Raw genomic sequence first — 55,527 nt, forward strand, 5'->3', positions numbered from 1 at the left:
AATTGTGAAAAATTGGCCAACTAGTGATTCAACTGCCAAAACCCAGAACTGGAAATGTTCCTGGGTAAAAAAAAAGAAAACTGCAATTCAAAAAGAAAGTTGAACCTGAAAGGTTTAACCGGGAAAAAAAGAAAGTAAGCTTACATTTTATCAAAAAAGAAGAAAAAAAAAAAAAAAGGAAAGAAAGCTTATACACATTACTTCTTTTATAAGGGAGTAAATGGGCCAACAATCAACCCAACATTGAAATAAAGAATGTTAGCCCACACAAAAGCTAGTCGGTACATTCAGCGTATAAAATGGAAGTGTAGCATCCTCTTTCATTTTCCAATGTGGGATTCCCTATACAAGTCTTTCTTGATTTTGACAGATTCAGAATGAGAAACTATCATACATTCATTTGAATTGGTATGCCCTACATCTAAACCTAAGTCAAGTCCCACTTTGAAAAACAAAATGATATCAAGAATTTCATCACTTTAAATCAACCATTCTTCATCTTTTGCCTTAAATTCTTTAGGAGCAAAAGTTACATGGATATATACATAAAAATTGACAAGAAGTAAGTTTTTATAGATCTCAGTCTTAAATTTGAACTGAAGTATTTTGGAGGGAAAAAAAAAATAAAGAGAATGATTTATAGAAAAATAATTATAAAATTTCCAAGAACTTTTAAAATATATATGGATGACTTAGAAGTTTGTAAGTTGTTATTTGTTATATGTTGTGTGAGTTAATGTTGCTAGCTTTTGGATACTAATGTGAATTATTTTGCATCTCCAGGTTTTGTTAGATAAAGTAGAACATTTTATTCAGTCTGTTTCTGTTTATGAAGAGCAAATCTTTCAAAAGAGGGCTCGAATTCAGCAGGTATTTTGCTTTCTCCATGTTTCTACTCTTATTAATTATTATCATCATTTTCATTTCCCTATCCATTTGACATGATTTTTTATTTTTTAACTTCTATCTTTCTAGATTCTTATTATCTTCTTAGTATTATTATTATATAATGTCTGGAGCTATTTATTAAAAAAAAAAAAAATCATATAATGTCTGGAACATTTATTTCTTTTGTTGGAAAAATCATTTTATTATTAGTTTGTTTAGCTGACTACTTCTTATTGTATACTTGAATTGTCTTATTTGTTAGAAGCATCTCATATTATAACACATTTCATTGAATTGCTTGGTGCTTATCAACTTGCATGGAATTGGGTTGCTTTGTCAATGCTTGGTTCTTGCAATACATGTGTTGTTTGGGCTAATGAAAATGGAATGGAAAGCTCTAAAATAACTTATTTAATAAGTTTTTTTTTTGCTCCTTTTCTAGTTATCTAGTGCATGTAATGGAAAGTAATTTAATTAACTGTTGGAACACGTAGATTTACTAATAAATAATAATTGAAAAATGTAACATTTGGTCTAGTGATATTGTTCTTGCTTTGCTTGTGAGAGGTTCTGAGTTTGATTTTGGGAATGCCCCATTGAATGGCTGAAGTGAAAGAAAATACTCCAAGAGTGAAAGGAATAACTCTAGTTTTTGCTAGAGTGCTATTGTGCTGTCCATGCTGAAGTGCTGGTTTGGATTTTTTTTAATATGTCTTGTTCTGTTGTTAGTGCAGTTGTTAGTGCATTTTTGCTTTGCCATATGTTTGGCCTTGCTTTGGTCTTGTAGTTAGTTTTGTATTTGGTTGCTGTAGCAGGTAGGTTCCCTTTGTACTCTGTTTTGTTTCAATAAATAAAAGCTGAATTACCCAAAAAAAAAAAAAGAAAAAAAGAAAAGAAAAAAAAGAAAAACTCTAGCTAGAGTTGAATGGTGAGGAGGGATTCATGTAGCTTCTTCCAAGTAGTTTTATGAACTGTGGATTCATTTAGCTTAACAAAGTAGTTTGCCATATAGGATTTGTATAATCTCATTTTCATATACATAATTAAGAGTATATGGTCATAATCTCTGTATCATAGCTGGACTCATCTGCATTTATGGTAGGACTTGTTTGTTTTGGACTTTTGGTAGGTATCTAGAGCCAGCTATTAGAGATTATGGTATGAATTCTATTAGAGATTTCACCAATGTGTTATGCTTATAGTCATGAGCGTTATAGACTCTAAATTCAGTTTATAGGTGCATATGAGAGGTTTAAAAAAGTACATCTTATAGAATTCTCTTGTGTGTTACAAAATATACATAATCATATAACAATGCTTTTACTTGTTGTTTGTTATGTTATGCACTCAATGGGTCTTGAACCCACAATCTCACCCCGTTAGAACTTATTAAGGGAGGAGGTGCTAGTTGAGCTAGAGCTCATTTTTATAACCATAACAACAATGATATCTATTTGATAAGCGATGGAATTTTAAACTACCTCATGTGCATAGAAATATACACAAAATAGACTTAAAGAGATTAAATAAACGAAGATTACAGCCTAAAAGAAAGAGAATCAATGAAGTTGATGTAGAAAAAAATCAAAATGGATGCAAAACAAAATTGGAGGATAAAAAATAGATAATGTAGGAGTCAATAACTAGGCTTTCTTGGAGGCTGCACCACCAAGCAAGAGATGACAAGCCTAATAGTCAGCACATATGGTTGGTTGGAGTCAGCACCATACCATTGAAATTCCAAGAGATTTTTCAAAAAGTAATCAAAATTTTTGTTGATAGGAATACCATAGTGTGCTTATATTGACTACTATGACTAAATACTAATTCTAGTTGACTTAGGAAAGCCAAATTATTAAATTAAAAAAATAATACCCTTAACTCTAAGAAATTAAATAGAATACTAATAAACTAATTAACTAATAAACCTATAATAAAATCCAATTGACCAGCAAATACACCCGACTTCCAAAATATTATAAAAATAAACTAAAACTAATTTTTCTTTGCATTTCCTGCATCAAATGATTCAAATGTATCTTATAATGACCCAAAGATTCAAACAAGGTTTTAAGGAAAGTCAATTTTAGTTGAGTAACTGAGGCATCCACATCCTTGAAAGTATGATGGTTCCTCTCCCTTCACAAAGTCCACAATATGCATAATGGAACTAAATTCCAGACAAAAGAAAAATGTTTACCAAACCAATTCCTCCATCCTGATGTAGCCAACAACACTTTTGGACATTATCCACAGAACCCCAAAACATAAAAGATTAAAGTCCAAAGTTCCATAGGCAATTTCATAATGCAGCAACAAATGATCTAGTCTCACTACTACTTTTGCAAATGCAGCAATGATTAAAGCGAAGTACATAGCTAATTAAAATATATTGTAAAAGTAAAGATCAAAAAGCACCAGAATAGAAAAAATTAGTGTCCTTTTTTTTTATTTCAATGGATTTTGTTTTAGGGTTTGGGGAAAAAAAATGGAAAAGCACCTTGTGCTTCTTTTTGGAAAAGCACAAAGAAAAGCATGCCTGCTTTTGCTTCATCAAAGTGCTTCATCCCTTGGGCTATTGTGCTTGAAGCACACTTAGGTTAGCTTTAACAACACTGTGATTACATCTTCTTGAGTCCTTTCTCTTAGAAATATTAGGCAATTCTGTATTGCTGTATGCTGGATTTAAATCCCCAAGGATGCTTGGCCTTACAAAATTTGGACTTTTCTAGCCAATGAGCCTTAGCTCAAACTGTACTTCCTTTTGCAAAAGCAAGTTGGCGGGTTATGTCATGGGTTATTCACTGGGTGCATGTTTAATTACTACGAAGAAAAAGGACTTTTTTAATATGTATGTAAACATGTAAATTACTTATTTTGTACTGCCAATGTGACAGACTAATTTTGTGCTTCTTCAGCTATTTGGTTTTTCAATAGCTCCTATTGTTCTCAAGAATAGGAATATGGGAATTGGCTGAGACTTGATGTTAATGATAATTGCAGGCTTTTGAGAATAATGAAGAGATGAAACTTAAATCAAGAAGAGAGTCTGCTGAAGAGCCACAAGCACCAGTGGTAGACAAGGTCTGTAGTCTAACTTTGATAATGGAATTCTTATATTATATTCATGTAGACAAGGGCTTTGTATTCTATTTGATCTAGCATGTAGAGAAGGTCTGGGTTTACGAAAACCTTTCCCTAATTCGCGTAGGGGAGGAATTTGTTATCATAATGTAAGTGCAATTCAGAAAATCGATACATTGAAAATCATTGGATCATAAGGAGCCCTTTCTTTTGGATAAAATGATAAAGTTGATATAACTTTTGAAGATTACTTCAATTTTAAGTTCTATCAATCTTAACAAGTGAAAATTCAAAATGAACTGCACAGGCTAGTAGCTTCACCTCTATTGGGAATAAATCCAAATTAAACGTCTATTTGATTAGAACTTTTCAAAAAAAAAAAAAAAAAAGAGAGAGGGGGTGGGGGGGGGGGGGGAATGAAATGGGCATCTAATATTGAGAAATGAAAACGGCTATCGTTTTATTGGCTTATGTGATCATGTTGAGAGTGTCAACATTTCCGACGATCTCTAGAAAATCCCTCTTTTGAGTTCTCTTTGATGTTGTCAATGGAGACCTACTTGGAATTTTGTGGGGTAAATGAATGACTGTAAAACTACCAGTATTATTTTCCTCTCTATAACCCTTCTAAGCATATAACCCAACTCTGGGCTGATGTGTGCTTTTGTTTCCTCTCTCTACCATTATCAATTGCATGGAATATTTTTTTCTTCTTCTCATTTTGGATGATCTGGATAATTGAAATGCTTTAAATCTTTGCCCACTTAGATTCTAAGTTCGCCTGAATGATGGAAGATGCAGGTTTCCTTCATTCAATAGCAATCTTATTCCAATCATTTGACTGTTTTTTCTATACATCGTAAGCATTTGTCTTGTTCCATTGGTCTGAAATGCACCTGGTTGATTGCTGTTTCACAATAACCTTTGTCTTAATTGGATTCTGCTTGATTGTGGGCTTGCAAGATGGACGAGAAAATAGCCAAGCACAAATTAGTGATTAAGAATGGTGTTGTTTAGAGAATTGTAAAATATTTTAATTGTTATTTGCTCTTTCCTCAGGTTAAGCTAGGGGAGCCTGGATACAAGGAAAGGTATTATGCTGAGAAATTTAATGTATCAGAGCCAGAGGAGATTGATGAAGTTAGAAAAGACGTGGTGAGTTTTATCTGCTCACAATTAGCCTTATATTTGTGATCTTTGGCGTAATCAACTTTGTTTTTCACTGCAGCCCACTTAAAGGTTGCATAATCATCTTTGTTTGTCATTGCTGACCACTTTCTTTGCAGGTTTTGAAGTATGTGGAAGGTTTATGTTGGGTCTGCCGTTATTACTACCAAGGTGTTTGCTCCTGGCAATGGTCAGTTCAGGGTTTTTTCCCCCTTAATCTGATAATTTGTACACGCCCTTAATTAGTTTTGAACCCACAACCTCATCTTCCATCCCGTTCCTATGAGGGAGTAGGTGCCGTTTGAGCTAATTCTCATTGGCTGTTTAGTTTATATTGATAGTAAAAATTTTGTGCTTTGTTTTGCCTATATTATAGCATCCCATTACAGTAAACTTTATTATACTGTACATATGGATACATGTACATATTCTTGAATGTATGGTCCTGAGTATTTTGCATGAAAGATATATTGAGTCATTCCTGGAAGAAGATGAATATATCTAGAAAGTCATTGCTATTTGTTCTTTTTTAAAATTGAAGAATTATGAGAAAATGTTTGCAATTTACGGATCCTATTGTTATAATGGTTTTGGCCTAGAGCTTGTAGATATTACTTACAGCTATGTTAACTGCAACAGCTAAATAGTCTCTCTCTGTAATACATAAGATATTTTCTTCTTCATTTATTTATTCTAAAAGGTGTATGATATCTTCTTCATCATAGTTTATTGGTTAAAACCTGCACCTATGTACTGCTGTTTCAGGTTTTATCCATACCATTATGCTCCTTTTGCTTCTGATCTCAAAGATCTTGTTGATTTGGAAATAACTTTTTTCTTGGGAGAGCCATTTAAACCCTTTGATCAGCTCATGGGAACCCTACCTGCAGCAAGGTTTTTGCCTTTCTTTTAATAAATTAATTTAGTTATTCTGCTTTTTTTTTCCCCCTATAGAGAGAATTTCTATCTGGTAATTTTTCTTTCTTCTGCCTGTTGTGGTGGTAAGCTTATTTCTTTCTTGTTACAGTTCAAGTGCCCTGCCAGAGAAATACAGAAAGTTGATGACTGACCTGTCATCACCCATCCTTGAATTCTATCCTTCTGGTAAAGATTGATCATTATGCAGTTTAACTTGTGAAAAATGTTCCTCTCCTTTGAATATTAAGCAGGTTTCTTTTTGGACAGAATTTGACGTTGACATGAATGGCAAGCGCTTTGCTTGGCAGGTAGTGTCTGTTATTACATATAGTTTTACATCTTTTTCTGTTTATTTGATCAAGTGATTGTAAGTTATATTGGGAGTATTTTTTTTTGTTTGTTGAGAAAACAGGGTGTTGTCAAGTTGCCATTCATTGATGAGAAGAAGTTGATTGCTGCAACAAAGAAAGTTGAAGGCGCTTTAACGGTATGGAAGAGGGGATTACTTATATATAGAAAAAGCATAAAATTATGAATTTTTTTTATCATTTTATGATCCATGCATTTCTGCTGGATGTTAATAATTAGATTATTGTGCAATTTGGTTTTTTATCTGGTTGTAAGGATAATGGAAAATAAAATTGTTTTCTTGCTTTACTTTATTTTGTTAGGAAATATTCATACTAAATTGTAAAGTTTTGGGGGTGTAACAAATTAAACCTGATAAATCAAACCCCAACCCATTTAAGAGTAGAGGCATTGTGTTTGGGATTTAATATAGGCCGAGTATTTAATTTGTTACCTTGTGAATCTCATTGTTTGATTTGTTACTTTCGAAACTATAAGTTTTTTTTTGTTACTTTTGAAATTACTGGTTTAATTTGTTACACTCCATAAATTATTATAGGGTTCAAAATGTAATTTTCCCTATTTTATTTTTCATGCATTTGATTAGCAAGAAAAGTTAAGATTCTTGTACTTTTAGAAAAGAGTAATGCACCACATGAAAGTTAGACTTTCACGAACTTCTCTTGTAAACCGAAGGGACAAGGCTTAAATAACTTTCTTTTCCTTTCACTTTTAAATAAATTTTCGTGAGATCAACTTTCCTGTGAAACTTTCTTGACTTCCTAAAGAAGTGCAACGTTTTGTAAACGGGGAAATTTATCATTTCATTTGAGGGAATGAATTAAGAAGTTTGATATGTATGCATGGTACTTATCCAAAAAAAGAAGAAGATATGTTTGTATGTATGTATGCTGACTGACAAGCTCACGGACTAAACTCTTAAAGGACAGAGAAGCAATCCATGAATTTTAAGTCCTTTAGGTTTCTATAATAATTACACTCTTGACTGATTTGCTAGGAGACGCATTATTTAGTTTGGATCTGATGTGTTTGGGGATGAGGAAATTTGTCCCATCAAAGACCTTTTGTAAAATTTATTTGACTTTTTATACTATTTTTGGACATAGGAGTTCTTTGTTTATCTACTGGTTGTTGAACTTATTTGTTTTTGCTATTCTCAAAATTTATTTTATTCAAGCTATTTCTTTTCTGAAAATATGGAGTACTTTCCTATTTTATTTTTAAACTTCTGATGAACTTCTTGAAATGATTTTGTGCTGTAGTTTTGCTCAAGATTGATCAATGTGATTCTTGAGTTGTCTTAGCAACTTACCTTAAGCCATTTTATGGGGAAAAAATGTTTTTCCATCCTCTTCACTTTGTTAATTTGATTCTTGATATTTGTCCTGGTGATAAACTGAGTATTTTTACATTTATTTTGATGCTGCTAATTTTCTTAACTGAAATTTGACCATATTGAAACTCAATTTAATTTCTTATGATCCACCCCAAACCCCTTTATATGCTGTGGCTCTGGTTGTGGCAGCATTGTCAGTTTAGATTCTTTAGAACCTTACTCTGTACCAACTGTAGTTTCAAGCAAGGAGGATAGCTATAATCTATGGATCATTAGGGCCATCATTAGCAGCCCAGACCTAGATGCTGTCAGACATCATTATTATTATCTTTTTGATAAGCAATGAGAAGATTTTATTAGAATATCAAAAAAGTGTCACCCAAGTATACAGGAAGTATTCACTAGGGACAAGAACAATCATGCTGTCAAATATCATTTATTGTGTTTTGAATGCTGAACTGAGCTCATCTTCAATCTGTTATATGCAGGATGAAGAAAAGTTTCGGAATAGCGTGATGCTTGATTTGCTTTATGTCCACCCTGCCCATCCTTTGGCTTCACATATAATTCACTATTACGGAATATATTTTCAGTTGCCTCCACGTGAAAGATATGTTTGGGTAATTGATGCAAATGCTAGGTTGGTTGATCTCATTATAAATCAGTTATTTTGGTTTGAAGAATTATGATCATTTTCCATCATTCACGTGCACTGGTTTAAGTACCTTTATCCTTTGTTGACCTTTTGCAGTGGTGGAATGAATGGATACCTTTGGTTATGTGAGAGAAATGGTGTCAGCTATATTGTCCCTTCCCCTGTCAGTGGATTGGCAGACATTAATAATAACCAAGTCTTGTAAGTATCCCTCATACGTCTGAGAAATTAAAGCTTTGTTACTTTTCTCACATTGGGCATTTTTGCATTGCAGAAATGTAACATATCTTAATCCTCAAGCCCATAAACACATTCCAGAACCTCCAAAGGGTGTGCTCATGCCTGGAAAGGTTTGTAGAATCTTGCAGAAAAATTGCTTGTTAAATTATATTTTAATAGAAAAGTAAAAGGACCAGTAAGTTTCAATCATCGATCCTTTGGAGGGAGACCCTCCAATGCATGAAAGAAAATGGAGCATACTGTTGTTGGGTATAAACAATTTAAATCTTTCTCATCTATATATCATAGAGATTTAACCCTGAACATTTTCTTAAAAGATTTATTGGAACACTTAGCTTATCTTTTCTTACTGGTCAATAGCATGATGGAAAAAATTTTGAATTAGTTTTTCTTCTTAAAGACTGCTTTGTTTGATTGATGTCATGGGAGACCAATCTCCCTGCTTATATGCTCTTAGCATGTTGCAGGGGTGGTCATTTGATGTTTCAGGTGCTGGATCATCATTTAATGTTTTTGAAAATATTTGCTTCTAATAATTTTTTATATTTGTTATATCTGCAGATTTTAACACCTATAGATCTTAAACCGTTCCCTGTCTTGTGGCATGAAGACAATGGTTTCCGGCGGCACCAAGGGAGGGAAAGGTGAGCAAGTATTTGCTTAAGCAAGCCATGGCAACACTTACATGGTCTTAGTGCAAGTGTTACTGTGTCATTTATCTCATCCTTTGTGGGCTAGGTTAGGATAAGTGAAAGATACTGCTTTCACTGGCACAGTTGCAATAGAAAATAGAAGAGAGAATATCAGCTTTATAAGCATTTTTCTATTTTAATTTCTTTTATTGGGAATCCAAGTGATGCATCTGGATGACCTCTTTGCTTTCATGCATTGCTACCACTATTTTCCTATTTAATTGCCATTATTAATGCTTTATAGTATAATTATTTCAGCGTTATTGCAAACTACCTTTAAAGAGCTTTGCTTTTTGAATGTAATGCGTCTTTTTTACAGGCCACAAGTCCCTGGAGCAATTGCTGGTCCATTACTGGGAGAAGCAGCACATCGTCTTGTGAAGAACACACTTAACATCAAAAATAACAATTCATCCTCTGGATATTTGGAGCAAGGAGCATGGCAAAATTTCCCAGGCAACTATATGGCCAACAGACCGAGGCCAGCTGGACCCTCTGGGTACCAAAGAGGCTTTACTGAAGACCCAAATTATTATCATGGGCATCACAACAATTTCCCAGGCATGATGGCTAGGCCTAGGTTTAGCGTTGCATCAAATGGCCTGCAAGGTGAAAGACAGAATTTGAGGACACAAGATAGATTACAATACCCAGATCAGATCCGCAACCTGAGGACTGGGATATCTGCTTTGGCAATAGAAGAAAGTGTGAGAACCAGACCACCAGCAGTGATGTCACCTAGGCCAACTGCAATGATGTCACCGAGGATGCCAAATTTAGGAAACTCAACAAACTTACCCAACCAGTTTGTGGAGAACATGGGGGCGCCTCCAACACCACCTCCTAAGTGGATCAATAAAGCACCAGCTGCAAATGGTGGCATGCATATTAGACAACAAGAAACTGCATCTTGGGGAACCAGTGAGAAGCAGGTGAAGAAGATTTATCAAGTTAAGACACGCAGTCCCCAGGATATTGCAGATTCTGGAGATAATTCCGATAATATGTGAGGTTTTGGAAATCAGCAGTGATTGTTTGGTTTGGGTTAATCTTGCCCATCTTGTTTCTGAGGGCCCCTAACTCGGTACTGCGCTCTCCTTTTATTGTACCATTAGAGAAATGTTTCAGCCAGCTGTTTGGGGGCATTACAGAAAGAAGTTTTAGCTTGGAATATGACGGCACACAGCAGCATGTGCTAATCGATGTACATTTTTCCCTTGCTGCATTAGTGATCTGTCCACTAATTCACTGTTGAAATCACAAAAATAACTGAAGATGAAACTCCAGTACAAGCCACAGACTTTGGCACACAGTGGGTGGCATGGTTTTCTGGATACTGGCTTTACCAATTGGAGATGGACTTGCTGGAGTTATATTTGAGATTTAAGAGGAATGTAAAATAGACATGTTAGTTGCAGTTGATATAGGGCCATAGGAGAGTCATTAGCCTGTCTTTCTATATTGCTGTTCTTAGTTATCGCTTCTGTAAGGTGGGAGCAATCAGCGAAAGAGTGCTGATTTGTGTTCTTTTGTATGGGAAATGCATCGTGTATGAAGCTGTTCATTCTGTGTAGAGCCTTTTTTTATTTTTATTTTTATTTAAGTTTTATTTTGACACCCTTAATTTTGGTTTACTTTTTATAATTGATTATTACTTAATTTCAAGCCCCAACTTAAATTTTAAAATGTAGACCATATCGCAAAAGGGTTTACCCAATAGTGTATTATCTACCATCTTTTGGAAATTTGATTTTCTAATTTATTTTTATGGTTTTAAATTTTGGATAATGAACTCGGTGCTATTATTTTATTAAAAATAAAATGGTCGAAATGAAATGAACTAACAAAATTCAAGCCATCAACGTTTAGAATTAGAGCGTCTTGTTGGAATTCACAGACTAGAGTCCAACAACACTATGGCATTCATATTAAAAATTCAAAATCAAGGATTGTTATTAGATCAAGACCTATGCTTAGAAAAGAAAAAAGAAAAAAGTAGACATACCGTAGATTTAAATCATTTGATGGAATAATGCATGAATAAAATCTGAGACTTAGATCTTCAATTGCCTGAAGGCTCAATGGAACTTATTAGTGCACGCTTATATATAAATATAAATGCAGCTACCTCATTAAACACAAAACAAAAATATTATCAATACTTTGCCATAAAAGAAACAGTATTGCTAGTTTACAACATTTCACAATAAATTTTAAGTGATTAGTTGTTATTGATTTTAAACGAATCTACCACTAATATTACTTTTTAACCATCAATAACAACTTATCATCTAGGATAAATTGTTATGAAAATATTATAGACATAACATTTCTCTACGGAACTTATTAGTGCACCGCTTGTATATAAATATAAATGCAGCTACCCCATTAAACACATAACAAAAATATTATCAATACTTTGCCATAAAAGAAAGAGTATTACTAGTTTATAACATTTTACAATAAATTTTAAGTGATAAGTTATTATTGATTTTAAATGAATCCACCACTAATATTACTTTTTAACCATCAATAACAACTTATCACCAGAGATAAATTGTTATGAAAATATTGTAGACAAAATTTCTCTAAAAGAAAAAATTATTATTTTTTGCTTAATAGTCAATTATCAAATGATTATAAGATTTTCTGAAGTGGAATGGATGGCTAAATTAAGATTATTCTATTTCCTTGTCAAGAAATGCACGCCATGGCTAAATTAATATAATACAATTTTTTTTCTCCCTTTTGTTTTTTTTGGTCTAAATAAAAAAGCTGATAATTATCGTAGTTAATAAGTTTATTTATTATGATTCATTATACTATTTAAAGAAAATACAATGTATTGGATTCTAACAGGCTATCAAATGAAACCAACTTCACGTGCTACTATAGGAAGTGGTGTCTCTTGTAATACCTCATTACTCATGTCAAATGAATCTCCGCAGCCTTCCAATGATAAAGTCCATTTAGGTATGATGGAAACCTACTAGAGACAATGCTATAAGAGGGATCTATCAATCACTCACCAAGAATTAGTACTAAGGTTGTATACCTCAAATTAGGGTTTGGTGGCAACCATAGAAGTCCACAATCCTAACCACCTTGTAATCATTGGTGTTGGGATCAATTCTAAAGCTAAAATGGAAGCATACATGTTCTCCAGAATCATAATGACGGCCTTGCTTTATTACGGGAAGCACCTTTGACTCTCTTGTGGCAGGTATAAACCTTGCAGAAAAAAATATTCCACTGTATGGACCATAAATAAAGTCTAGGTAGTCAATCTTGTCCGGGAACAATGACAATAAATCTACATCCCTGGAAACCTCTAGGGTATCATTAAATAGCAATGAGACACACAGGTGTTCCGTGAACTGATATTTAAAGACAACACTGCGTCCCAGATTGTTAGAAGTGGCGAATTTGTGGTGCTTGGTGATAAAATGATGACTTCTCATAAGAGCATACCAGGATTTATGTACGCAGTTGAATCGCATCAAGGATTTCACTGCCAACTTTGATAGGATCTCCACTACCATATCTTGTGGAAGGTCGTGGCGCAACATTTTCTTGGCCTAGAATAGAATAGAAGAGAACCTGCATGCGCATTTCAACGAGGATTATAAGGACTAATAACAAGTCAAGTTTTGTTTCAAATACTTGGATTGGAATGTGAGTGACAATGAAAATATTTAAAAGTATCTATCTTTCAATAATGCGTGTAATGATGACTTTGATAGTGTAAATTTTCAGATTAATTCCAAAGTAAAAAATAAATTTTAAACTAAGAGAAAGAAATCTCATAAAAAAGAAAATGCACTAGTTAGGGAGTGTGTTTGCATCCGGGAAATAAATTCTCAAAAACCTATTTCTACTACCACAGTTGTCAAATCGTCCTTTGCAACCTATAGGAATTCCGACGGCGTTGAAGCAGGTGTAAACCTCTGATAGTTGAGGTGCACATTGTCTAAAATTACATCTCAACTGCACATTTTGTTGAGATATGGTACTGAATTTATGGTATAATTCATCTCTTAGGTGTCTATTGCGTCCAGTGTTGCGTCCAATGCGATCTCCTATATAGGAGGAAACCAAAATTGCCATTAGTGATTTAGGAAAACCTAACCGCAGTAAATCCAAACCCCAAACCTTCAAAAGATAAAACCAAAAAGAAAGAACTTTCAGCCATAGAGAAAATAAAATCAAACAGAACAAGGAGAGAATTAAAATAAAAATTACAAGTGAACCCAACATCTAGACCAAGTACATATGTCTTGTTTTTATGGTGCTAACAAAATAAATAAATAAAAAACATTCTCTGTGCCATACATGATACAATCGATCAACAACCAAACAAAAGGCAAAGCAATAACATGAACATTCAGCAACCAAACAAAAGCAAAAAAATGAACATCCAACCATGAACAATAGCTAACTTTTTAAAATAAAAATAAATTCAAACTTAATGCTTACTGAGCCGCATCTCTTAGAAGTTGTTGGACTTGAGAAGCCAAATTTAGGGCAAATCGAAAATAATCCACAACACTTTTTTGTTGCAACTGTCATGCTATAGATACACTATAGCCACGTTTTTTAAAAATGCAGCTACAATGATAGACCTATAGCCGAGTTTTTTGGTGTTTTTAGCGGCGTTTATGTGGGTAGGGCTTATGGCTGCGTTTGAAAAACACGGCTATAGGCCCAACATAATTTTTTATTTTTTATTTTTAAAAGATGTCCTATTGCCGCGTTTCGAAAATGCGGCCATAGGCACACCTAAAGCCGCGTTTCCAAGAAATGCAGCTATAGTGTTGTTTGTAGCCGCATGTGTCAATTGCGGCTATAGCTTGAACAATTATTATTATTAATTTTTTTTTGAAAAAGGGGCTATAGTCACGTTTCTAAAACGTGACTATAGCTTGCCTACAACTGTGTTTCTTTAAACGCGACTTAAAGTATATATATATATATATATATATATATATATAGATATATTATTATTATTTTTTTTTGAGAACCATCTAAGCACATATTTTTTTTTTTGAGAACAATATTAGTATGCACATAAAGGATGAATAAAGTGTTTAATGACATCATTGTGACACTAACATGTAACTACCCAAAAATAAGCATCATGATCACTGATTAGCATCTTTGATTTGAGTCATGATTGCATCTGACAATTGTTCACGGCTAATATAACTGCACCACAAAAACAAAATGAGAAAATTAATTTCAAAGTAAAAAAATAAATTTTAAACTCACAAAAAGAGAAAGAAATCTCATAAAAAGAAAATGTATTGGTTAGGGAGTGTGTTTACATTCGGGAAATAAATTCTCGGAAACCTATTTCTACCACCATAGCTGTCAAATCGTCCTTTGCAACCTATAGGAATTCTAACGGCTTTGAAGCACGTGTAAACCTCTAACAATTGAGGTGTACCTTGTCTAAAATTACACCACAATAGCACATTTTGTTGAGATACGGTATTGAATTTATAAAATAATTTATCTCTTAGGTGTCCATTGCGTCCAGTGCGATCTCCTATACAAGAGGAAACCAAAATTGCCATTAGAAATTTAGGAAAACCTAACTGTAGCAAATCCAAACCCCAAACCTTCAAAAGATAAAACCAAAAAGAAAGAACTTTCAGCCATAGAGAAAATAAAATCAAACAGAACAAGGAGAGAATTAAAAATGAAAATTACAAGTGAATCCAACATCTAGACCAAGGACACATGTCATGTTTTTATGGTGCTGCTTAAATAAATAAATAAAAAACATTTTCTGTGCCATACATGATACAACCGATCAACAACCAAACAAAAGGCAAAGAAATAACATGAAAATTCAGCAACTAAACAAAAGAAACAACATGAACATCCAACCATGAATAGTAGCTAACTTTTTAAAATAAAAATAAATTCATACTTAATGCTTACTGAGCCGCATCTCTTAGAAGTCGTTGGACTTGAGAAGCCAAATTTAGGGTAAATCGAGAATAATTGACAAGACTTTTTCCGCTGCAACTACCGTGCTATAGATAACCTATAGTTGCGTTTTTAAAAAATGTAGCTATAATGATAGACCTATAGCCGAGTTTTTTGGTGTTTTTAGTGGCGTTTATGTGGGTAGGGCTTATGGCTGCGTTTGAAAAACGCGGCTATAGGCCCAACTAAACTTTTTATTTTTTATTTTTATTTTTAAAAGATGTCTTATTGTTGCGTTTGGAAAATGCGGCCATAGGCACCTATAGCCGTGTGTGTTAATAGCGGCTATAGCTTGAACACTTTTTTTTTTTTTTTTTTTTTTTTTTTTAAAAAGGGCCTATAGTTGCATTTTGGAAACGCAGCTACAGCCTGCCTACAGTTGCGTTTCTTCAAACGTGGCTTAAAGTTTGTGTATATATATATATATATATATTTTTTTTTTTTGAGAACAATATTAGTATGTACATAAAGGATGAATAAAGGGTTTAATTACATTATTGTGACATTAACATGTAACTACCCAAAAATAAGCATCATGATCACTGATTAGCATCTTTGATTTGAGTCATGACTGCATCTTACAATTGTTCACGGCTAATATAATTGCACAACAAAAACAAAATGAGAAAATTAATTGCAAAGTAAAAAATAAATTTTGAACTCACAAAAAGAGAAAGTAATCTCATAAAAAAGAAAACGCACTGGTTAGGGAGTGTGTTTACATCCGGGAAATAAATTCTCGAAAACCTATTTCTACCACCACAGCTGTCAAATCGTCCTTTGCAACCTATAGGAATTCCAACGACGTTGAAGCACATGCAAACCTCTAACAATTGAGGTGCACCTTGTTTAAATTACACCTCAACAACACATTTTGTTGAGATACGGTACTGAATTTATGGTATAATTCATCTCTTAGGTGTCCATTGTGTCCAGCATTACGTCCAGTGTGATCTCCTATAGTTGCGTTTTGGAAACGCGGCTATAGCTTGCCTACAGCTGCGTTTCTTCAAACGTGGCTTAAAGTACACGTATATATATATATATATATATATTTTTTTTTTTTTTTTTGAGAACAATATTAGTATGTACATAAAGGATGAATAAAGGGTTTAATTACATCATTGTGACATTAACATGTAACTACCCAAAAATAAGCATCATGATCACTGATTAGCATCTTTGATTTGAGTCATAACTGCATCTTACAATTGTTCACGGCTAATATAACTGCACAACAAAAACAAAATGAGAAAATTAATTCCAAAGTAAAAAATAAATTTTGAACCACAAGAAGAGAAAGAAATCTCATAAAAAAGAAAACGCACTGGTTAGGGAGTGTGTTTACATTCGGGAAATAAATTCTTGAAAACCTATTTCTACCACCACAGCTGTCAAATCGTCCTTTGCAACCTATAGGAATTCCAACGGCGTTGAAGCACCTGTAAACCTCTAACTGTTGTGGTGCACCTTGTCTAAAATTACACCTCAATTGCACATTTTGTTGAGATACGCTATTGAATTTATGATCTCTTAGGTGTCCATTGCGTCCAATGTTGCATCCATTGCGATCTCCTATACAGGAGGAAACCAAAATTGCCATTAGTAATTTAGGAAAACCTAACCGTAGCAAATCCAAACCCCAAACCTTCAAAAGATAAAACCAAAAAGAAAGAACTTTTAGCCATAGAGAAAATAAAATCAAACAGAACAAGGAGAGAATTAAGAATGAAAATGACAAGTGAACCCAACATCTAGACCAAGGACACATGTCATGTTTTTATGGTGCTACCTAAATAAATTATTAAAAAATTCTCTGTGTCATACATGATACAACCAATCAACAACCAAACAAAAGGCAAAGCAATAGCATAAACATTTAGCAACCAAACAAAAGGAACAAGATGAACATCCAACCATGAACAGTAGCTAACTTTTTAAAATAAAAATAAATTCATACTTAATGCTTATTGAGTTGCATCTCTTAGAAGTTGTTGGACTTGAGAAGCTAAATCCAGGGTAAATCGAAAATAATCCGCTACACTTTTTTTGCTGCAACTGCCGTGCTTTTCCCATTGAACAATCCAAAACTCCATGTCTATGGTTTGGTAAAAACCAGGTCATTTCGAACCTAGTTCATTCTTTATAACACTGACCTACAAAAAACAACATTATAATTTGTGAACACACAAAATTTAGTTAATTAAAGTACCGAGTAACTATAAATGTACCTTACTATTTGTTAATACTTTAGTTGTACGACAATATTCCAGCATTTGTCCAGTTGCATTGAACGGCCAGAGGCCATGGATTGTGAATGAACATTGAAGATCACGGTTGAACTTCTTGGTGCACAATTGTCCGGCATTGCACAGAGAGATTGGCCAAAGTATGGCAAGAGAGAAATAGCTGGGGGAAACTTTGCCATCATCCTTACCCTCTTTGTTAGTTGAAACTGAGAACGAAAGTGAGAGGAAGAAGACAACGACTAGAAGGTATTTCATTTTCAACTTAGTGTGAATTTTGGCTAAGTATTTTCTTTGCGATGTTTAAGTATTGCAATAAAATTTGAGATAATAGGTTTGTGTTACAAAAAATTTCGTTGCAATAAAATTTAAATATTTTAATGACAATTTTGATGTAATAATATATTGTTGTTGCAATAAACAATTTATTATTTGACAAATTTTATTGTAATAAATTCCAAATAATTGACAAAAATAATTTAGGTCAAGTTATTGCAACATTATCTTTATTTTAATAGATAATTATTTCATATTTTTCATTACAATAAATTGTAAAATAATTGGTATTAGATTATTGTAATAATATATTCGTTGCAGTTTCATGTTTGTCATTTCAATAGATTGTAAAATAATTGATATTTAGTTATTGTAGTGATATTATTGTTGTAATAAGTTGTCACTTTGGATTTTCTATTATAATAAATTGAAAAATAATTGGTATCAAGTTATTACAACGATTTCTTCAATTTAAGTTATTGCAAATTTTTTTTTATTGCAATTTAGTATTAATTCCTCTATTGCAACTAAAAGTCATAAGTTATTGCAACTAATTATTATTAAAGTAATAATTTATCACTTTTAAGTTATTATTGTATTGACTTTTAATTTGTCGATGTGATATTATATCTAATATTACTATACTAATTTTGTTGTATTAACACTTGATATAATAGACTTATTTTGGTGTAGTGACACTCTATCATTTCTTCTAATTGTGCTACTAACATCATTTTTCTACTAAAATTTCAAAATAATTGCTGACATCATTATTTTTTATAAATTGTGTATGTGTGTTACATTTTTTATGTGTTTTTTTATTTTTAAATGCAAATACTTTGTTACAAATAATTACAAATGCCATTATAAGGAAGTCAAATATTTTAGATGAAAATTTGAAAATTATGTATTAATAATAACTATTCATTTATTTATTGTTGCAAGCCATTACCATCTATTTTGATGCATTTCATAAATTTCCCCAAATAAATAAAAATAAAATTAAAAATTTAACCCTATTACCAAAGTGGTGTGTAAACTAATAAAAAAACAAAAGCAATATATATATATATATATATATATATATATTTGTATAAAAGAGACGTTGTAGGAAGACATTTCCCCGTTTTTCTCCTATTCTGCATAGGGTCGGCCCAACAAAATTTGGGGCCTAAGGCGAAAATTTTATATGAGGCCTTTTTATATGTAAAAATTAATTAAATAAAATTATATAATAATAATTAAATTAAGACTAATTTGATGTAAATATAGAAATTGATAAATAATACTAACTAAACTAAGGTTAATTTCATATAGAAGATTAAATATCATTGTTGAACCATAAATTTAAACAAAAAAGAACTAAAAATATATATATATATATATATATTTAAAAAAAATTATTTAAAAAAAAAGAAACTTACTTTAACTTGAATATATGACTATGTATAGTTAAGTAAAGTTGTAATATAAATTTTAATTTTGTATATACTTTTTAAGAGAAAGAGATAAATATATATTATTTGGTGTGTGGCTTAGTAGGAGATTAGTTTACAAAAATTAAATTGCCAAATTATTAGAGGAGATTATCATCATTGATGATTTATCACATTTGTAGCATTTTTTTTTTTTGGATACATTTTTGGGTTTCAATTGGTTTAAATTTTTATTGGTCTCTTATTTTGGAAGACTTGTTAGAAATGAAAATGAAAAATACTAAAGATGCTACAAAATGTTCACAATATAATATAATAATGACTGTAATTGATAAATTTCAAAAACTTAATTTTTTGTAATTGAATTAATTTTTTATGTGATTAGTTATAAGTCAATTAAACTTATAGTAAAATTTGTGGTATTTTTAACATCACTCTTAAAAAAAGTACCAATTATTTTAAAAAATGTTATATTTTAAAAATTTTTTGGGCATTTTACAGAGAAAAATGGAGCCTTTTTTGGGTAGAGAAATTTTATTTAGGTTGTGGGGCCTTAGGCCTAGGCCTTGGGCTGCCCTGATTCTACAGACCAGAAAGTTAAATCATCGCCTTCAAAGTTTGGCCGCTACGCCCTCAGATCGTCAAGTATGTCCTTCACCTACAAAACGTAGACCTTCCACAAAAGATTAAAAAAAAAAAAAAAACTACTTTCTTAACATAGAATTAAGTTAAACTTGACTGACTTGACTCTTTGTTAGTGCAAGCCCAGAATTAGGACATGGTTCGAGCATGGTATGATTAGCCCAAAATGGCCAAAGTCCATTTAGCCAAAAATATTCAGCAAAAAAAAAAAAGAGGCCGAATTCCATGCATAGTAAATGGGCAACTGAAAAGAAGGAAATTGGGAAACAAGTAATTTTGGGAAAAATTTGCCAAACAGTGAAAATTCTGAAAAATTTTAGCCGGACAGCACGCGCTCAAACTTATTTAGTTAGATAGACTGTTTTTGAAAGTCGATTATCTCAAACTCGACTTCCAGGCAATATCGCCACCTCCCCCCACAAATATTTAAGCTGACGTGGAATTAAATAATGAAAAAAAGGCGCCAGGAAGTCGAGTATAGTGAACTCGACTTCTAGGTGCAGTAAAAAAATATTACCACTCCAGGATTCTTAGTACTGTAGGCGTAAAAAAAAAAAAAAAAAAAGCACCAGGAAGTCGAGTTTACTGTACTCGACTTCTAGGTGCACTAACAACAATTACCACTCTTAGTGTAGGCCCAAAAAACAAAAAAATGGTACCGGGAAATCGAGTATAGTGTACTCGACTTCCTTGGAAGTTGAGTTTATTGTACTCGACTTCCAGGTGCTCTACACAAACTTACCAGTTCATTGTAGGGTATTGAAAGTCGAGTTTAGGGAACTTAGCTTCCATTGAAAGTCGAGCACACTGAACTTGACTTCCAGTATATCCCCCCCCCCCCCCCCCCTCACCAACCCCACCTAGCTCAATTATGTGAGCACGGTAAAAATTTATTTAAATGGAACTCGAGTCTAGCAAACTCGAGTTCCAATAAATTTTACAACAACCCCCATCTCAGATTACTTATACTCTCAACTCTCATTTTTCCACTTAAACTCTCACTTCTCACAGCTCTCTCCCATGTCAAAACACCTTTCACACACATTGATCTACAAATTAAAAAGCTTTTCTTCTGCTACTACAAATCACATTGATCATTCTACAAATTAAAGCTTTTCTTCTTCTTCTTCTTCAAAGGTAACTATTCAAACCTTTTTAATTTTTTTTTTGTTAGACTTGGCTATATATATATTCAAATCTTTTACATTTGGTAGATATATATATACGCATCACTTTTATATTGTTGATGAGTAATGTGTTGTTTGTAATAGTAATTTATTATCATTATTATTATTGTTTTTTGCATTTGTTATTTGTGCTTTGTAATGGGTTGTTAGTTGCAATGTGTAACATGTACTCTACAAGCCAAAAACATATAAGTGGAACGGTCGACCTCCATACGCTACTTCCCTCAATGCGAAAACTAGGAGGAAGGTGGCTTAAGTCATGTCCATATGGCTCCCACTTAACCTACAAAAGCCACCAAGTAAAGCAACCACATTCAGAAATTTTCCCATAATTTGCATAAAAATAGCACAATAGTGGGCAATGAAAGACTTTTTGAAGGACATAAGATGTTATGGACATATAAATACAAGAATTATACTTGGTTGGGTCGTGTCGTAGCAATTTGATTACGATATGCGGAAAGCACATGCGTGGGAGCATTCTTTGTAGTCATCGCCCCTGCACACCTACAAGCAGGTAACATCACATGGTCATTAGTCGTTTATGTATAAAAATGTGGCATAATACATGATAGCACACTAATTATGCAATATATACTTACTTCATAGCAAGAGGAATTGGTGGTAGTGGTGGACCATAAACACCCTCAGGTTGGGGCACCATCTGTGAGGACATATATGGGAACCTGATATATATTCACAATTGGACCAAAATCAATGGTCCTCCAATCTGCTTTGCCTTTTTGTCGGTTGCATTGCACAGCTGTCTGTACAACCAGGATAAGGCTGCACTACCCCAACTATACTTGCGTGGATTACGAAGGTTCTGCATGAACTCTAACCACATGAGATGGACCCTATCTCCGGACTTGTCAATAAATACCATATTCCCTAGTAGGGCTAGGATATAGCAACGAGCGTACTGATGAACTTGAATCTCATTGGCATCCGGAGGCAGTGGTTGTTTGATTCTTTCGACAAGTGCGGGTATCGAAATCCTTTGACCTTTTAGCACAGTTTGAGGGCCATTTGGAATTTGAATTCCAAGCATTTCAGCACACACATCTGTCCAAGTTCTTTTACTGAGCCCAACCATTGCCTCACCCTCGATGGGCAACCCCATGATAACTTCCACATCTTGCAATGTGATCGTCATTTCACCATGTGGTAGGTGGAATGTATGGGTCTCTAGGCGCCATCGCTCTACAAATACAGTGATCAATACATGGTCAAGCTGTATGGATGGGACCAAGTGCAGACCTTCTAGACCAAGCAACCTCACAATGGCAAGGACACAATCATCTACCATAGGAACTCGAAGTGCCAATTCTTCATGGCGACTTCGACAATCCAGTATGCCAGGAGGATCCTGCAAATATTATAAAAATAGATAAAAATCTGATGCAAATATTTAGTATTTATGGCTAATTAGAGTTGTGACATGAATGCATAGTACAAGAAAACTCATGCAATTACCTGTCCCCTAGGGTTCCACAGTAACTCAGATCGATGTTTAACTTGTTCCGTCAATACACTATGATCAATGGGTCCAGGATCTATCATCATGCTGCAAATGTAACATGGTCACCAAACTTCATTTTTCAATTTCATTTTCATGTAGTCCTTGACATAAGGAAACAATTTAAGCAGAAACCAAAAAAGAGACTACCCTATAAAACTCTCAAGAAATTATTTTTCATTATGGAGTATTGAGAGAGTGGTAACAGAAACTTGCATATTATCAAATGATAACTAATAGACAACTAAAGCATGAGATCACACTGGTAAAGGCATATGGCTCAAGGGTTTTAGGGTCCCAAATGTAATTATGCAAAGGCAGGAATCTAATTAGAGGCCACTTCAAGATACAAAAACGCAAGCAAATCTGCTCTGGCCTAAGCACGAAAAAGTTAAGAAAAAGAATAGGAAAAAGCCAAAATGATATCATATACTAAACATGACTGATAGTTTGGGCAGACAAATATCTCAAAAGGGAATTGCCATCATCCAAAACTAAGTAACTAACGAGTAATCTAAGAAACCATGCTAACAGACAATAATATACACTAGAATTTGTTTAAAAGTTTCTCTCCACTCACCCTACTCTTTTGCATTTTATAGATGGTACCCAAGTGTGAATGAAACAAAAAACAGTTTAAAAATTCATTGGTTTACATTGAGACCAAGCAAATGCCAAAGTTTAAAGACCATTTCCACTAGCATTCAACTAATAAACTAAGCAAAGTGCTAACATTCTCAGAGGGTATGACATTGAAAAATAAGCAATACCAAACTGAGTAAATATTATTTACATTCAGAAGAAAATGGAAACATATTTCAAATCTAATCCCACTACCAAACAAACATCCAAAAGTTCATAAGCAACTTTAAAATGCACATTAAAAAAAAAAGCATACCGTGATTTAACTTTATATAATTTGGCTGTGATCAAGAACTATATATATATTAATAATAATATTTTCTAAATCATGAACAAATATTAGACAAATTTCATATGCACCTTTCTGTAAAGGTTAGCTCTGAAGGTCATAAAATTATTGAGGAATTACCTGCTAGCTTCAGCAATAGGAGCAATGCCCGAAACAAAAAAAAAAAAAAAAATGATGGAGAGAGAACGAACAAATGAAGAGAAAGAAAAACAAACAAATGAAACCCAAATCTCCAAATCACTAAACCTAAAAAGCAAATCAAAACCCATTTCATTTCAGCCAATATAAAGAGAAAGAAATCGCATTTAGAGAGGCAGAGAGAGAACAAACTTGTTGGTTGAGTTGGAAAACGATGGACGGAGAGGGACACCGGAGAGAGACACCGGAGAGAGAGAGAAGTTTATCGAAGAGAGGAACGGCGTAGGCGAGTGAAGTCGATTATATCAAAGTCGGATTCCCCTTTTTACCCCCTGATTATAATTTTAAACCTAACTTGGAAGACGAGTTTATGGTACTCGACTTTCATATAACGTTTTTACTGCAACAGGAAAGTCGAGTACAGTAAACTCGACTTCTTGTGCCTTTTTTTTTTTTTTTCATTTTTTTATTCCACGTCAGCTTAAGTATTTGCGGGAGGGTCCAGTGGTATTGGCTGGAAGTCGAGTTTGAGATAATCACCTTTCAAAAACAGTCTATCTAACTAAATAAGTTTGAGCACGTGCTGTCCGGCTAAAATTTTTCAGAATTTTCACTGTTTGGCAAATTTTGCTAGTAATTTTGCCCTAAAAAGTTTACTACTCAGAGGAGAGACATAGCAAGATACTCACTTTTTCTGGCCTCAATGTATGAGAGATATGTAGTGGGGCTCCGCCTTTTATAAGAGCACCAGCATCAGGCGTTCTAAAAGAATACTATTTTGACATATCAAAAAGTTATTTTTTCTATTTTGATATACCGCATATAAGATATTCTATTTTTTTACTACTTTACTTTTATATTCTTTTTATATTATTTCTTTCTTCTTTTTTAATTCTTTTTTTTCCTCTCTCTTTTTGGTTCCCAAGTCCCAACGCTCTCATACAAGAGAGAACATTTGACAAGAGCATTAGCATTTGGTTTCTAAAAATATCTCATTTTACTATTTCAAAAGTTACTTTATTTATTATACCATACAATTTTACAATACACCCAACATCCCAAATTTTATTTTTACATACAACACATTAATATAATATAAATTACACAATAAAATAATATAAAAAAAACCTATCCTTCTTCTCTCTTTATCTTTGTTCTCTCTCTAATTTCTGTTTCTCCGTTTCTCTCTCTCAACCACCCACCACCCACCAACAACCCAAACCCAAAACAACCAGCACCCACAGCAAAAACACATACAACACAACAAAAACCTAAACCCGTGGCAAACCCACATACAATCCACGGTAAACCCACCATACAACCCATGGAAAACCCATATACAATCCATGGCAAACCCACTACCAATCCATGCTGATCTTTACTGTGATCGGATTGCATTTGTAATTGTTGTGATTCCATTAGATTTAACTAAAAAAGTAACAGATTTGAGGTATTTGGTTATTTCCTAAACATAAAAGGGGAAATTTGTTAGTTTCAAAAATAGGGGGAGAATTTGTAAACTACACCAAACATAGAGGGAGGAAAGTAATTTTCCCCTATAATCTCTTTACTAGATCAACAATAAAATCATAAGAAATTAAAATAACATAAGAAAATATATATGCTCTTTTTTTTTTTTTGTCTAATTATGTGCATGAAAGAATATACTAAACATCGTCTACTTCATTATAAAAAGAAAAAAAATCAAATACTTAACAGCTAAAATGTGAAGAAAAATATATGTTAAATTTATCAAACTCTAAATTAGTCGAATTTTTTATTGCATCATATAAAATTATATTACATAATATAAGAATGCTACTAAATTAAAATATAATAACAAAACAACTTAACATATATAATCATTCTTTTAATCTCAATTTTTTTTCTTCCAATTCGTAATATACACGTAGTTGCGTCTATTTTCGGCTTTAATTTTCATTTCCCTTTTTTATGCCTATTTTACAAAGATTGATTAAATTTTGATCAAAATGAAACAAAACGTATTTCATTCCATACATATTTCGTCCCATACATTACTAACTATGGATCTATCTTGTGGGTTCGAGTTAGCTCAACTGGTAAAATCTTTGATGGTTGTATAAAAGATCTGGAGTTCAATCCCTGCCTACACCAAAAATTGATTGGTGTCTTGGTCTGATGATAAAGAGCTATCATTAAGAACGAATACCATAAGTTGAAACTCTCTCTCTCTCTCTCTCAAAAAAAAAAAAAAAAAAAACTATTTATCTATCTTAACCCATCCAAAATTTTTATTTTGGAGTCCCCAATAATATAAGAGTTAACTCCTAAAAAGAAAGACTAGCTAACTCGGTAGCCTCTGAAAAAAATGGAACCCTGAAAATAATTTAATTTTTAGTACCCCCCTCCCAAAAAGAAAGAAAGAAAAATACTGCTAGAATAATGGTTAGATTACACATTTTTATCATTCTAGCACGCACAATTAATTTTGTTTTAATTGGATATTATGGCTATTCTATCAATAAATGCATATTTTGTGTATAATCTTAAGATAAAAAATTGAAATCTAAATATTTTAATAGATTAGATACTTATTAATCTCTAATTGTCCTAAATTTTTGCAATTATGAAGGGTATAAAAAAAAAATCAAACAAGAGATTTGTAAAAATATATATCCAAAAAAAAAAAAAAAATCGAACAAATCAAATAAATAAATAGATATAGATATAAGATTACAAGTATTTTGTAATCCTATACTCACAAAAAACTTGTAATCTTATTAAAATTTTGTAAATTTGAATATACTATTGAATGTAATTACCATTGCTTACGTTGCCACTCGGTTAGGGGTTTTCAGTTTTCACGAGCAAGAATATTTACAAGTTGAAGGAGAAGCTTGATTAAAGATAGAATGTCATTAAATTGTGAATTTGAGTACAAGTCCAATAAAATATATATTGCATCTCTTTCATATATATATATACACATATGCACATATATGTATAGCACATGTATTTTCACAAAATTATTCCTTTTAGTCTTGATCTTAAGTCAATTTAAACAATTCAGTATAAATTTGTTAACTTCACTTTGACATAAACTGAATTTTTTATTATAAAAAAAACGTTATTCTTTTTACTAGGTTCATGGATTTCAAATCATTGGGTCTCTCTATATTTCATCCTCTCTCAGTATTTACAATGTTTTCCCTATTGTGTTATTGTTGATGAAGTGGGCATTTTATTTCCTTAGTCGCTCATGATTTAGACTTTAGTGTCTACAATATTGTGAGGGTTGCTTATTGTGTCTACAATAGTACTATTTAGTTGCGCGGCTTTACACAGTTTGTGCCTTTATTAAAAATACCTAGTTATCTAATAATATGTATATATACACACACTTTTAACCAAAAAAAAAAAAATGCATCAAATAAATATATAGTTAATTACTACTAAATAAATTTATAATCAAAATTAAGTTAAGAAAAATAAAATTTCCATATAATTTTGTAGTATTTGATTTCTTAATAATGTTATTTGTTATTCCTTCTAGTTGTATTGTCTTGTTTAACCCAATTTATTGAGTAAATTAGCCATATTATATATTGATAAAGAGATGTTAGAGGAACTTAAATACAAAAATTTAATAATAAGTAATTTTTTATCTAAAAAAGAGAGAATAATAGATTTAAAGTTAAAAAATTATTTACGTAATATTTAAAATATTTAAATATATAAAAAATCTCATTTCAATTTTTGCCTTAAGCCCCAAAATGCATAGAGCCACAGTTGGGGGATTTAAGTTATAAAACAGGTTCTTCTCAAAAAAAGAAAAAATGAAAAAAAAAAAGATTTTAGAGAAACTTGAATACAAAAATTTAGTAATAAGTAATTTTGCATTTAAAAAAGTGAGAATAATAGATTTTAAGTAAAAAAAATTATTTAAGTAATATTTAAAATATTTAAGTATATTAAAGGTCACATTTTAATTTTCGCATTAGGTCTCAAAATGCATTGAGCTACACTTGGGAGATTTAAGTTATAAAACATGTTTTGTTTTTGTGCAACTGCTAAATTGACAAGTTGTCAATATCAATGGTAGACAATAAAATTATATAGATATATTGGTAATTAATAAAATAATATTAGTGATACACCCATAACAATTTATCATTCTAAGAAGTTGTGAAAATGTGTAAGTCTTCGCGCTCAAGGTTTTCAGAACTGGACCGGATTGGGAGGTTGGCCATGAAAATCGAGAACCGAGATAAAAGCCGGTTTTTTAAGCATAAAGAACCGGATTTTTTGTTAATTCCGTGAATCCCTAAAACGGGGTTGGACCGCACGAACCGGTGAGAACCGTGCGGTCCAACCCCTTAGCAATTTTTTTTTAAACAACTTAAGACAATTTTATTCTACTTAATTAAATTATCCATCTCTTACAAGGAATAAAAAAAAATTATAATTAAAATCTTTTAAAGATATTCAACTTTACTTCAAAAATTAATCATAAATTTTAATGTTTTCATGGTTATTATTTTATTTTATTAACTTTCTTATTTAATTATTAAATATATGCTTGAAAATCATTAAATTTCCCTCACATATATAGATAAATTGTCAATTTTGCTAGTTTTATAAATTTAATATCTATATTTAACATTTAATTAATTATTAAATTAATTATGACGTCATCATGGTTCGATCCCGGTTCGATCTCAAAAATCTTGAACCTCTCCCTTTTACGGTTCAATAAATGGTCCGGATCTGAAAATCTTGTTCGCAGTATTACTCAAATATAAATCAAAGGAGGTAATAGAGGTACCTGATGATAAGGCACATTCCTCCTCCTCCTTCCATGCCGATTGGGAAATTAATGCCATTAGGCACTAGCTAACATCGAAAATAGTCATCCGGGCTTCAATTCTTGACTATCTATCAAGGCTTCAATTGTGCAGCCCACAATCTTCCAAAATGGTCTTCCTTTGCCCAATTCCATGGGCTCTTTCCTCCTGAACTTCTGCCCAATTCAAGTTTATCTCCATGTTTGTTCGTGTAAAAATAAAGAAATAATGTATGGGTATGACTCTCCTCCATTGAAATTAGAGACCAACTCGAAAATTTATTGAGGCATGTAAGAGCCCAGCCCATTAAATTCATTCAGGAAGACCCAAACCTCGAACCAACAAAAGATTACAGATATGGAAGGCCTGTAACTAGGCCCAAAAGACATGCCTTTTTCCTAGACATGGCAAACGGTGGCAAACGGTGGGGTCAGGTTGTATTTTCACATAAAAATTAATAAAAATATAAAAATAAATGTCACATTTTTAGGGAGAACGAACCAAATCAGTCAGGGAATGAAATTGCACTTAATATCCCTTTTTTTTTTTTGGTTCATTGAAAAAAACAAACAAACCAAAAAAACATAAAACTTTCATATTCTTCCAATTTCAATAGTTTTGAGCATGACTAAAATTTTTTACAGTTATGATAACAAAATTTTCCATATTAATAACACACAGTCAGAATGCTTTTAATTACAAATTTACAACTTGAGAGAGAGATAAACTAAAAGGAGCACAAAAAAAAAATATATATATATATATATATATATTTTAAGTTTACACACTTCAGATTCAAAGTTCACTAATGATATGGATTTTTGGATTTTTTTCATTACTTTAGTTTTGTTTTGTGTTAGTTAGACTTAGTGTTAGTAACTTAATCTTAGTATTTAACCCTACTACGTAGTGTTAGATGTTTAGTAATGTAGATATATATAATTGTAGATGCTTTTTTTTCTTTTGTATTTTTTTTTTCTTTTAATTAACTCCTTAAAAATAAATAAATAAATGGGGGCATGGCCACTGCCACTAATGGCTACCAAATGGTTAGATAGTGCTAGTGTAGTCACTGTAGTGTTTTGTGCCTTTATGTTTATGCACCTAGAACCTTGGCATGTAGTCTAAATATTTTTTAAGAAAAAAAAATTGAAAAAAAGGGGTCGGGTTGGATTTTCCTGCAAAAACAGGTGGGTCACGGGTTGGCTTATTTTTATTCGGGTAAAAAAAGAGAGTTTTGTTTCGGGTTCAGGTTCAGGTTCAGGTTTTACTATGTCTACTTTTCCCTACTCTTCGTAACAGTGTTACTCTTGGACTCAAGTAATTTTTTTGTTCCGCTTTAGTCAACTCAGAAAATTGTTCCTACTCTGAAATCTATATTCCTAAGGTTATAATAGAAAGTGTAGGAGAGACATAATGCAGGCTAAAAAACTCCCTGTGCTTTTTCTAACAAGCTATTGGGAGACTAGACAAAATTTTCAGTTTTTTCTGTTACAGGCTTACAGGTTACAACACTTATAATTGAGGAAGATATATAGGTTTTATACTTTAACTTGGATCTCAGAAAGGTTGATGAGAGAATTGTATGAGTCTTTTGATAACCATTTGTAGATTACGATCAACTAAGTTCCTTAGTTTAATTTTTCTGCAGGACATGCAAATGTCTGATGAGGAACAGACTTCCCTGGACGATAATTCATGAAATGCAAGATGAATATGCCCTCATCCTCATGGGCCCAAATGTATGCAGCATGACTGCTTCAGTTTTTGTTTGATCTTTTTGCTTATTTCCTTTGAGTTCTCTTGTCGTTGATGTTGGACCGGTTTAATATTAAAATGTCATTTTAATAAATTAATTAAATAATAAGTTGGCAAATTAAATGAGAAAAATGAGAGTTTCATGTAGTAAATGAGTCTTAAGTGAAACCTTTTGTGTTTAATTTAGTAAAAATAATCCTACATTGATAAGATCAGTGAGTCCTTATTAATTAATTTTTTTTTTTTTGAAAGTTATTGTGTTGTGAGTGTAATGCATGAGAAATGAGTCCAATACACGTGGATTGAAAAAGTGAAAGAGGAGGGTGTATGTCATTAAGTGTATTGTTGCGGTGTATAATGTTATGATGCATGGATACTCCACTTTTGCTCACATACGAGTATCTAATACGTATTGTACCAGTTTTATACTAGATAAATCTAAGACCTAGACTTATGGCAACTACTTTTACTCTTCCCCATTCTCCATATTTTCACATCTTGAGGAATCAAAATGACATCTTTCAGCCAATTTTTTAAATAAAAAATTTAAGCTAAAAAGTCTTTAAAAGAAAAAAAAAAAAAAAAAGAGATGAAAAAAAATAAAATTCGTTGAAATTAAAATAATAATTTTTTACATAAATTAAACAATTGTTAAATATTATCCCTTAATTTGAGGAAATATATCCTAACAAATAATATAAAATTAATTTACTAAACCATTTAGCATAACCATAACTTCTTAATCTAGCTTTTTTTTTTTTTTTTTTGGATAAGAAGATAGCACTTTTATTCAATCAAAAGAAACAAAGACAGAATCCTGGATGAGGGCTTGTACAATACAAGGAGGATACTCCCCAATCCAAACACAAGAATCATCTAAGCTAAGTGCAAACTTAGCTAAAAGATGGGCAAGTCTGTTCCCTTGCCTTCGAACATGAGAAACATTAACTGAATGAAATTCCGAGCTGATCTGCTGCATGCTAAGACACAAAGAGTCAATAGATGAGGGAGGATTGGACTGACCACAGAGAGCATGTACAATCACCAGAGAGTCCCATTCCAATACAACATTTTGAAGACCCAAATCCCACGCTAGTTGAAGGCCAACTTCAAAAGCTTTTGCCTCTACTTCTAGTGGGCCCAACGGAACATGAAAATGTTTGCCCAACGTTGCCACAATGCTCCTTGCATCATCCCGAATCACAACACCTATTCCTGTAGAGCAACTATGCTTGGATAAGGTGCCATCCACATTAATCTTAAGCACAGAAGGGGGTGGTGGGGTCCAAGTGACCTGAACAATCTCAGGTCTGACTGCATTAGACTCCGTCGTTGCTGCATAATCGATCAGGTAGTGAGAAGCCCATTGAACAAGAGCTTTCGGCGTTTTCCTGGTACCCCTATGTCAGACCGAATTACGGTTACTCCACATCGACCAGGCTATCGTGACCACCAACGTAACCTTCTCTTCATCAAACGATTCTATCATCAATAAGAACCATAACAGATCAAAGAAGGAATGAAACTGGCCCGACCTAAGTGAACTAGGAAGCTTCGAACAACTCCAGACCAGCTGCGCTTTGGTACAAGACCAGAACAGATGACCAGTGGATTCGGTAGCCTCGCCACACTTGTCACATAGGGAATCCTTGAGCACTTTATGGTGGAACAAATTATCTTTAGTAGGGAGAATGTTACGAAAGGCCTTCCAAGCGAAATGGAGAACCTTGTGGGGGATAGGAAGTCGCCATAGTTTCCTCCAAAAACTCTGGTGCGAGCTATCTGATGATGTTGAAGCATTCTGGTCAGTACGATGGAGTTTCATAGCCATCTTATATGCACTACAGACTGTAAAGCAGCCATTATTAGTTTCCGCCCAAATAATACGATCCCCAGGCAGTCTAATACTCAGCGGAATGCCCAAAATTGTTTCGGCATCAACAGGTAAGAAAAGTTGGCGAATGACTTCTTCTTTCCAACTTTTCCTCTCCGTATGGATAAGCTCACTCACCCTAGTATCCTGGTGTAGGAAAATTCTGGGTGAGATAACTTCAAAGCTTGACCCTCTAGGCAGCCATTTATCCCCCCAAATTCGGATATCCTTACCATTACCAACCCTCCAACAAACACCCTGCTTGACAATGGATTGAGCTGATAAAATACTACGCCAAGTATAAGAGGGGTTGCTACTAAGAGCTGCATTCAAAAAGTTGCCATTAATTAGGGAAGTATTTGGCCTTGAGAACCCGGTATAGTAGAGAATTGTGACCATTTTGAAGCTGCCAGCCTTGTTTAGCTAGCAAGGCCAAGTTAAAGTATTTTAGCTCTTTGAAGCCCATCCCGCCACACTCCTTCGGTTCACACAACTTATCCCAACTCAATCAAGCCATCTTCTTCTCCTCACCTTGTTGTCCCCACCAAAATTGTCGTATCATACTAGTAAGCTTGTCACAAAGAGAATCCGAGATCTTGAAATAACTCATAGTATAAGTGGGGATGGCTTGGGTCACTGCTTTAATCAAGACCTCCTTACCTGCCTTTGAAAGAAGTTTACCTTTCCAACCAGCCAATTTCTTAGAGAGCTTATCTTTTATATCATTAAAACTGGCTCTTTTGTTCCTCCCCATAAGGGATGGCAATCCCAAGTATTTTTCATGTTGTTTGATAACCTGTGCTCCAAACCTAATCTTGATCTCCTCCTGGATCTCTCTTGAGGTGTTGGTGCTAAAGAAAAGAGAAGTTTTAGCATGATTAAGTTGTTGACCTGATGCCTTCTCATACACTTGGAAAATCCGTTGTAAAGAATCACAATTAGATAAGGTAGCCTTGCAAAAAATGAGGCTATCATCGGCAAAGAACAAGTGTGAAAGTTTAGGTCCCCTCCTGCAGACAAAAATACCCTCCAGAACCCCTTCCTCCATTGACTTCTTAATCAAAGTAGACAAACCTTCAGCCATAATGAGAAAAAGATAAGGTGATAAAGGATCACCTTGGTGAAGTCCCCTCGAAGGCTGAATGGAATTGCTAATCTTCCCATTAATTCTGAATGAATATGATACTGTTGTCACACATCTCATAATCAAACTCCTCCACCTCAAATCAAACCCCAATTTCTCCATGATCTTTGCAAGACACACCCACTCAACACGGTCGTATACCTTGCTCATATCTAGTTTCAATGCCATCTCGCCCTTCCTCCTTGCCTTTTTCTGGCTTATATGGTGCATAGCCTCAAAAGCCACAAGAACATTATCCATAATCAACCTACCATGCACAAAGGCACTTTGGGTATCACTGATGATAGAGGGGAGAACTTTTTTGAGCCTGTTAGCAATCACTTTAGAAGCAAGTTTAAAGATCACATTACATAAACTAATCAGGCGAAAATTATTAATATTTTTAGGATCTTTATTTTTTGGAATTAAAACAACATGCGTATCATTAAACATGGGAGGAGCAATACCAAAGTTTAAGAAGTCAAGTACTGTCTTAGTAACCAATTGTCCAATGGAAGGCCAAAAATGTTGGAAAATAAAGGAGGCATGCCATCCGGACCTAGTGATTTAAGAGGATACATTTGTTTAAGGGCCGAGTACACTTCACTGCCTTGGAAAGTCATGTTGAGCATCTGGTTCATTGAAGTGGAAACACATAGGTGAATGGCGGCCAATAACTCAGTAAAGTCCGTAGGCCCAGAGGAACAAAAAAGTGCACTGTAGTGGTTGGTCACAATATCTTCTATTTTTTGTTCATCCTTTTGCCAAATGTCATTTGAATCCAACAAACCAATAATGGAGTTCTTCTTGTAACGTGATGAAGCTCGTGCATGGAAATACCGGGTATTTTGATCACCTGCCTGAAACCAGTTCACACGGGACCTTGGAAACCATATGGCTGATTCTCTGTCGAGCCAACAATTCAGCTTTACACGTGTCTCCCTCATTGCATTGATGGTTGCTGGAGAAGCCGCTTGAAACTTAAGCCATTCTAGTCTCTTTTGTTGTTCGTTAATCTTCAATCCCACGTGCCCAAACTCCCTTTTATTCCACACTTCTAACTGATTCCAACACAACTCCATACACCTCGATATCGGAAAACTAATAACAGCCAAACTTCCTTCCTCCCAAGCATTCTTAACTATGTCTTCACACTTTGGATCCTTCGACCACATAGATTCGAATCTGAAGATCTTTCGCTGAAACCGTTTCCTTTGTTTCAAGAAAAAATGTAGCGAAAGAGGAGAGTGATCCGACACCGAGTTTGAAAGATGGTAAACTCGGGCTTCCTTAAACCGTGCAACCCATGCCAACGACACCACGGCACTGTCTAGCCTTTCTCTGATCTGACCCCCATCCACCATCTGATAAAGCCACGTGAACCGTGGTCCCACAAAGCCCATGTCACGTAGTCCACACCAGTTCAACGTATCTGTGAAATTCTTCATTTGCCGTCGTGGTCGTGAACCCCCTCCTTCTTTCTCAGAGACACTAAAAATCTCATTAAAGTCTCCAATGACTAGCCAAGGTACTGTAGACCTGTCTCGAATCACCTTCAATAAAGCCCACGATTCATCTCTTCTTGAAGTTTCAGGAGCCTCGTAAAAACCAGTCAAGTGCCACCAATCTGTTGAAACTCCACCCTTAACCAAAGTGTCTATGTGTGATTGATCTGCTTCAAGTATTTCAACCTCAATACCATCCTTCCAAAAAAGAGCAAGACCTCCACTCCTACCCTTACTAGGTACTACCCAACTGAATCTGAAATTACACTGATCTCTCACTTTCTCAACTTTCTCTTTATTTAGTTTAGTCTCTATAAGGAAGACTAAAATGGGCTCTTCTTGTTCGACCACCTTTTGCAAGGCTTTAACTGTCCGAGGTTCCCAAGCCCTCGGCAGTTCCAACTGATGAGACTCATTGGACCCGGCGGGGCTGCTCAGCAACCTCCGCCGATCCTGAAAAGATTAAACATGTACCAACATCCTCACTTCTCTTCAAACATTTTTCCTTCTCTCACACCTCCGTAGAATCCTTAGACAACACATCACCCTTTCTCTTAGGCTCTTGTATCAGAAACTAGTCATGGTCCATCATAGTTTGGGCTAAAATAAAGCTCGGCCCGGTAAGCTTTCCTTTTCCTTTACCCCGTATTTTAGTTGGCCCTCCTTCCCTCATTGGGCTCTTTTCAACCCAGCCCACATCAAAGCTAAACTTCTGTATATCCATGGATATTAACTCCGTATCCTTTGGTTCCAGACTCACCTCACAGCTCTTCTTCAAATCAATAATAGATTGCCTCGTAGTTTCTGTCGAAAGAACCTCCTTATTTCTTACCTCCATACTGCCAGTTGGACAATTGGGATTTGAATTCAAATTGCCCTGATCCATGGCCTTAATGCCCAAAATTACTCCGGAGAAATCCTCTTGCCTTTGATTATGGGAATCAAGCCCCGTATCCTCCGTACCATCCGTATTAGTCCTCGTTACACCGAAATTTCCCACTGGCGAGATCAAAGAAAGCCCCACTTCGTCGTCCGGTCCCTTCTCCTCCACCATAACACGCCGAGGATGATCCAAAGCATCAAACCCCTTAACTTCCACATAATAACAACGAGAAGGATTAAACTGTGGCTCTCGCAACCATGCCCCAAATTGCTGTTCCTCCAATGCAAGCGACCCCTTACTCTATAACCAAGTTGGACATTCCTTATCATCATGAGTAAACATACCACACCAGTAGCACAAGTTTGGGAGACGTTCGTATTGAAAGGAAATCCACCCTTTCGAGTTCTGTCCAAAAGTGACTCTTCTTCCATGGCAAATTGGTTCTAGAATATTCACTGAGACCCTCACACGCATGAATGTTCCACCCCTTAGCTCCGAAGCATCTCTTGTTTTAACGATTGGCCCTATCCTTTCACCCAAACTGAAAGCAATCTCCTTAGTAAGATGAGAGAACGGTAAACGATAGATCTGCACCCAAAATGAGACCCTTTTAAAGTGCAGGTCTTGGACTGGTACTGAACCATCGTACCGAATAAAAGCCTCTAAATGCCTGTCAAACGACCAAGGCTCGCCCGTAAGAACTTTCTCAACATCCTCCTCCAACTCAAAAGTGAACACCACATGATTGTGCTTAGCATCACTGGCATGAAAATCTCCACTTGTTCGCCACAGAGGTTGGAAAGTCCGAGCCATCGTATCAATGTTCAACGACCTACAAGAGAAGAATTTGGCTGCTAGAGCAAGCCCCTGTATTTTCCTAATCTTTGATAAGTCCATCTTTTCTCCCTCATTGCTGGACAAAGAGAGTTTTTGCCAACTGCGAGTGAGATCCTCCATCCTTGCAAACAAAGACGATACAAAACAGAAAAAGAACCAAGCCCTACTAGTATTGCAGCCACTAGAGGGAACAAATCATCCTCGAAGTGAGGGTAACAAAATACTACAGCAAGGCAAGATAGAGAGTAACCCTACCCTACCCTACCGAGAACTGAGACATTATTCTTAATCTAGTTTTTATTGTATAGTATATAGTATACATGATAATCATTCATTTAATTGTTTTTTTTTAAATCATTCATTTATTATAACTCGTATATCAAGAAAGCTCATGATTAAAGCCGTGCCACACATACGGGACTTTCACTTGCACTAGTTAATAAATAAATAAATAAATAAATGGGAATGGTTTTGCTCCAGCAATTATTGCATATTTCTGTTACAGCAAAAAGTAAAAAAGAATAAGAAAAAAGAAAAAGAAAAAAGATAAGTGTTTAAGGTCCAAATGATCAATGCACATATATGACCCTAGCAGGGACGGACCCAGGTACAAGGCTAAGGGGGCCCGAGCCCCCCCTGGGCCCAAAAAAAAAATTTTTTAGCAAGTAAAATTTTTCCAAAAAAAAAAAAAAGGGGCTTGGGCCCCCCTAAAATTTTTGCTCCGGCCCCCTTCCCCTAGCCCATCATCCGCATGAACCCCCCTTCCCCTAGCCCATCATCCGGCCAGCTCAGAGCAGAGCCCATAAGGCCATAACCCATGTCAATCCACAAAAAAAAAAAAAAAAAAAGAAAAAATCTCAGCCCTCAGCAGTCCAAAACCAACGGAGAAAGCAAAAACCAAAGGAAAAAAAAGAAAAAAAAAAGAAAAAGAAAGGAAAGTTTGGAGACCCAGAGGCGAGAGCCACGAGCGAGAGTGCGAGACGGAGAGAGACAGAGAGGCAGCGGTGTCGCCCAGTCGCCGTGACCGCCGTGACGGAGAGAGACAGAGAGCGAGACGAGAGCGAGAGAGTCCCTGAGTGCGAACCCAGCTGCTTCGAGCGAGACCCACGCCGCCGCCGGCGAAAGCCAGACCCACGCCGCCGCGAGATCCACTTGCTGCTGCCGCCGTGGTTGCCGTTTCCCGATCTGCCCAGCCCAGCTTCGAGCCTTCACAGAATCACAGTTCACAGAATCAGGTATTTACTCTTTAACTCTTATCTTTTCCTTCAAATTTCAAAACCTTGTGAATCTGTGATCTGAGATTCTGAGAATCAAAGAAACTGTGCAGCTGTGCTTGTGGTGTTTGAGTGTTTCTTGTTTGTGTTTTTAGTTTTTACTGATAACTGATTTGGTGATTTGGTGCTTGTGTTGTGCTGCGGCTGAACTGAACTGTGTGTGTGTTTTTTTTTTTTTTGGGTTTTTGGCTTTGTGACTGTGTTTGTGGCTCTTGCTGCCTTGCATTATGCCTTGCATTATATAGATAAAAGAAATAGAATGATAGATAGAGTCAGATGCTTTGTTGACTGGTAGTTGGAGTGTTGGACATTAGTTGGACATAATAATAGGGAATAGGGAAAAGTGGTGTGGAGTTGCTGTTTGGGCAAAGACAAGCGACAGGGGAGAAAAAAAAAACAAAAAAAAAAGGGTAAAGTTAAGAAAAGTTTTTGTTAATAGTGCTTGACTGTCTGTAGTGGGATTCATTAGATATTTGGATTAGTGGGTCAGAATTAGGAAGATGAAGACAAGAAACAATACAAAGATACAAAAAACATAAAAGATATAAATAAAGGAAGAGACAACACAGAGACATAAATAAAGGCAGTTTAAACACAAAGATATTAAAGGCAGACAAAAGACAAAAAGAAAAAAAATAAATCATATAATATAAGAAATTATCACACAAATTTAAAAAAAATAACGGTAATTCTTATATAATTTTTATTTTATTTGTAGATCATGAAAAAATCAACTACAATGCTTGATTTTTTCAAAAGAAAAGGTTCAACTTCAAATTCTTCTGAAGTCAACGTGGAATTGCCAACAACTAATGTTGCTATTCCAATTCCGGAAAATGCGGATGTTCCAATTCCGGAAAATGCGGATGTTCCAATCTCTCAAACACAATTTCAAAGAATTGACCTTGATTCTTTGGATTATGATCCCGGAACACGCAAACAAATATGGGAATATCATGTTAATCAACGTGATGAAATTCGACGGGCTTACATTAAAAAAGGTCCGCACCAACCTCCTCTAGAGACATTCAAAAAAAGTGGAAAGCAGAATCGTAGCTTTCAAGCTTCTTGGTATAGAAATAATTCAAAATGGCTTGAATATTCTCCTACAACAGATGCAGCTTATTGTCTACCCTGCTTTGTTTTTCATAATCCAAATGTGGTTGTGGGACAAAATACATTTATTGTTGGTGGATTTAGAAATTGGAAAAAGGTTGGGGGCAAAGATTGTTCTTTTCAAGTTCATATAGGAAAAGATCCTAACTCAGCTCATAGAGTTGCTGAGCAAATGTGTAAGGATTTGATGAACCAATCGCAGCATTTGCAAAGGGTAGTTGATCATTTCACTACTGAACAAATTGCAAATAATCGGTTGCAATTGAAGGCTACAATTTTTATTGTGCGATATCTTGCCTTTCAAGCTATAGCTTTTAGAGGTCGAGATGAAAGTTTTAGTTCATTAAATCGTGGGAACTTTCATGAATCATTGGGTATTGTGACTTTTTGGAATGAGAAGGTTGCTGAAATAATAGAAAAAGCTCCAAAAAATGCAACCTACACATCACCTAGGATTCAAAAGGAAATTCTACATGTTTTCTCAACTAAAGTGAAGAAGGCCATTCGGGAAGAAATTGGTGATGCAAAGTTTTGCATAATGGTTGATGAAGCTCGTGATGAGTCCATGAAAGAGCAAATGGCTGTGGTGTTTAGATATGTTGATGCAGAAGGCTTTGTGAAAGAACGCTTTTTTGGGCTTATTCATGTTGTTGACACTGCAGCTTTGACTCTAAAAAAGGGGATATATTCTTTGTTATCTCAATATTGCTTAGATATACAAAATATTCGAGGGCAAGGATATGATGGAGCAAGCAACATGCGAGGTATGTGGAATGGATTACAAGCTTTGATTTTGAATGATTGCCCATATGCTTACTATATCCATTGTTTTGCACATCGCTTACAATTGGCATTAGTAAAAGCATCAAAACAAGTTGTTCCCATTAGTCATTTTTTTCTTACATTGCTTTTTCTGATCAAAATTGTTAGTGCTTCATGCAAGCGCAATGAGCAATTGAAAGTTGCCAATGCTAATGAAATAGCACGTTTGATTGATCTTGAAGAGCTTGAGACTGGAAGTGGACTTAATCAAATTGGCACTTTACAACGACCTGGAGAAACACGTTGGAGTTCACATTTTAGATCAGTTTCTAGCTTATTAAGGATGTTTAGTTCAACTGTTGAAGTTTTACAAAATATAATTGATGGTGCAATTGATGGAGAAAATCGGGCAGAAGGAGAGTCAGCTTATGAAGGTTTAACTTCATTTGAATTTGTTTTCATCTTGCATCTTGAGAAGGAAACTATGGAGATCACTGATAAACTTTGTCAAGCTTTGCAAAGCCAATCTCAAGACATTTTAAATGCCATGCATTTAGTTTCATCTACTAAAGCACTTATCCAAAAATTTAGAGATGATGGATGGGATGGCTTACTCACCACTGTGATATCATTTTGTGAGAAGCATCGCATTGATGTCTTGGATATGAATGCTCGTTATGTTGCGAGGCGAGGTCGAGCTCGTAATCAACCAGATAACGTTACAAATGAGCATCATTATCGAGTAAATATTTTTTATGCTACAATAGATTCTCAACTACAGGAACTAAATTATCGGTTTAATGAAGATGCAATGGAGTTGCTTAGGCTTAGCTCAGCTTTAGAACCTCGAGAGGCATTAAAATCTTTCAGAATTAGTGATCTTTGTTTGTTGGTAAAGAATTTCTATCCACAAGATTTCACAGATTATGACAAACAAGTGTTGGAGAAAGAGCTTTTTCATTTTGAGCATAATGTAGTCCAAGATCCAGAGTTCAAAAAATTGAAAAGTTTATCTGAGTTGTCTCAATGGTTAGTGAGAACTGGAAATTCAGAACACTACAAACTTGTTTATAGAATGATGATACTTGTGCTTACTCTTCCAGTTTCTACTGCTACTACAGAGCGAGCATTTTCAGCTATGAAACTTGTCAAAACTGAACTTCGAAACAAAATGGAAGATGACTTTTTGAATGACTCTTTGATGTTATACATTGAAAAGGATATAGCTTCGACATTTAGTTTGGATTCAATAGTAGATGATTTTGAAGATTTGAAAGAGCGTCGAGTTCCCTTTTCATAGATGATTGTATAAAGAAACAATAGTGTTTCACATCTTTTGTTTTGTTAGTAGATTGTATCTTAATATATTAAGAAACAATGATTTTTGGGTATTTGTCTTAGTTGATAGTTTATTAATACTATATGGATGCGTATTTGAAAATTTTTTTTTTTGCTTATCTCTAGCCCCCCCCCGACTTAAAATCCTGCGTTCGTCCCTGGACCCTAGAACACAATTCCCTTCCTTTCCCTAAACAAATTAGCTCATCCTCTTCCCCATAAACACATTCACTGTCCGGTTGGAGATAAAAAGATCACTGATTTGATTTATTTATTGATATATGAAATCTATTTCCAATTGCTCTCATTTTAGTCTTTCACCTTCCCAGAAGTCGCCAAAGTAGTAAGCAGAATAATCGGGAAGCTGCTACGAGGTGAGTGTATTTTTTCCTGGGCAATTTTGATTGTTTGCCTTAAGTACTTACTATGAGAAACTTTTGTTTAGTAGAAGCAAAACCCAGTGAAAATAAAAAGAAAGTTCAAAGAAAATGGGAAACCACTACTTGATCATGCACTAGAAACACTCTAAAGAATCCAAGTTTTTTAAAGCGTACAATACTTTTCTTAACCGGGTTCAGCTCCTATTGTTTCAGCCTTCTCCAAGAATGGAATTCAAACATTCTAAGGAAGAAAATTCTTTCAAAACCTCGAAACAAACATTTAGTTGAAACCTTAATCATCTTGAATCCCACATATAACCTATCCACTTTCCAAAAACATTCTTAATATATTTTCGAAAACCCACTCCAAGAGACCCTTTAACTTATTCCTTGTCAGTCTTAAGTAAATTATTTCTTACTTTGAAGATTTATTAACACACACACACACACTTACTTTTGCCATTCTTTCCTAATCGTAATACACTAAATCTTATTAGCATCAAGTTTTATTTCATGTTTGGATTAATAAAGTATTTTATGTTTGGAAGAATGAACATGATAAGTTTTATATAGAAAAAAGGATTGTAATTGAACAAAGAGTGGAAAGTGCAATTTCATTTTCATTGTTTGTCTTTCATTAAACTTCTCTTGGTCTTGATTGAACTTGCATTGCACAAACCATTTTTTTGGTTTTGAAATCTTTTTAATATGTCTAAGTATCTTTAGCAGGAGAAGAAATTACGAAATTTAAAGAGATCTTTGAAGGCATGGTTGCCAACAACATAGGATCTTTAAGTCTTTGGCTAGCTGACCTCAAGTCCATAAGCAAGTAATAAATAAATAAAAAAGATTTTTGAATTCTTGGATTATAGATGTCATCTTACACTATGAATCTAAACTCTTTTCAATTAAACAAAAATTAATCTAAACTTATATTTTCGATTTAAAGTTAAATGTGCACTTTCGATGTTGCTTCTAAAACAAAACAAAAAATACTATATTTTTACAAATAAAGAACTCGGAATACAAGCTAGTAACAAAATAATTCTCCATGATCATTTTTTCTTGTCAAAATTCTCTATAGGATCAAGGGGTTTGAATTTCCCAAATATAATTGGAAATATCAGGTTTTGTAAAACATTAATCTGAAAAATTACACTAAAGGCTCTATTAAGTCACCGTTACATGCGTTATTAAAAACCACATCACAGGCAAAATTAAATTTCATTACAGATATGATTGACGCGGTAATTACATAAGTGTAGTTTGAGCATATTAGAATTCCAAATATGAGTCTATGACAGCATGCTAGGTAGATTATGCTTTCTTACTTTGAAGATTTATATTGACTTATATCATAAGAAAACTTGACATCTTAGTCCTGCATATAGATGTTATAATCCTCATTGGAACACACTTTTGTATATCGACCAGGTTCTATTCGTTGACATATAATGTTTGAATACAGAAATTGTGGAGCACTGAGGAAGGAAAAAAAAAAAAAAACAAAAAGCCAAGAAAATGTGGAGTCGCGACCTCCCAGAAAATCTGGTAGTGGAAATCCTATCAAGGTCGCCAGTGAAATCCTTGATGCGATTCAAGTCCGTACGCAAATCCTGGCATGCTCATTTAAGAAACCATTCTTTTATCACCCAGCACCACAAATGGGCCACTTCTGACAATCAAGGACGTGGTGTTGTCTTTACGCATGAGCACCATGGGCAGACCCATGTCGCATTGCTCTCTAATGATACTCTAGAGATGTCCAGGGATATAGAGCTTGTCATTCTTCCCAGAGAAGTTTGACAAACTACTAATTGATGGTCCATGTAATGGAATATTTTTTCTATATGGTACGTCCTTGGAGGGTATATTTTTTTCCATACGGTACGTCCTTGGGAGTGTCTATATGGTGAGGAGATATTGTTGTGGAACCCTGCCACAAGAGAATCAAAGTTGCTTCCCATAATAAAGCAACGCTCGCGTTATAGTGGCCCTTACGTAGCCTACAATTTCGGCTTTGGAATTGATCCAAAGACCAATGATTTGAAGGTGGTTAGGATTGTGGACTTCTATCGGCACAAGCAACCCCAATTTGAGGTATACAACCTTAGTACTGATTCTTGGAGAGTGATTGATACACCGGTTGGGCGACTAGATTATATATTTTATCCTAGGTTTCCATCATACCTAATGGATTTTATCACTGGAAGGCTAGAGGGTATGGCATTACTGGACGTCGGGATTTTCACTACTTCATGCTTTCGTTTGACATGAGTAATGAGGTTTTCCAAGACATTTCAAATGGGCTAGCAGCTGGTATGATATATGGGTTATGAATGACACTGGTGTTAAAAGGACTTGGACAAAGAAATTCAAGCTCGGGCCTCACTTCAACTTCATAAAATGTTACAATTTCGGGAGGATGGATTGGTTCTTTATCAATGTCACGATGGTTGGTTGATATTCTACGACCAAAAAACACAAGAAGTAAGGAATATTGCAAAATATGATCACACTGGCTTTTACGACTCTTTCGCTGCTAGTTACACAGAGACACTAGTTTTATTAAATGACAGGAATGTAATGGAGTAACAAAAGTACAAAACAGTTCATAATATAGCTATGGATTCTCTTCTGGTGTACACCTACAAGAATATTCCAGTCCATTGAGGTGATATTTATTCCAATTTTTATGTATGAGTGCTATGCATTCTCCTGTATTTGCATAGCCGGATGGCCCCGTATTGTGTGCTTTTGGTTTTTTTTTTTTTTTTTTTTTTTTTTTTTTTTTTTTTGTGTTAGGTTTTTGTTTTGTGCATAGCTTTCAAAATCAAACATGTAGTTTATTAGTGTTGGATTGAAGGTTTCTATAATTCTACTTCCTAGAATTATCAGGAACGTTTCGGGTTTTGCAGTGACGTTTTGGATTATTATTTACCTTTTGTTCATAATTATTAACGTTTTGAAGGCCAAAAAGAATTAATCAATCCTCAGTCACGGTAACAAGACTTTCTCTATAAACCATTTATATTTGGGAGATTTATAATTGTGGGGGCCGGTTAATCAATAATTATTAAAATCGTGTTAACTGGGTCTGTGACCCATCCGAGGACGTAAAACTGTCCGAGGAGGCCCATATCAGGTTATAAGGATAGCCAAATGAAAAGAAGAGTAGATATCACGTGAGGTGAGTTCAGTATTCGTCCGAGGACAAAATCCTTCTCGGCAATATGAGTTCGAGGACGACCTGAATGCCATATTGTTGCAAACACACTTCAGAGCTACATTACGACTGAAGGTGGGACATGAGAACAAGGGTGGACATGGGACCAAGGGTGGACATGGGACCAAGGGTAAGAAAGAAAAGGTAAACAAATATCTTTAACAACAGCTGTCTCCGCATTAATTGTCTCTCAATCAACTCTTTAGCCGCATTAATATAAAGATGATGCCTGAACAGTGATGAGGCAGCCTTACAGCTGCTGGTTGGAGGTTTTAGAAGGTGTTGGACGGGACAGGAAGGGATCCCCCGAACCCAACCTACACGTGTGTGGTGAAGATAACACCAAGATGGCAGTATATAACATGGAAGAATGCATTGAAAAAAAGATTGGAACTTAAAATCCAGTGACACTTAGAGGAAAACCTTACGAAAATAAAGAGCTTAACTTGTTTCAAAGAGAAGTTGATTGTTATATTGGTGTTAATCCATCTATAAACGTAAAGTGTAATCGTTTTTCTTTTGGAGTTAATCTAGTTCTTTGACATTCATGTTTTACAAATTTATTGTTTGGGCCTTTAACGTTCGAACCCAATACGAATTTGGAATCATTACAAATTGAGTCCTTACAATTGGCGTTGTCTGTGGGGAGAGCTTGATCTAACTTAAAAGAAATTCGGTTCAAACATTCATGATGGAGGAAGTAGGTCCACATCGCTATGCAGCAGGACCACATCAGGTAGATACCAACCCACACTAAGCAGAATCAAGGGGCTCCCAGCATGGTAATCAGCACCAGAGTCCCGAACGGAGAGAAGGCCGTGAGGGGAGTATACGCACAACTCATACCACCAAAAGTCGCTCTCGTGGGCAGAGTCATGTTTCCCATGCAAAAAATGACAGGAACCTGCAACGTGAGATTAACGAGTTGAAGAGAGAGTTGCGCCATGCCCGGCGAGAACGTTCTCCACCATGCTCCGAACCATCATCCGAGGAGACGGATGGAGCTAGTTATAGGTGGAGATCCAGAACTCCGCCTAACAAGACCTTTTCCTATGAAGAGGAGCACAGCCATCGACATAGGTACAAAAGCCAGCCTAGTAGGGGCTTGGGGAACAACGCCATGAACAAAATGGCTATCTACTCCAGGGATGAGGCCTTGATGTGCAAGGTCTTTCCATCAAGTTTGGGTCCGGTGGCGATGAGATGGTTCAACGGTTTAAGGGCCAACTCTATTGAGTCCTTTAAAAAGCTTACCCGGGCTTTTGGTGCTTGCTTTATCACTTGCAGTAGGGTTCCTTGGCCTCTGGGATCCTTGCTGTCTATGTCCATGCGAGAGGGCGAGACTCTCAAAACTTATTCGGATAGATATTGGGAAATGTTTAATGAAATAGGGGGAGAGCATGATGATGTGGCCATAAGTACTTTCAAGGTTGGCCTTCCAGCCGAGCATGATTTAAGGAAATCTCTAACTTGTAAACCTGTTACCAGTGTACACCAATTGATGGATAGGATTGATAAGTACAGAAGAGTAGAAGATGACCAACTTCAGGAAAAAGGAAAAGCTAAGGTAATCCCTCAGGAGAGGAGGGATTTCAGGTCGGATCGTTACAATAGTAACTGACCTCGGAAAGATTTCGTTGGGCAATCAGGTTCTGCTGACACCCAGGTGGTTAATGTAGTGTTTCGGGAGCCGGTGCAGCAGGTGTTGGAGAAGATAAAGAATGAGTCATTTTTTAAATGGCCAAACAAGATGGCAGGAGAGCCTAAGAGATGCAACCCGAACCTTTACTGCCACTATCATCAGGATCATGGGCACACGACGGAGGATTGCAGGAACTTATGGGACCATTTGGAGCAGTTGGTCTGAGAGGGGAAATTGAAGCAACTCTTACATCAGTCCAGTGGCAGGGTAAGCTAGGCAGGCTCAGAAATGCGTGGGGATGCTTCTTTAAGACTCCCCCTTGGTACGATAAATGTTATTTTTGTCACCCCAGGGAGGACTGGATCTTGTTCTTCTATGGTACTGTCGGTGTTCCGACCTTTGGCCGAGGATCATTGCCAAGCGTCGAAGAGAGCCAGGGTGGACGTCCCCCTGATTTTGGGCTTTTCGGATGAGGACAAGGTTGGAACCATTTAGCCCCACGATAATGCTCTGGTGGTCACGTTGAGAATTGTTGGGTACGATGTCAAAAGGGTGATGATTGATCAAGGTAGTGCTGTTGATATAATGTACCTAGATTTGTATAAGGGGCTAGGTCTGAAGCCAGAGGACTTAGCAGCCTACAGTTCCCTTTTGGTGAGCTTTGAGGGAAGGATGGTCACTCCAAAAGGACAGATCAGACTACCTGTGCAAACCAGTATGGATGTGGTGGAGGTGGACTTCATTATTGTAGAAGTTTTCTCTCCATACACGGCTATTATGGGCAGACCTTGGCTTCATACCTTGGGAGCAGTCTCATCTACTCTATATTAGAAAGTGAAGTACCCATCTAGAGACCAAGTATTGGAGATAGTAGGAAGCCAGGTTGCAGCTCGGCAATGCCTGGTAGCGGCTATACAATATCGGTCAAAGGCAGAGACCTCGGCTACTGCCAATAATGGATTATAGCAATTAAAACCCCCAGCATTACCATTGGATGTACCAGCTGATGAGGTCAAGTGTGAAGATTTGGAGAGGGTAATTGTTGCTGATGATCCAGAAAGATTCTTCCAGGTTGGGCCTAAACTGCCTTTGCAAGAGAAGGAGAGATTGTTGGAATTCCTCAGAGCAAATGTAGATGTGTTCACATGGAGCCCATATGAAGCCCCAGGTGTAGATCCGAATTTCATTTATCATTGACTCAACGTGAATCCTTCCGTTATTCCCAAAAGACAGCTACCTCGGCGACCATCAAAAGAGCATGCCGAAACTGTCAGAAGTGAGGTGGCCAAGCTCAAGCAGGCTGGGGCTATCAAAGAAGTTTTTTATCCTCAATGGTTGCCCAATACGGTGGAGGTAATGAAGAAGACAGAAAAGTGGCGAGTGTGCGTGGACTTTACGGACCTTAATAAGGCTTGTCCCAAGGATCCATTTCCTATGCCGAAGATAGACCAGTTGGTAGATGCAACCATTGGTCATCCTAGGATGAGTTTCTTGGATGCCTTCCAAGGATATCACCAAATACCGCTAGCATTGGATGATCAAGAGAAGACTGCTTTTGTCACCCCTATTGAAAACTATCATTACAAAGTGATGCCCTTTGGTTTGAAAAATGCTGGATCTACCTACCAACGGATGATGACTAAAATGTTCGAACCACAACTGGGTAGAAGCATTGAAGTCTATATCGATGACATGGTAGTGAAGAGTAAAGTGGTGTCTGATCATGTGGAAGATCTTATGAACATCTTTGGAATACTGAGAAAGCATAAGCTACGTCTGAATGCTTCAAAGTGTTCCTTTGGTGTAGGTTCCGGAAGGTTCTTGGGATACATGGTGACTCATAGAGGAATTGAAGTGAACCCAGATCAGATTAAGGCCATCAATGATTTACAAGCACCCCGGAATCCAAAAGAGGTGCAGAAACTGACTGGAATGACTGCTGCTTTGAACCGATTTATCTCCAGATTGGCCAAGAGGTGTCATCCCTTTTTCCTTCTACTGCATAAGTGGAAAGGATTTGAATGGACCGAGGAGTGTGCTGTGGCGTTTCAGCAGTTGAAGGAGTACCTGTCCAGGCCGCCTATCATGTCTAGTCCTGAGGTGGATGAGGTGCTGTTTGCTTATCTAGCAGTTGCCCCTCATACTGTTAGTTTTGTCTTAATACGAGAGGACAACGGCGTCCAAAGACCAGTTTATTACGTAAGTAAGTCCCTTCATGAAACCGAGGTGAGATACTTATCATTGGAAAAGGCCATCTTGGCGGTGGTCCATGTAACACGCAAACTTCCACATTACTTTCAAGCCCATACAGTGGTTGTCTTGACTCAATTACCTCTCAAGTCCATACTTAGAAGTGTAGATTACACTGGGAGAATTGCTAAGTAGGGCACAATCCTAGGTGCTTTTGACATCAAGTATATGCCTCGCACCTCTGTGAAAGGTCAGGTCCTTGTCGATCTGGTAGTTGAGTTCGCCGAGTGTCCAGAAGAAGCTAACATAAAGCAAAGTGACATGGATGAAAAATCGGTTGGTTTGATATCCACATGAGGCGGTTCCTCTTGGAGGGTATATGTGGATGGAGCAGCAAACCAACGGGGGGTAGGATTGGGGCTAGTTTTGATATCCCCTGAAGAGATCATCATTGAGAAATCTTTAAGGTTGGGATTCTCGGCTACTAACAACGAAGCAGAATACGAAGCTTTATTGATGGGAATGAGTATGGTCTAGAAAATGGGTGGAAAGATAGCAGAATTATTCTCGGATTCAAGATTGGTAGTCGGCCAAGTGAGAGGAGAACTGGAAGCCCGAGATCCAAGAATGCAGGGGTATCTAAGTCAAGTTAGGCGTATGCAAACAAAATTTGAATCTTTCGTCTTGTCGCACATCTCTCGAGGTGAAAATACCCATGCCGATTCCCTAGCAACCTCTTCAACATGGAATTTTCCTCGGGTGATAATCGTCGAAGATTTGTATACACCCACTTCACCAGAAAAGGACGTACGTCAGATCCATCAAGTCAATCTAACGCTGAGCTGGATGGATCCCATATTGAAATTCCTCGAAAGTGACATCTTGCCCGAAGAGAAAATAGAAGCTGATAAAATACGGAGGAAAGCTCCTCGGTTTTGGTTATCCGAGGACAAAAAGTTATATAAACAATCCTTTTCTGGGCCGTACCTACTTTGTGTACATCCCGAGATGTGAGAGACACTCCTAGAGGAGCTGCATGAAGGCATTTGTGGAAGTCATACAGGGGGAAGGTCCCTATCACACCAGGCCATTACTCAAGGATATTGGTGGCCAAATATGCAGAAGGAAGCGCAGGATTATGTCAGAAAATGTGACCAGTGTCAAAGGTTCACCCCAAACATCCACCAGCCTGGAGGAATTCTTAACCCTCTGTCCAGCCCTTGGCCTTTTGCTTAATGGGGGCTAGATATTGTCGGTCCTTTTCGTAAAGTCTTAGGAAACAAAAAGTATTTGCTGGTTGGCACGGACTACTTTACTAAGTGGGTCGAGGCTGAACCTTTGGCTAACATCAGAGACGTAGATGTTAAGAGGTTTATTTGGAAGAATATTGTCACGCGATTTGGAACTCTGCGTACTCTTGTCTCGGATAATGGCCTTCAATTTGATAGTAAGGCCTTCAGGCAATACTGTTCAGACTTAGGTATAAAAAATAGATATTCCACTCCAGCTTATCCTCAAGGGAATGGGTAAGTTGAAGCTGTTAACAAAGTAATAGTCAATGGACTTAAGAAGAGACTGGATGATGCAAAAGGAAAATGGGTAGAGGAATTGCCACATGTTCTCTGGACCTACCAAACAACGCCTCGGAGATCAACAGGGGAGACTCCTTTTTCCATGACCTATGGAGTTGAGGCCGTCATCCCTCTGGAAACTGGATTCCCAACGTTAAGAACAAGTACATTTTCCTCGAACAGTAATGATGGGCTGTTGGGGAAAAGTTTAGACTTGATTGAAGAGTGAAGGGAGAGTGCAATGGTCCAATTGACTTACTACCAACATAAACTCAGGCAAGACTATGATACTAATGTAAAGCTGAGACCATTAGTAGTAGGAGATCTGGTGCTAAGGAAAGTTCTGGGAACCACCAAGAATCCAGCTTGGGGAAAATTGAGGCCTAATTGGGAGGGGCTTTATCGGATTACTTCAGTAGCCAAAATAGGAGCCTATTATCTGGAAGACCTGGATGAAAAAGCTGTACTCCATCCTTCGAATGTAAATAATCTCAAGAAGTATTATTATTAATGAAAGTAGTCGAGTTTGGGTTTTCTTTTAATTTATGTTGATCATGCATCTAGTGTTCCCACATCTAATGGCATCTTGTGAAGTATTAAATAGAAACTAAGTTATGTCAGGTTCTCGGACCTCAAATTTAGTGAAAATTAATACCCTGTGATATTTACTGAAGTATTAAAAAGAAACTAAGTTATGTCAGGTCCTCGGACCACAAATTTAGTGGAAATTAATACCCTGTGATATTTACTAAAGTATTAAACAGAAACTAAGTTATGTCAGGTCCTCGGATCACAAACTTAGTGGAAATTAATACCCTGTGATATTTACTGAAGTATTAAACAGAAACTAAGTTATGTCACGTCCTCGGACCACAAACTTAGTGGAAATTAATACCCTATGATATCTACTGAAGTATTAAACGGAAACCTATGAACATCATCTAATGCACAATTGAAATACTATAGACCCAACTTTATCCAACTTTTGAACATTCCCTAAAGTTTCAATTGATTAGAAAGAATACGTATGTATCCAAAATGTCTCCCTGAGACCTCATAGTATTAATGTTTATCACCCATTTTTAATCGCCAATTGTTAATGTTTATAAGTTATGTTTTCTCTTGCAAACGAAAGATAGTCAAAATGAATCCATTCAAAGTAAGATAACACAGTAAACAAGTACAAAAATAAGATAAAACGGCAACAACAATAAGCAAATAAATATAAATATCCTTACAAAAGCCCTAATCAAATTACAAAATAAGTCCTATTTTTTCAACTTGATTTGGAGCTTTGGAGCTTGGCTGGCTGATTTATTCGCCTCCGAGGTGGTGACTCCCTCTTTTTCCTTAATAGCTCCCCCAGCTGGCATGACTGTGGAGGCCAAATCCTATTAAAAGCCCTGAGAGGCCACCTCTGCCTCGGAAGCAGTTGTAGTCTTGTCCAAGGAGACTTCTGGAGGGGCATTATTCTCTTTAGCTAGCTCTAGTTGGCCAGGAGGAGGAAGACTTGGAGGCAAAACCTCCTCATTAGGGTTAATGGTTGAGGAATTGTCTTCAGCCTGACTGGATGAAAGAGCTGAGGTGCAGATTGCTTCAGGGTAGAACACGTTCTCTGGCCTCCTTAACTCAGATGAAGCCTCAACCCCAGCTCGGTTAAGGGTTTCGTCCCAAGTTTGGGCACAGTAGATGCGGCATACCATTGTCACCTCTGCCCTTAGTGTCTCCTCCGTCTTAGCCACACCGATTTCATAGCCTTTCTGCTCGGCCTCGTTCGTTGCCTGTTCGGCCTCGGCTTTTGCTTTCTCAGCTTCCTCTCTGGACTTTTTAGCTTGCTCCCTCAGCTTTTGGGTTTCCTCCAAGTGCTTTTTAAGGACTGCAATTTGCTCCCGGGCAGCCTTTAGTTTTGCATTTGCTTCATGCAAGCGCTTTCCCTGGTCCTCGGCTTGCTTTTGAAAGCCTTCCAAGGCCGAGTCAGCGCACTTGCGAGCTTGCTCCTCAGCAAGTAATTTCTTCCTCGCAGCAGCCAAGTCCTGCTCGGATTGTGTCAAAGTCTGTATAGCCAACGCTTGTTGCTTCCTTTCGTCATCTAGCTGACTGTAGCAGCAATTAAGCATCTCATCCAGCTTAAAAGTGTTTTGGATGACCTAAAAGGAAGAAATTAACACTATAGTCAGTAAAAAGTACACATAAGTGAGTAATAATCACAAAAAGAAAAAGAAAAGAGTTAGCACTTTACCATGCCCAAGTATCTTTTATTATTGAGGATGAGTTCATTCTTCCTCGCATTCTTTATTTCGGCCATATCTCTTGGGAGAAACAAGGCCTCCTCTATAGCCGAGGCTATGTGACACCCAATGCCACCGTTGAAGTCCCTAATAAATGCATCATCTCGTAGGGGCTCCCCGGCATGCATGGGTGCTGGCAGCCAGGCTTGAGGCTCAGGAGGTTGAGTGTCAGACCTCTCCTGGCCTCGCTGAGGAAGATGGCTAGGTTTTTATTGCTTTGCAGCTCGCTGGGCATCCTCCTCGTGGGTCAGGCGAGCCTTGCCAGCATTCACCGCATCCTTCCTCTTCTGCTCCCTGCGCCTTTTTAACTCTGCAGCATCAGCTCTGACTGGCTGTGGAGGATGATGAGAAGGTGGATGAGGAGCAGGAGGAGGAGACCTGGTGGGAAGAGAAGGAATTTGAGATTGCATTGATTTCCCCGGCACATTCTTACCAGGCTGATTCTCGATCAACTCCATTAAACTTCTTTGGGGCTTCCTTTGTATTTCCATTTCGTCAAGATCTTCCTCGGAGCGTATAGGTTGATAAAAAACCCCATTATCTTCCGAGGAGTCTGAGAGTTCTACAACTTCTTCCTCTTCTTCTTCCTCTTCCTCTTTCTCTTCTACTTCCTCTTCTCTGAGGACAGGCTGGGATGAAGAGACTCCTGTTGAGATGGCGGCCACAAAAAGGGGCTTAGTGTGGGATGTATCCTAGGGAAGTGGAATACCTTCTGGAACGATGAACCTCTTGTAGTCAACACTAATACGGTGAAGTCGAGGATAGCGGGCTCTGATCACGCACTTCGGCACTTGGAGAGCAAACGAGAGGGGGGTGTAGCCGAGGATTAAATGGGCTGCCCGGAGTTGGCCATCAGCTTCGTTCACGTATATCTCGGCTTTCAATACCCTATCCAAGCTTGCTTTGTTGACTAACTTAAGGTTGGGCTTGGTGAAACGTCTATCTGCAAAATCATTGAATTGAAATGAAGCGTCATTAGGAATAAGAATACTAAGACTCAAAAAAAAAAAAAAAGGGAAAAATATGTATGAACTGGATATTATGAATCTATGACTGCATTCCCACCTGGTGTTTCTTCCTCCGTGGGGCATGGTAGACCATCATGCCATTCTCCAGAAAAGATAAGGAAATCCTCCTTTAAGTTCTTATTTGAAGTGGGAAGGCACTGAATTAGCCTCACCTCGGGATATCTCGACTTGAGATAATATCCCTGCTTCTTTAAATGGTGGAGGTTGTACACCCAATTTACGTCATCATGGGTCAGGTTTAGGTCCATTCTCTCGTTCAAGGCCTCTATACTTCCCAGGACCCTAAACATGTTTGGGGCACACTGAGTTGGGGATAACCTAAAGAACCTAAGATAGCTCCTAGTAATCTTACCCATGGGGATGGTCATCCCGCCTTCTATGAAGGCAATCATGAGAATAACTACTTCCTCTGTTTGCCTAGCATCGGCCCATTCCCCTTGGGCTGCGTACCTCATACCCACTGTTGAGGGAATCCTATACTTAGAGCAGAAATTTCTCATACTTTCCTCGGACTTAACTAGACATCGAAACTTACCTTCCTTTTTCCCCATTTTCCTAAAGGATTTAGTAGATAAATTAACGAGTTTAAGATGAAAGCGGTAAAGGTTTTAAGAAAACTTACAGGTTTGAAAGAGGGTCTTTGGACAAGATTTTAGTAGTTGTAGATGCCAGGAAAACGATGAAAAAGGAGAAAGACAGGTTCAGTGTATGAGCTCTAGAATTGTGTGATCGTTGAAGGTAAGAAAGAGAATTGATTTGAGAATTCCTTTATAGTCGTACAGAAGTTATGAGCGGGAAATTTCCCGCTCGCGAAACGAGATAGACCCTCTACCATTCGATTTACATCTTACCGTTGAACGTGGGAGACAAGGGCGTCGCCAAAATTTAATGCTGCCACGCTCGGGACGCTGAAGCTTCAGGAGCATGCCCAAAACATAAAAGGGTATGGGCATGTGACATCAAAATCAATCTTTTCTCCCTAGGAGTCGAAAAGCAAGATTTTGAGGGGTTATTGTGGAGGCCGGTTAATCAATAATTATTAAAATTGTGTTAACTGGGCCTGTGACCCACCCGAGGACGTAAAACTGTCCGAGGAGGCTCATATCAGGTTATAAGGGTAACCAAATGAAAAAAAAAGAGTAGATATCACGTGAGGTGAGTTCAGTATTCGTCCGAGGACAAAATCCTTCTCGGCAATGTGAGTCTGAGGATGACCTGAACGCCATATTGTTGCAAACACACTTCAGAGCTACATTACGACTGAAGGTGGGACATGGGACTAAGGGTAAGAAAGAAAAGGTAAACAAATATCTTTAATAACAGCTGCCTCTGCATTAATTGCCTCTCAACCAACTCTCTGGTCGCATTAATGTGGAGGTGATGCCTGAACAGTGATGAGGCAGCCTTACAGCTGTTGGTTGGAGGTTCCAAAAGGTGTTGGATGGGACAGGAAGGGATCCCTCGAACCTAACCTACACGTGTGTGGTGAAAATGACACCAAGAGAGCAGTATATAATATGGAAGAATACATTGAAAAAAAGATCGAAACTTAAAATCCAGTGACGCTTAAAGGAAAACCTTACGAAAATAAAGAGCTTAACTTGTTTCAAAGAGAAGTTGATTGTCATATTGGTGTTAATCCATCTATAAACGTAAAGTGTAATCGTTTTTCTTTTGGAGTTAATCTAGTTCTTTGACATCCACGCTCTACAAATTTATTGTTTGGGCCTTTAACGTTCGAACCCAATACGAATTTGGGATCGTTACAAATTGAGTCCCTACAATAATATTACGTAATGGAACATTTAGGTCAGGTGATAAATATGCATATTAATTTCTCTGTATTGCACCTTATCATCATTGTCATTTTTTGCAAAGGATTAGCACCGATTTCTTTGTATCCTGAATCTTCTTTTTCTGAAAAAGGAGCAGTAATTTCAAATTTAAAGGATGCAATTACAAGATCATAAAATTTCTGTGAAATTTATTAGGTGTCTATTGGTTTATGCACTTAACGTATGGATTAGTGGAGACATATAAGCGGCCCCATACTTGTTTAAAGGCCACCATAAAAGGAAACCCAGAGCTTCCCTTTGTGAATTGGTCAGAGTTTAGTTTTATGACTTAGGGCGCTTATTTAGAGTCATAATACTGCAAATCATGAGGGAAGCTTTTTTCAATTTTAATTT

At 36.2% G+C, this 55,527-nt stretch overlaps 4 protein-coding genes across 4 annotated transcripts in view; 2 read left to right on the plus strand and 2 right to left on the minus strand.

The window, feature by feature from the left end:
- Nucleotides 1-10,922, plus strand: part of LOC115979984 (5'-3' exoribonuclease 4) — a 15,461-nt gene extending 4,539 nt beyond the window's left edge. Inside the window, exons 10-22 of the mRNA XM_031102142.1 lie at nt 784-870; nt 3,892-3,972; nt 5,032-5,127; nt 5,259-5,329; nt 5,905-6,033; nt 6,167-6,243; nt 6,325-6,365; nt 6,470-6,544; nt 8,251-8,402; nt 8,514-8,618; nt 8,692-8,767; nt 9,219-9,301; nt 9,669-10,922. Of these exons, the coding sequence (XP_030958002.1) occupies nt 784-870; nt 3,892-3,972; nt 5,032-5,127; nt 5,259-5,329; nt 5,905-6,033; nt 6,167-6,243; nt 6,325-6,365; nt 6,470-6,544; nt 8,251-8,402; nt 8,514-8,618; nt 8,692-8,767; nt 9,219-9,301; nt 9,669-10,359 (1,764 nt within the window). The 3' untranslated portion in view covers nt 10,360-10,922. The remainder of the gene's footprint in view (nt 1-783; nt 871-3,891; nt 3,973-5,031; nt 5,128-5,258; nt 5,330-5,904; nt 6,034-6,166; nt 6,244-6,324; nt 6,366-6,469; nt 6,545-8,250; nt 8,403-8,513; nt 8,619-8,691; nt 8,768-9,218; nt 9,302-9,668) is intronic.
- Nucleotides 10,923-32,683: 21,761 nt separating this feature from the next.
- On the minus strand, nt 32,684-36,643 carry LOC115980573. The gene is made up of 4 exons (XM_031102809.1): nt 36,143-36,643; nt 35,564-35,986; nt 33,800-35,256; nt 32,684-33,626 (listed from the first exon to the last, which is right to left on the minus strand). Exons 1-4 carry the CDS (start codon nt 36,641-36,643, stop codon nt 32,684-32,686), a joined length of 3,324 nt encoding a protein of 1,107 aa, XP_030958669.1.
- A 462-nt stretch (nt 36,644-37,105) lies between these two features.
- LOC115980574 lies at nt 37,106-47,458 on the plus strand. The gene is made up of 6 exons (XM_031102810.1): nt 37,106-37,130; nt 38,562-40,095; nt 40,267-40,927; nt 41,327-41,387; nt 46,011-46,186; nt 47,228-47,458. The coding sequence occupies exons 1-6, from the start codon at nt 37,106-37,108 to the stop codon at nt 47,456-47,458; spliced, it is 2,688 nt and encodes an 895-aa protein (XP_030958670.1).
- A 3,958-nt stretch (nt 47,459-51,416) lies between these two features.
- LOC115980575 (uncharacterized protein DDB_G0286299-like) lies at nt 51,417-53,889 on the minus strand. The gene is made up of 4 exons (XM_031102811.1): nt 53,874-53,889; nt 53,020-53,253; nt 52,583-52,956; nt 51,417-52,169 (listed from the first exon to the last, which is right to left on the minus strand). The coding sequence occupies exons 1-4, from the start codon at nt 53,887-53,889 to the stop codon at nt 51,417-51,419; spliced, it is 1,377 nt and encodes a 458-aa protein (XP_030958671.1).
- Nucleotides 53,890-55,527: the final 1,638 nt, after the last annotated feature.

Source organism: Quercus lobata, chromosome 3 (assembly GCF_001633185.2).
Source record: "Quercus lobata isolate SW786 chromosome 3, ValleyOak3.0 Primary Assembly, whole genome shotgun sequence".
Taxonomy (NCBI): Eukaryota; Viridiplantae; Streptophyta; class Magnoliopsida; order Fagales; family Fagaceae; genus Quercus; species Quercus lobata.

What these genes read in the sequence shown, in the direction of transcription:
- LOC115980573 (XM_031102809.1), bottom strand. Translation starts at nt 36,643, where the DNA reads ATGGAGGATCTCACTCGCAGTTGGCAAAAACTCTCTTTGTCCAGCAAT. An exon ending in TCATGCGTGTGAGGGTCTCA is followed by an intron (nt 35,987 to 36,142) that starts GTGAATATTCTA and finishes ACTTGGTTATAG; the next exon opens with AGTAAGGGGTCGCTTGCATT. An exon ending in ATTTGAAGAAGAGCTGTGAG is followed by an intron (nt 35,257 to 35,563) that starts GTGAGTCTGGAA and finishes TAATCTTTTCAG; the next exon opens with GATCGGCGGAGGTTGCTGAG.
- LOC115980574 (XM_031102810.1), top strand. Translation starts at nt 37,106, where the DNA reads ATGACCCTAGCAGGGACGGACCCAG. An exon ending in CATTTAGTTTGGATTCAATA is followed by an intron (nt 40,928 to 41,326) that starts GTAGATGATTTT and finishes CTCTCATTTTAG; the next exon opens with TCTTTCACCTTCCCAGAAGT. An exon ending in AGGAAAAAGGAAAAGCTAAG is followed by an intron (nt 46,187 to 47,227) that starts GTAATCCCTCAG and finishes AATGGATTATAG; the next exon opens with CAATTAAAACCCCCAGCATT.
- LOC115980575 (XM_031102811.1), bottom strand. An exon ending in GAGGTTCATCGTTCCAGAAG is followed by an intron (nt 52,957 to 53,019) that starts GTATTCCACTTC and finishes CCATCTCAACAG; the next exon opens with GAGTCTCTTCATCCCAGCCT. An exon ending in AGCAGAAGAGGAAGGATGCG is followed by an intron (nt 52,170 to 52,582) that starts GTGAATGCTGGC and finishes TCTTCCTTTTAG; the next exon opens with GTCATCCAAAACACTTTTAA.